At 34.8% G+C, this 72089-nt stretch overlaps 3 protein-coding genes across 10 annotated transcripts; all 3 read left to right on the forward strand.

The window, feature by feature from the left end:
• The first annotated feature begins 3394 nt into the window (after positions 1-3394).
• LOC149800341 (uncharacterized) lies at positions 3395-33650 on the forward strand. Of its 5 annotated transcripts, none has more exons than XM_089959943.1 (9): positions 3395-3540; positions 4129-4247; positions 4877-4920; positions 13570-13676; positions 16721-16841; positions 23289-23490; positions 25522-25608; positions 30141-30245; positions 31036-33650. In XM_089959943.1, the coding sequence occupies exons 2-9, from the start codon at positions 4140-4142 to the stop codon at positions 31639-31641; spliced, it is 1380 nt and encodes a 459-aa protein (XP_089816069.1). In that variant the 5' UTR covers positions 3395-3540; positions 4129-4139; the 3' UTR covers positions 31642-33650. The 5 variants fall into 5 exon arrangements, with proteins under 5 accessions (XP_089816069.1, XP_089816071.1, XP_089816070.1 ...); XM_089959945.1 differs by having other exon boundaries at positions 30153-30245; positions 31036-33649; XM_089959944.1 differs by having other exon boundaries at positions 13573-13676; positions 31036-33649.
• Positions 33651-40748: 7098 nt separating this feature from the next.
• Positions 40749-51962, forward strand: LOC149800342 (uncharacterized). 3 transcript variants are annotated; one of them, XM_089959949.1, is made up of 8 exons: positions 40755-41027; positions 43875-43965; positions 44351-44376; positions 46238-46345; positions 47335-47536; positions 48359-48442; positions 49130-49231; positions 49698-51962. In XM_089959949.1, exons 2-8 carry the CDS (start codon positions 43897-43899, stop codon positions 49968-49970), a joined length of 864 nt encoding a protein of 287 aa, XP_089816075.1. In that variant the 5' UTR covers positions 40755-41027; positions 43875-43896; the 3' UTR covers positions 49971-51962. The 3 variants fall into 3 exon arrangements, with proteins under 3 accessions (XP_089816076.1, XP_089816075.1, XP_089816074.1); XM_089959948.1 differs by having other exon boundaries at positions 40768-41154; XM_089959950.1 differs by lacking the exon at positions 48359-48442 and having other exon boundaries at positions 40749-41154.
• Positions 51963-58732: 6770 nt separating this feature from the next.
• LOC149800343 (uncharacterized) lies at positions 58733-69160 on the forward strand. Of its 2 annotated transcripts, XM_089959951.1 has the most exons (9): positions 58735-59024; positions 63061-63151; positions 63440-63465; positions 63949-64047; positions 64701-64808; positions 66234-66435; positions 67288-67371; positions 68044-68145; positions 68662-69160. In XM_089959951.1, the coding sequence occupies exons 2-9, from the start codon at positions 63083-63085 to the stop codon at positions 68938-68940; spliced, it is 969 nt and encodes a 322-aa protein (XP_089816077.1). In that variant the 5' UTR covers positions 58735-59024; positions 63061-63082; the 3' UTR covers positions 68941-69160. The 2 variants fall into 2 exon arrangements, with proteins under 2 accessions (XP_089816078.1, XP_089816077.1); XM_089959952.1 differs by lacking the exon at positions 68044-68145 and having other exon boundaries at positions 58733-59024.
• The last annotated feature ends 2929 nt before the right edge of the window (positions 69161-72089 follow it).

The following is a 72089-nucleotide window of genomic DNA, read 5'->3' on the forward strand; positions in this document are numbered from 1 at the left end:
ACTAACTCTTTTTTAAAATAAATGTGAAGGTATGTGTTTGTAAGTGCTTAAGTAAGTTGGTGTGGATAGTAGATTAAAATAATGTTTTTTGGTGTTTGAGGTGTATATTTGGGGTTAGATTGGATTGCTTTGCGTATGTGGATAGTCTATTGAAGTGATTTATAAAAAATTTTAAAATAGTGATGAGTAGCATAAAAAGTGAGTGAGTGTTTCTTTTAGGTCCGCGCGTTGTTGTTTCTTTGGTCATGATCTAGGTAAGATCAATTTTATGTTTTTTAGGGGGATGTTTTCCATCACGTCATCGCTTTCAGTATAAATTGAAACTCGCTGGGCAGTCTAGCTACCCTTGTTGATTGATCAACAGTAAAAAATGAGCAGCAGACTGACTAAATTGATGGAACTCCAGATGCATCTGGAGTATGCCAGATACCTACTGAACGAACTAACTGCGGAGGCCCTTGTGGAAGAAGTGAGAATAGAACAGGAGGAGGAGGAGAGAAAAATGAAAGAAGAGAATGAAAGAAAGAGAGAGATCAGGTGTCACCCTATGATGAACCCTGTGTGCAAGGTGACACCTGAGGCAAGGACATCTCGCCAGCCTGTAGCTGAACCACAATCACAACGAAGACAAAGACAAAGAAGACAGAGGGAAGAAGAAGAAGTATTCACTATTCCGCAAACGGAGGAGTGGGATAGTGAAGCCACTCACCCGCCGTCTGCTCTTCAAACGAGTCATGTGAATTGGACTAATGATTGGAGTAGACGTTGTGTCTGTGGTGCCAGACCCGGAAGGTGCCACCATTAAGCAGGGGCCTCTGAAGTTAAAAACAAACAGCCCTTTTCAGGGCTACACAATACTCAAGAAAAGAAATAACCATCCATTTGCCAATGTGTGTAGGTAGAGTAGTGTGAATATAAACACTAACTCTTTTATAAAAAATGTGAGGGTATGTGTTTGTGTGTTAGTGTTTGTAAGAGCTAAGGTATGTTTGCGTGAATAGTAGATTATGGGTTTCTTAGCGTATGTGGAGAGTATAGTTTGGGTTTTATTATATGAAAAAAGTAGGGGATGTTTTCCTTCACGTCGGCGCGTTGTTTGGTCATGATCTAGGTAAGATCAATTTTATGTTTTAGGGGGGATGTTTTCCTTCACGTACGCGCTTTAAGTATAAGAACCCACAGTATTCGTCGTTCAAACCATTCTACAGAGAAGATGGCTTCGAACCACCTCGATAAATTTCAAACATTGCAAGACGTCCTTGACAATTTGGGAATGATAGAACAAATGCTAGTACGACTCAATGAAGACCATTATTCTTATAGTCCGCATAGAGTAAAAATGGAAATTAACAATTTAAGAAAAGCAAAGGATATGATAAGTGGTGTGATGAAGGAAATAAAGGAGGAAAAGGAGGATGAAGAGGAAAGGATAAGAATAAGAAAATGGAATGAAAACATTGAAAAAGAAGAAGAAAATGAGAAGAGGAAGAAAGAAGAGGAGGAGGAAGAGAAGAAAGAAGAGGAGGAAGAGAAGAAAGAAGAGGAGGAGAAAAAAAAGAAGAAAAAGAGTGTAGGAGAGAAAATAAGAAGTTGGTTGAGAAAAAGAAGAAATTAGAAGCAGAAGAAGAAGAAGAAGAAGAAGAAGAAAAACCAAAGGCCCTTTTCAGGGCCAGCCATATTTCTCGAAAAGAGATAGCCTTTCAATTGCCTACCCCTTTTTTTTATTTTATATTTTTTTTTAAAAATATAAAAAAAATCCCATGTTCAATTTCCCTTGACGCTATAAAGTCCCACCCTGTATAATTTCCTTTGACGCTAAACCGTCCCACGATTTTTCTCCATGTTAATTTCCCTTGACGCTAATCTGACCCACGATTTTTCTCCATGTTAATTTTCCCTTGACGCTAATCTGACCCAGGGGTCTCTGTAATGCTAATTCCCATTGACGCTAATGTGCCCCACTTAACTACTCATAATATACTTGTATGAAGCCACACTTACACAGATCACAAACCATGATCTACCGGATTTGACAAGAGCAGTGTTCACACGAATGGATGCATGTGATAAAGATCCCCAGCGGGAAACGTCACGAGGAACTAGAAGGAATTCATAGGTTGGAAGACGCGATAGGTAAATGTGGTCTCAAGCTTCAATCATGATATTACTAGAGTGAATCTCCACTTTCTCACTATGACTCAAACATCGTCATGCTGAACTATCAATGAAACGAGGTGGTTTTTATTAAATCAAATTATAACTGATATCTAAAGTATATACATGTAATAACAATCAAATTATCAACCATGCAGCTAGTTTCTACTACAGGTTAATCTTTGCTCTTCTCAAAGTTATTCAATAGTAGAAAACTGATGTAGTAAACTCTGTTAGAAAAAAACAACACCTCTCTATGGCTACACTTCACATTTTTGCAAACAACATCCCACTATTCTAAGATTATTCTAAAGATTATGGTCTATTATGTTTACCATCAATGTGAATACATTTGTCTCAGGTATGACGTGATTCATAATTCTGTTGATTAAAGAAAACTGTTACAATAAGCATATATTAACATAGTTTTACAAACTTGGAAAAAGAATCTTTACAGTAAAACATATCAACCCTTTGAGAATGGTTTTAAAACACATTCTCTTACTAACTTCGATGTCCGTAGTTTTTTATGTTGTCATTTGTTTACCAATAACAACAACAACTACTACTACTACTACTACTACTACTATTACGACTACTATTACTATCAGAATTAACAACACTAGCCGTAACTGTAACATAAATAACAGCACTAGTCCACACTGTAGTAGCAGAACTAACATTTCTAGCCGTAAAAGTAGTAGCAGAAGAAAAATAAAAATAAACATTGCAAACGGAAAAAGAACAAGCATAAACAATAACAGTAGTAGCAGTGGTAGTAATAATAGCACAACAAATGTTTGTGGTCAGAACTTATATTATCAAGCATAACCATTTCACACCAACACCGTTTGATTCTTTATTCAACTCATGTTGCTTTTTATTCGAGATATGTTGCATTGTTTCGAGAGACCCTTATCGTCAAAGTCTACGTGTCATACTTTCTTTACAGCGATTTTACAATACCTTTACAGACATTGTTATGCCTTTTGTTTTGGTTATTGATTAGTTCTAATATTACACCTCAATAGGTAGAGCAGGTTGCAGCCTTAGCACGAAAATAGTTTAAATCGTACAACAGTTACAATAAGATGGCGAGAGCAGACCTAAACACCCCTTCAAAAAGTAGTTGACTCACTGAATTCATCGCCTATACAAGGCAATCGGGAACAGATTTAACTGGTTTACCTGGGGCCATAATGCAAGGCGATATTATATAGAAATGTTACTTCACGTAGTTTTAACTATCAAATTATACCAGGAAGTAAAGTCCTGAATTGCTCTAATTTGAAAGAGGGGTCATGTACATGTAATGTATCATATATTAAAAGTCTGTTTTTTATTTTGTGTATAACAGTGAGAGGGAAAGGACTATATCATTACAAGGTAAGAGTTGTTACTAGATTTAAATATATAATGTTGAACTCTCCGTAAACCACGTTAGCAAATGAAAGTTATCTGTTCAATGTGTTTATTCCCAGGTAGCCACATTCATCCATTCATAAGAACTGGTCATCTTGTGCGTTTGACTTGACTGCATGGTAACAGTCATTCTAGCTGTACGAGAGAGAGAGAGAGAGAGAGAGAGAGAGAGAGAGAGAGAGAGAGATATGGTAATCAACTAAAGGTAATGACACTGAAAGAAGAATCATGTGAAAATGTAAATCAACCATATAAATTCCGTGTTTGTGTGTCTTTGAGTAAGTGGCGGTGCTTTAGCTGGAATGTATTTTTGCGAATAATTATTAATAAAACGACACTTTTTTAAGGTAGGTATTGCATATATTTCAATCGATTAATACATGTTCTAGAAAACGCTTGGTAGACTGGATAATGCTGAAGTGATTCACATGTTACTTGTGGTAATTGCACTACACTTCATATAATTGGCCCAAACGTACACCTCAAACATATCCACCCAGTATACAAGCGTAGACTTTGATTTTATTCATTACAATGTATGAAATATTTCAGCACGGTGAGCTATGGGCTCTGTTAACAGCCGATTAGGACTACGGAAATCCGCTAAAGTAACGCACAGCGATTTCGAGGGAAAACTCGAAGACGATGCACTGGAAAATAAACCACGTCAGGTAAGTCATACTGATATAAGTAATTAAGCAAGTATATAAACTTTTCAAGGATATTCAATTAGACAACTCAGAATAGATCATTGTGATACCAGTGTTTTAATTGAAATGTGTGTCAAACTAAATAAACTGTATATTGTTTGTTTTAAGTTATTGTTTACACATTACTCCTCCTTTTGGCTTATGGTTCTATATAGTATTGACCTTATGGTTCCCGGTTTCCGAAATTATGGACACAAACATAATCAGCAGAAACTTAAAACCAGTTTATAAGCTAGGATGTACCTTAGAACCATCTAGACGCAAAAGAGAGTAACGAGTGAGTTTATAATAACAACATAGGTGGGTTTATCGTAAATGTTTATTATCTCCCTACAAGGACTCTATCTTTCGATGTGAAAAATGACTTAAGGGTGGGGTTCTTCTACAGTGAAAAAAGAATTATAAAATAACATTCAAGTCATTATATTTCAGGACTGTGCACTATAATGTCATAACATCAGCTAGGCACATATTATGGTCAGTACTTAAAATACAGCTCGTAAACTCGATGATTGAATGGCGGATGAAGACTGAACAGTGGCAAAATAATTATCGTTTATACCAATCAAGTTAAAATGTTTCTATTCTAGGTTTCAAAACAGGCGGAAACACAAGACAGCACACAAGCAAAGAGGTATTGTGACTTTATATATCTTTAACATTAAACTTGAACATGCTATCGATGGAATCAAGATGTGTGTGTATGTGTGTCTGTGTTTGAATGTTTTACGCAGTACTAACACTTTTTCAGTCATATCTCTACAATGTCTGCAGTGTGGCAGTTTATAGTGATATCTAGCACTTGTGCATCATGCCGTCAACACACGACATCCCACCCATTCAAAGTATCCTGACACCAGGCTGACCATTCCTAATACTGACATCTTACTACTCATTCTGAGCACCTGGAGACAGGTCTTTGGTATGACTCGGCCGGAGTTCTAACCGCCGACCTCCCGCATCCGAGGCGGACGCTCCAACCACTTAGGCAACCGGAGCGGTCTTTAATTAAGATATAATTTATGGAATATATGCGTAACCTATACAAAATTGTTATAGCAATAAAACGAATATAGGGTATATTTTTATATCACAATGTATATGGCACCAATTACAACGGTTGGGCAATATATATTTCGTTAATCGGGTAGCATTCGGTTGCTCAGTAGTTGACATGCTGGACTCATTACAGAAAGGGTGCGGTCAGCTACTGTGGTGTGTCCATGGGCAAGGCGCTTAAATTGGCACTAAATAATCAAGTTCTGTTGATGTGCCTTAAAATACCAAACCTATCGAATTTCCTTAATTATACAGAAGTTTATCTTGCAAAACTTGTATTATTCGGAAACTAAATCAAATAGTTGTGTCAACCGAGAGTAAACATTCCAACTGATTAAGAGAAAATGATAGAAATCTAGAGGGTAAATAAACAAGGATGGTTATAGATAAAAACTATAAATGCAACGCTATCAGACTGATTTCTCTTACCAGAAGTGAGGCCTATTACAGAGGTCCCATTGCGAGCTCTGTACGTCAAATGATGGCTGAGCAATTATGTATCTAGTTTTCTGCTATTTTTTTAAACAAATTACCCTACTTTTAATTAATCTTTGTTTCATTGTGGTAAATTCTCCATATAATTAAACTGACATACAATTATTTAGTTCCAGTTCAATTCACATAAGGCATTTAAGCACTGTTAAAGCGGAAAACTAAATCTAACTGGTTGCATCTGGCAAAATGGTTTCTAAAAGTTCGAGGTAGAATGGGAAAACATGGAAATTAATACATATACTATAAACTTGAAAGACATAAATTAAAAACAACACTTTCGCAAGCAGCATTGGATAGCGATAAATTATTACAAGTTGTCATTGTGCAATGTAATGTAATGGAATACTAATAATATAAAGAACAAAGGTACACTACTTCCAACTACCTTCTCTCTAGTCGACCTCCCGGACCTGTTTGCAAATTTATTCTGACAAAGTACAAACCATTAGAGATACGCTTGACAACACACGTTCAATGGACTCGTCGTCGCCATACAGTTAGGATACATAATTTCAGCGGCACCCATGTGAACTTGATCCAATTCCAGCATTATTGTTGCTTGAGTGTTAAGATCAAGTATTGCCTTCACTAACTCATGTTATTCATACCTCTCTCTCATCAAGGGAATTAAAAACATTTTTTCAAAACTGCCACTGTAAAGCCTCTGCTGAAGAAACCAACACTCGACCATAACGATTTAAAGAATTACCGCCCAGTTTCGTATCTCCCATTCGTATAAAAAATCTCAGGAAAGGTTGTTCTGTAAGAGCTTGTATCTGAATTCTTTTTTAGCCATGTACAATCTGCATATCGCATTTGCCACAGTACTGAAACTACTCTTCTAAAAGTAGATAATGACATTCTCTCTGCTTTGGTAGCGGAAAGCTTGCAGTCCTAAACCTCCTTGATTTGTCTGCAGCATTTGAAATAATAGACCATTATATATTACTTCACCGTAACCAGCATGTATATCGCATTCATGATACAGCCTTACTGTGGTTCAAGTCCTACTTGGTCAATAGGACACAATTTGTGTCTGCATATGGAATAAACTCCAGCCCAGTTAATTTATGCTGTGTTGTTCCGCAGGGGTCTGTTGGTGGACATGTTATCTTCATTATATACACTCAGCCTCTCTCAAGTGTTATGGAACATCATCATCCAGTGTCTCACCAATTGTAGGCTGACGACATCCAAATATACAAATCTAGCCACCCAACTGAACGTGGAATGAATTGCCCACTGAGCTTAGACACAAAGACAGTGATCTCATTCAAGAATGCTCTTGAAACTCACTTATGTTGAGTGCAAGAACAAACTTAAAGACCTAATAATGTTCCCTACCTTAAATATTGTCAGCATGTTATTTATGTTTTTTTTTTGTTTTAATTTCATTCTGTTTTTGTTTGTAATAATATCATTATATATGTTTTTATGTTATAGGTGTTGTCTAATGTTGTAAATAGCTTAGAGCTTCTAGACATTAGAAGCTATTCAAAGTCTTCATTATATATATATATATATATATATATATATATATATATATATATATATATATATATATATATATATATATATATATATATATATATTGTTGTTGTCGTTGTTGTTGTGGGGTTTAACGCCATTTTTTAGCACACGATAGGCTATATATGGCGGCCACTATCAATGGTGGAGGAAGAACCCGGGAAGAACCACCGACCCACGAGAAGCTACTTGCAAGTTTTCTCACATACCCACATTGGCCGAATCCTAGACTCGAACCATATATATATATATATATATATATATATATATATATATATATATATATATATATATATATATATATATATATATATATATATATATGTTTCTTCTTCAGAATACCTTAGTAGAACTAGAACTATTACAGATCCAGCCGTTCCAGGCTAAAATTATTTGCTTAGAGGTTAAAAGTTATTGGTTCCCTAGGATGTAGTTACACAGAGTGATATTCACCGTGATACATGGTTTAGCTTTAAATAGCACGAGTACTTCTTGTTTTACTTCCGCTCGAGCAGAGTAGCACGCTCTCTATTGACGGATAAGCATCGGAACCGAAATATAAACATTTTGGAAGTGTCTACCTTAACGTAAGTCGGAGAAGTATTCTTTATTTTATTTTTTTCTTCATGTTGTAAAACGTTTCTTGCTTTTTAGTGTTATCAATTCGTCTTGACCGAATAGCTACCTGCAGGAGTCGCGATTGCGTCCAATCACATTGCTATACTAGTATTTACAAAGTTGCAGGTCTGTTGTATAATGTAGAAAACTCGTATAATGTTTTTTTCTGTATAATTGCCGCTATGATAAATTTTCTTTATATTAATCTAGTCTTAGAGTCCATATTTGAGTTGTATACCTGACACTCTACTGGTTGTACCTGTATATGCCGTCATATGGCTTTGTTTTACAAGTTACATTGTCCTACAATTGATATATATTATAACGTTGATTTCGTAAGTATCAATGACGATGCTACAGTGTATTTGTATGTGCATGCATAGTGTGCACTTTAGAAGACAAGTTTGTATTGCTGCGTAGTTTCCGCCGCTGTCATTTACTGGCACATTTTATATGCATAGTCTAGTCATATTGTACACAACATAGTTACTATAAGCGATATGTGATTTTACTTGTATAGGCAGTCAATTGGCCTTTTCTACAGGACACTGTAATTAGGATTGCTATTGTTGCCTCCGCTTCGTAAGTATTAATAGCGATGCATCAATACTACTACTGTCTGAGACCACTTGACGCCTTTTACAGGTAATTGTCATGGTGTGTAGCTCTGCATGTACACTCTTAGGTTCATAAAGAAGGACTCGTGCATCACTACACCTGCGTGTATTGTGTGCTTTAATGTGTCTTACAGATTTGATTTACCCCATGGAATCAAGCAGTCTAGCAACCACACAACATGTGTGGCTTCATCTGGTTGCCTATCTACAAAACATGTCAGATTTGCATATGAGGAAGTCAGTGGGTGGTAGTACTGGAGTACTAATTTAGAAGGCGCAGAAGCGCACATTGAGGGTCGAAGACGACACTAGTTTTTACGATACGGTTCGAGAGAGAGAGAGAGAGAGAGAGAGGAGACGAACAGTTTCAGTTACCATCCTGTGTATCAGACTTATGAAAAACCTACGTGGATCAATAACCTTACCAAATCCAGAGCTCAAGAACTGAACAACGTTATGCCAACTAAGATGACACTGTTCCGTCACGACCGGACTCTGTCATATACGTTTGATCGTTATGAGCCAAGATCACAATCGATCATACAGTATCAGTCAGCAGAAGAACTAGCTTTGTCTGTCTAACCCGAATATTGCCTCTAGGCACTCCATTCGTATGATGCCCAGCTAAGTGTCTCGGTATCCAAGAGATATCGCCTCACCTTCACATGTCCTTGCCACTCAAAGAGAGCCTTTACAGAGCGACACCATGGACGACAACGTATGTATCTCAGGGCTTTCTGACCTTTTAGTTACCTTCAATCCTTGAAATTCTTCTCCAGCAAATTTGTAGGCATTACAAGAGAGGTTCTCACTCCATATGTCAAGTTGGTCGCATTTCTAGATACCATTAATAAATGTATTACTTGATGCGCGAAGACTCAACTTTACAGGCTTATTTTGAGGAACGTTGTCTCCTACTGCAACCTGAGTTCTTTCCTCACCCTACTCCCTGTACAAAACCTGCATGATGTATAATTCTTGTATCCGTTAATTATCGACCATAAAGGAAGTTTATACTTTCAAATTACTTATAAAGCCTGGCAGCGTTATTGACATTTAGGGCTACTTATATTTTCAGTTATAGAACTAAGCGTTAACGGACTCTTTTTCTCGCAAAGACGCTTTACTTCAATCTTAAGTCGGTGATTCTATAAGTCCCGCTCACCAGTCTTCATTTGAATACCTAAGCAATTGATCGAGATTCACAACTTTGGGATGACAGATACATATATCTGAAGTAATTTAACGACACAAATTAGTTGATGCGTAACGTCGTGGCTGTGGTATTTGCAGGATTTGCTGTATATGGCAATATTTAAACAGGAGGGACAGAGAGTATATTCTCGCACCTCGAATCTCACGGGACATGCGTAGGAGTCTGCTTTCAAAATGACCCCTGTCTTAGCTAGAGATGTCCTACATACTCTACCTGATACCGAAACAGCAGCTAAGAATTCACAACTGGCGGAACGACATACAGAGTTCTCTACTTCCACGTGTCTTAAAACCGTCATTAGGCCAACCTACGCACGTAACCATTATCATCTAATCTCCTTTTACTATTCAGATTCACGAACGTACTCCAGTAAGTTACCGAGGAGACCAATTTACCTTCCTCACAGTCCTAGCTACAGAGGAGAGATTCTCAAGGCAATTAACAGAAGTATCTAGTGGATACCCCAAAGACGCAAGCTACTGGGAATCAGTCCTACCAAATGTACAACCGTTGAAAACCACATTCCTCCCGAACAAAAGTAGACAAGAGGCAGGCAGAGAGTGCAATCGTTTATGCTAGAGTTTCCTCCAAAACATCCCCCTTATCTCACAAATTGGCATAATCTTCACGCCGCCGTTGCCACATATTTTGGTAGGGAGAAACTCCAATTCTATGTTGACGAAATTGGACACGATATGCCAAGAAGACCTATAGACCCTACAAGTGTTTTCTAAGGACTCACATAACATTCGTCGCGCCTACTTCTTTGTCCAGGGTCCCATCAGTTAATAATGCGTCCCTCCTAGTCCTGTAATTTGACTTCAGCACACTGAATCAATTTATTCTTGGTTCACAATGGAATCAGCACGACGGGTTCTGCCTCACGTCCAGCAATCAGTGTGGACTTTCATGATGCGTACCTTCACGTCCCCATTCACACGGCTTCCAGGAAGTTCCTGCTTTTTCCCTACAGAAACGTCGTTGACCAATGTAGGACGCTCATCAGTTCTTGGCGTTTCACTCAATTGATGGACTGGGACAATAACCCATTTCTGGATCAGTTCATCAACTACCTGAACTACATTCTTCAGAAACATCCGATGTTTTATATTTGGAGCAGGACATGATATCCCTTCTTTTCTTCCTTTTTAACTTTGGTTTCATTTTCAACAAGAACACAAATGACCTTGTAAAATCTCAAAAGTTTCTTCATCTGTGAGTTTTATACTTAATTACACAGATTACGTCTCCCTGAGGGACGAGCATTAAAAATAACTAAATCAGTGGCATCCTTGCTTCTATGAGACTTTGTAACTGCCCGAACATTCCTTAGTCTTATAGGTTTCTCAATGAGGCAGCGGACCTCTTAGTTCTAGGTTGCCTATTTATGCGCTAATTACAAATGATTATGTTATCCAATGGAAGCCTAGAACCTGCATAAGGGACCAATTCTCACAATTTGCACAAATATGTACCATCTCGCCCAAGGACTGAGGGGGTATGTCCGTCAATCATTCAAGGAAGCAAGAGTAATATGGTCCCTCATTATGGTCATTTACATACTAGCATTCACCAGGTTAAACCTATTTCTAAGGCTTTTCATTGGTGGCAGGAAGATTCATATGAGAAAATGTTCTCAATCCGCCCGACAACTCCACTGTGGTGACTTATCTCAAAAGGCAAGGTGGAACCAAGTCCCCCATATCTCTGCCTTCCTTTTCGGATTTTCTAAAGTGACCTCATCAAGGATCAGTCCACGTCCAAGTTCGTCATATTTCAGGCCAACTAAATGTAATAGCGGATGTTTCATTCCAATCCAGAGTTACTGAATCTGCACGTCTGGATCAAGTTACGGAGTCCTCATGAACAAACGGTTCTTAAGACCCATCCGATCTACTGTCCAATTATGACTACACATGTACCAAGACGCTGGGTCTTCGCACAAAGCGGAATCTACCATGGATAGTTACCTGGGTGAACAAAACATCATATCAACCGCTCTCAAGAGTCTCACTGGTTAACCTGTCATTTAGGACCTGTTTTTTTTTCTCACTACATTAGCTAACGGCAGGCAGAATCAGCCAAATCTATGTTTTATAATAACACCCAAACTATATGCAGTTCCGATGTGATACATCAGTATTACTCACAACAACCTCTGATTTCATCGTCAAAAACAAACTCTGGTTCATGGGGAATCGGAGTTTTTTTTAATGAAATTACTGTCTACTCTGGACACTTCATGTCAGTTTTGTCTACAGGATCTAATGTGTGCTCTGAAGTAGTGTCTAATAAGGACCAAGCCGTTGCGTAAAGGGAGATGGCGCCTTTTCTTAACCCTCACAGAGAGAAAAGACGATGTATCAGCACAGACACTTTTGTCCTGGATAAATGTGTTATTCATTTGGCATATTAGAAAGTAACGCCAGATCAAATTAACTTGCTTCTTATCTTGTCTCACTAAGTTAGGACAGTCGCCACAACTAGTATGGTTGAGCGATACTGCTCTTTAACTTATATTATCCACGCCATGTGATGGAGACCCGAGTCTCGTTCTCCAGCTTTTGTTTCAGAGATCGTTCATCCTATGAAACTCAACTCACTATGATGGGACCTTCCATGCTCTTTTGATAGCTTTATAAGTACGCAGCGTCATCACTTACGTTGAATTTTCTGGAGGGGATAATTTGTCCCTTTCAATGCTTCTTCCGTCATATGGAGTTTATTCTCCAGAAGGGATTTCTAGAAACTGCCTCACATACCTTAGGTGACCGGAGATGGTCTCTCTTGCGTAAAGGAATGTATCTCACTCCCCATCTTACGTTTTCTTCTAAGTATTATAATCGGGTAACGTATTTGAAATAAGAAACCATATTTTAGATTATAGTAAAATATGTTTATTCAATAATACATATTCGTACATAAACATACAACTACCCAGCTTCCTCGCATTTACATCCTGATAGCGAGCGTGCCTTCCGCTCCTTTAGTAACTGAACTGGATTTCGTACCAATCTCTATATAAAGGGCGGGGGATTTAAGTACCATCTAGGTGGGCAGTTAACGTTTAGCGTTTTAGCTAAATGCTTTAGCCTGGGTTGGCTGGACAAGAAAGTTGATAGTAGAAGTCCTCTTAAAGTATTTTGATCGGGTAAGTATTATTGAAGAAACATTATGCCAGAACACAAAATTGGTTCCTTGTTTGCAACCATTGCTTCACGAACCTAAATTAATACTTTAAGAAATCATCGACAATCTTTGACATTATGGTTGCCGAATCTATATTGTGGTGTGTCGAGTATCTTTGCTAATATTTAATACGTTTGAAGGTTTGACGCTTACTCGATTTCATTCATGGTAATGGACCTTTCCGATACGGCAACCAACTTTACTTAGCAGCTTCTTATCTCACCACGTAACGTGAGTTGGAATTCTATAAAATGAGGTCTGAGGGGTATATTTTATTGAATGTGGTAAATTGTGGGACTACATGTTTAAACGTTTCGTGCAAGGAGAACTTATATATTTTAACAGAAGTAACTAAAGAAAAAATATGGTTCTGTGTTTATAAAAAAATGAATTATCCTACCTTGCGCTGACGAGAGAAGTTTATAGAATTGAGAAATGTTTTGCATTAGAACATTTTCTTCTCTAAATGAGCGTGTGCGAGGCTTAGAACAAATGTCGGAAAGGTCCATTAAGCTGGTTATATACTTGGCTTCATCGTATTATTCAGTCATCTTTCTTTAAGCAGCACTCTTTCATTCCCTTGCTTTGGTCAGAAGAACAAAACTGGATTAAAAGAAGAAAGGCGGCAAACCGGGATTGCTGGGCAGCGCGAAGGAATCTCAAATAACGGTATAAAGCATAAAGTGCTTTAACATAATTAAAATAGTCATATGTTTATATTCAAACTAATCGACACGTGTTATTCATTGTGTGTTTTACTATCGGGAAACAATTTCGTTTAATTCACAACGAGTGGTTGATCATTAATATTTTGGCTTCAGACACTGCACAAATTTATTCATTGATGCAAGTTATTATTTTCTTCTCAAAATTTAAATATTGCAAGTAAACGAATGTGACTAAATGACAGAAAAGCGAAACATTCTCAATAAAAATAACACCTCACCCACGTAATAGTGCAATGCAATAAATAAATTGCGGAAATCAAATTATATATGACACAGGCACAATGGACATTACTTATACAGAAAACAGCTGTATCAACCTAAATAATAATGAAAAAATAAATTATATCAAACTTCGGTAATATATTATCATATATAGCCCGGAGTATCTTTTATTACATTTTATAAGAAATCTCCATTTATTTCGTGTTAGGGGCTTAGAAATGGGGAAGATTTGAACGATATACCCGAAAACAGTACTACTATTTAAATATACCGTTTAATTGAATCAACAACGGAAAATTCCAAGTTGAACGCATGTCATCTTTTCGTGCATATGGTATACCAATTGACATATATAAATAATTCGAATATGAACTACGGGGTACTTTAGTCATCGGTACTTCATAATCCACGTAATACATATCAATCATTTCAATGCGTTATCCACTGTAATCCACTCGATCTGTTATTTTTCTGTTCCTCTTAAATTCCCATTTTGGACTACATTAAAACATTTAACGGTTCTTGCATATTACGTTGTTCTAATGATGTTGATGAAATCTCTGTTTTACAGAGGAAAGAGGATATAATTAAGCGTCATCAAAAGCCCGATAGCATTTTACATTAGATGCACAGCAATCTTCTACCGCAGCTCATTCCGTTTCTTGAACTATTAGCTAGTGTACAAGATTTCTCCTTCATTGCTAAAAGGCTATTTTCTGCTTTATAAAAATTGCTTATTACTGTTTACTTCTGCAATATATATCACTATTAGAGTTTCTTTTATTGTAACCTTAAACGCGAGCCATTGTATTCTTATTTCCAGGGTCGTTTGCTGGTTTGATTTTAATAACATTATTTGATTATGTAAGGCTAAAATAAACGTTTTATATTGACTGCTAAGTACAATGTACTTGTGTGCGAAACTAAACTATAGTTTGGCTGTATTCATTTCTAACTTCATACTGAATGGCGAGTTGTTTTTGGTATTTCTTAATTTTAATCTCACTATGTTGCAATAAGCATCCTAATGAAACTGAATGAGAAATAACTTCTCATTGCTAATGCAGCTAAGTGAGATAACGTCTTATTAGTGATGATAATGCAAGAGATGGGAAATAGCTTTTCATCACTTGCATGTAAGACTGAATATCATTTAGGTAGAAAGTACAATGTAAAATAAATAAAACAGAATTAAATATACAGACAATGGATTTGGGGTTTACAATCAACCTCTTCAAGCTAGGTGTATATATGATAAGATACTGTAATGACACAGAAAAGGTAAATGTATCTGAATATACTTGGTTCTCTAAAACCCGATTCAAGTATTATGCTGGAATTACATGGTATGATTCGATCATTTTGGTTGCCACAACGCTTGTATTTAATGATAAAAGAAATAAACCAGAATCTAGAACAGTATCTTCATTTCACCGTGCCATCAAACCTCATTTCTTAAGGAACTGATCTTCTCATCTCCAAAGGCATACCGTTAATTTACGTCGGTTCATATTAAGACGACTGTTGCTGGAAAACTCATCGGTAAAGGGTATATAAGCTTCTACGATTCAAGGTAGAAAACAGGGCTAACTCTGTATGTGATAAAGCGGTGAAACGTCTATTCCAATCTGTCACTTCACTGTTGCTCTGTTCATTAAATAAATGTTGTTTATTCCTAAAACTCTTTATTAATATAGGCATTATGCAGCACAATGGTTAGACAAATTTAGTTCCAAATAGAAAATATATTTATAGTGTTCCGATGTCTCATGCGCTGTGATTACAAGTTGTAATTTAAAAATGGCGCATGAGGCGTAAAATATTGTTTAAATTTTTTTCTTTTTTTTTTTTAACTTATACTAAAAATTGGCTCTGTGTGGCTACCTTTCAAAGTACAACATTTGCTTATAGTATCGAAAAAATGTCATCAAATCTATTAAAGTGTGTGCCGTTATGGTTAAAACTTGGAAAATTGACTTATAAATTCGTATGCATTAAATAAACAATACACACAAAGAGTTGAATAGGGCTATGTGATAATTTTTGCAGGTTCCTTTGAGCAAAGATTATAATATATTTCTCTTCTCTTAGATGAGAATGAATTCTAGTAGCAGCAGTAATATCAGACAATTCTCTTGTCAAGGAATAGATTATTCATGATGTCTAGATTCAATGGAAACTAAAGCAATTCTCGTTCTTCATCTCGTAAAGTATAATTTAAGCATAATTTACCTGTCCCATGACGTTAGTGAAACTGCATTGAATGAGTTTTGACTTTATAAAAGGTAAAAATGTCTAAATCGCAGATGTTGACACTTTAATTATTTTTACAGAGTGTGTTCTCGTTCCTAAAATTTTATTTTTTTGTCGCAGATCCAACGCTCGTGAAAGCGTTACAGATTCTGCTTACATACATTGATACATAAATACGTATGCAAGTACATTCATTCTATAATTCGTTGGTATTTAAAGCAACAGTTTGATCTATCGATGTTTAGTTTTTGGAAAACGGTTTCATTACTCGATGTTATAAGCTTCAATTTAACATTCTGTTACTTTCCTTATTTACTTCTTCTTTTATATTGCTTTAATTTCTATACTGAAAACAACCATTGGGCGTTTATTATTATGGAAATAAAAGGTAAAAAAACCATAAGCCTCAAACAAAAGTAATCTGAAAAAACTGAATATGGGACTGTTAGGCATTGTGTAAGATATTCACCTTAAGGAATATACTCTCGTTCTAACACTTCCAAATTATAGCTCCAGCAAACCATAATGTTGAAGAAATGAGAATGCATGAGAAGGATAGTGCAGAAAGAATAGTAGACATGGAAGCCCAAATACGTCAGCTGAAACACGAGAAGGATCAACTGTTAACAAGGTATGCAGCCTGGAGCTAAACAGCGCTATTGTTCAAGCGTGTGAATCTATTTAATTTACGATTCCCTCTCTTTGTCTCGTGTTATATTATTTATTTCACTTATCACCATCTCTCTCTCTCCCTCTCTCTATCTCTCTTTCTCTCGCACACTCAAACGCACACAAACACATACATGCACACAAACATTCATGAATTATTGAGATGGAGCACACGCCACCATCAAACAATTGCCTTGTAATATGGTAATACAATATATAAAATATATGTAATTTGTCTCTTGGCTGGTATTATAAATCATACCAGAGAAAGCTGCTACATACTGTGAGAGTAAGTGTTACTTTTCGTCTAGTTTCCTTATTTTCCATAGATCTTGAATACGATTGCGACTAACGTAATGGCGAATTTCCAGGTATTACGAATCTGTGTTCTTAAAATGAGTATTGTAAGAGAAGCAACAAAGTTTGTAAAATGCAACAAATAATTTATTTCCCTTGAATACAAAGGAGTACATTTATAAAGGTCACGTATGGTATTGCAAATTAAATCCCAAATAATTAGCCCAGACACGAGTGCTGATGTTTAAAGTTCTGATGGAACTTTAGTGGTAATCCAAATTAAATCCCAAATAATTAGCCCAGACACGAGTGCTGATATTTAAAGTTCTGATGGAACTTTAGTGGTAATCCAAATTAAATCCCAAATAATTAGTCCAGACACGAGTGCTGATGTTTAAAGTTCTGATGGAACTTTAGTGGTAATCCAAATTAAATCCCAAATAATTAGCCCAGGCACGAGTGCTGATGTTTAAAGTTCTGATGGAACTTTAGTGGCAATCCAAACTAAATCCCAAATAATTAGCCCAGGCACGAGTGCTAATGTTTAAAGTTCTGATGGAACTTTAGTGGTAATCCAAATTAAATCCAGCGCTGGAAGTGTTGATATGCCTGTGGTGGCACCCGTGTTGTGGTGACGTGTCAACATTCTTTTGTTGGATCACAATAATACAATACAAGAATACATCCTTATTTGAATTTTCATTATAAATTCAAGTCTCTATTTCCAAGAATGTTACTCTTGATGAGAACTTTGTGTTTCCAGTGAAAAATAATTCGAAGAAATAAAATTCCCAAATGAACTACTGAAGACATCAATATTACTATTAAATCTGCTTAGATCTTTAAACACAAATGAATAATTTCCTGATCAACAAGATTATATAGTCCTCTATTTGACCTCAGGTCACCTATAGCACTCGCTAAACAAGAAACTAATACTTAATGGAAAATACCGTTCTAGAAGGTTCCTAATGTTTACAAAATAATACCTTACTTATAATTAGAACGTGACACAATGTCATTGACTCAGGTGAAGATAATAATCCTAATGGTTAACCCGTAATCAGAGGAAACTTTTTCCTATGCAGTTGTTGTTTATAGAATAAAAGAATCATCGAATCAGGTCAAGCGGAATTTGAAATTGGTTTTGGAAAAGATCAAATCTAAAAAAGTTCCGCAGCATATAATGAAATAAAACAAACTAAATAAATAACTGTGTTTCATGTGTGATTTGGATTTTTAACGTAGCTTTAACAATTGTTCAGTCATATCACTACGATGTCTGCAGTGTGGTAGTTTATAGTGATGTCTAGCACTGGGGCATCATGCAGCAGACATGTATGATGATGTCCCACCCAGTCACATTATCCTGACACCAGGCTGACCAGTCCTAACACTAACCTCTTGATGCTGAGCGCCAAGCGAGGCAGCGGTTAGTACCATATCTGTACGTCTTTGGTATGACTCGGCCGGGGATCGAACCCATTTCCTCCCGCATCCGAGGCGGACGCTCTAACCACTAGGCCACCGGAGCGGTAATAAAAAACTAAAACACAACGCAAATTCATTATATATATATATATATATATATATATATATATATATATATATATATATATATATATATATATATATATATATATATATATAGTAATGGAATCCGCACGTATTAATCTTATTGCCAAAGAATGTCTGGTTTCTGCTAACACATGCGCATAGTAACACTTTTGGACATGATAATCTACGGATTCTATTTGCGTACACGTGCAAAAGTAAATGTATTGTCATCACGCTTTGCACTTTCAAATAAAAGTCATGCAATATTGCCTGTTTTGAATCCATACATCTATAATCTACATCATCCAAATATGAATCAAATGAATGACTATATTTCTCTCTCTCCTCCCTTCTCTCTCTCTCTTTAAATATATATATACAGAAAAAGCAAAAGCCAAATCACCCAATTTAGAAACATTAAACAAATAAACTTTTCCTTAGAATACAAAGTGAAAATTTAAAAAGAGCTAACAGCATTGTGAATTATATCAAAGATTATCCAAAGGGTTATATCACATGTTCAAAAGATTGGAAAGTTCAAACTGAATTTCAGTAATAAATGTGTTGATGTGCCAGTGGCCTTAAATGAGCCGATGTACTAACGATCTAGACGTAGCACATTAATATACTGCAGAATGGTGACTTAGTCCGCAATGTCAATGAGTACTTGTAATTCATATGTGAACACAACTAATAATGACTTTAGAGTCTGCATGAAATAACCGTGTTTACTCCTAACCTATATACATACTGTCACCTGGCTTATGACACAACAACATGCAATGGAAATTTCCATCACATTCGTAATCAAGGTAAGGTTTGTTTACTTAACTTTTAGCGATCTATCTGACATAGATCAGGCGAACCTTGCTATTTCCAAGGGAAAAACCAAAGTGCTGAACTCAGATCCAAGTGAACATGTTGTTCCTTATAAAGCATAATCTATGACTATGGTCGAACGTTAGCCATGCAATAAGTTGTTTACAAAATAATCATTTCAATCTATAATCATGGACAAAAGTTAAACACACAGTAGAGATAAGATACACATAACAACATATGTATATATATATATATATATATATATATATATATATATATATATATATATATATATGGGGGTGTGTGTGTTTGTTTATTAGTGTGTGTGTGTGTTTGTTTATTAGTGTGTGTGTGTGTCCATAATAGTCTCCATTTTGCAATCATGAATCTAGCTAAGGTTTAGCAATGCATTTATATTCATCATAGTCTACAGTTAACATATAGGTATGATATGAATATGTAGCGTTTTGATTATTGCATTGATATTATACATTGCTTAGTATTATAATATCAATGTTTTTTGGGTGTGTTGACTCGTGTTTGTTTACGTGGTAGATGACATTATTAATGGCAGGTCAAGCAGAAGAAGCATATAAAGTATTGTAGAACATACAGATATTTACGTAATTCCAAGAGTATTGTAAGATAGGTTAGTTTGAAGTTTGTCCTGTGAAGCATAGGCTTGATTGATTACGTTCGCATTGCGTTTTTGTTGCTTGGCTCATGTTTGTTCCTTTTTCAATTCAATGGAGATAAAAGTAAGATGTGGTATATTTTAGCTCCATTTATCTAACAAGTGTTGCATATTAAAATATGGATTTTCACAGTCCTTTTCTGATAGTAGCATTAAGTTACAAATAAGTACGGTTCAAGTTAATGTAACTAGTTGTATTAATCTGATACACGCACAGTTATCAAACATGAGTTAAGTATGCCCTAAAATATATATATTATTGTAACTATTTTGTTTTATCTTGTAGACGTTTGCAATGTCTTTATCATGCAACGATTGAGCAATATGTTATAAAACAAAATGCTGTATCCCCAGATTGGTATCATTTTGTACTAATATAATATTCATGAATTTATGTTAATGCTTGTTAGAGACAAAATACTTCCAGGAAAACTACAATGAATATGAACTGTAAAACATGAGGATGTAAGCGATCGCTATACAAACTTGTGCAACACTGACATGTCGTACAAAAGTTTAAAAATGTTCATTTCTCGATACAATCTTCAAGTTACAAATGCAACCAAAGAGTTGCTGCTAATTGCATAGCTTGCAGTCGTTCTGTTAAAGCTCCCAAATAATACCAGAGACAGTTGCAAGCATTGCAGTTATTTTTGAATTGTTACTTCTGTCAAAGCAATGTGCTACGAATATAGAAATACTTTGCACACATATAAATAACTTCGACGTTTGCCTTGGTGTGCTCCTGTGTAGTATGTCAGATGAGAGATTTATTCAACATCCTCTATATATGGCATTTTCCTACGGGTTGGGCCAAGATGAAACCGAAATACTAAACAATTATATAATGTATGTTTCAATGTGTTTTCTTAGTAACAAGATTGACTTACAAATTCTGAAAGTTTGGAATACGTGTGATGGACGAAATCTTCTTAGTCGTTTGCTCTGGCTTGCTATATTTGACAATACTTATAAAATATTATTATACATTTCATAATGAGATACTGAAATAAATCAGTTGGAGAAAAAGTACATCACCAAAGTGGTGATATCAATTTTAGAAATCATTTCTCTTTCCATTAAAGAAGTATATCTGCCATTATTTGTATTATTCAGACCTGTATTTTCATATCTCAGACTATTTCATTTTTTTCCTTTACCTTTCCCTCTTTCCATCCGTTCTCTTTCTCTCCCTATCAAGATGAATGTATCTTAAAAAGTGTAAAGATATTTTAGACTATTGTTATATATTTATGTAATGAATAAGATCACGCCATCCACAATACCTAAAATGAACCACGAACATAAAAAGCGGACTTCAAGTACTAATTGTTTTTCTAATTAGTATTTTTTTCCATATGAATCATGCAGATTGTCACTGACTGAACTTACTTGATCTCTTTAGATATTCAATATTTTTGTCGCCCATGAAGTATCGTATACATGTTACAGTGAAGTGCAAACATATTACATTTTTAAGAAAGTTGTATTGCATATGGTAATACCATTGTTTCAGTAGTAGTTTTATCTGTCATCACAGTCATAATCGTGTCCGAAAACGATGGCAAAATCAGACATTGCTTAATGTTGACTACAAACCGAAATTGAATTACAATCGAAATGTGTGTAACATCATCCTCTAGCGAAATGACATGCTATTCAACACAGAAAAACTTCACGTGTGTATGTGTGTGTGTGTGTGTGTGTGTGTGTGTGTGTGTGTCCGTGGTATGGATTGTTAACGTAGCTTTAACAATTTTCCAGTCATATCACTACGATATATGCGGTGTGGCAGCTTATCCTGACACCAGGCAGACCAGTCCTAACGCTAACCTCTTGATGCTGAGAGACTAGCGAGGCAGCTCTTAGTACAATGTTTTAATAAGCCTTTGATATGACTCGACCGGGGTTCGAAACCGCGGCGGACTCTCTACCAACTAGGCCACCGGAGCGGTCAAAATTCACGTCTGAATGCAGACATTATAACCCCCACGAAACGTAATATAACAGCCAAAATCCTTAAAATTAAATTCACAGTAATTAAAATATGTTGTTTAATGATGTTACACAATGAATTCTGTTGAACCGTTATGTTCTGTTTCTATAGTAGTTCCACTCCAAACATGTTGTGTCAATCCGCGCAATAAATGTGGCAACGAAAGAAAAAGACTCGTTTCATTTTCATATGAAAACATTCATTAGTTTGCCAAAACACAATCTGACGCATTATATAAACATTCTAAATTTATAAAATGTCACTGTTGAAAAATTATTGTACATTTTCGGAACTTCATTCGTATCGATGACACAATTTAGCCGTTAATCACCTAGACACCGAATGCAGAAACATCCATGCAAATCGAAGCTTTTTGTCTTATAAATAGAAAGTAAACAAATCTAATTACTCAGATTAGATATAAATATATATTTCAACAGTGAGATATTGCCCTATATCTACTCAAAAGAATATATATTTAAAGATTTATCTCACGTATACCCATGTCAATTGTATATAACTAATGCATGATTATTTTCTTTTTTATTTCTCGATTTATTTGTCTTGTATAAATCAAGCTATCCTTTCCTTGAGTATGATAGGAAACATTTAGTGGTCCTGCGTACAAATAATGTCTAGTACTGATTTAATGTGATGGGGTTCAACGAAGACTATTTTATCGCGTGTCAAACAAAGGTTTCCTCAGAATATAAATATATTAAGTCTAAACTACATATTCTTCTTTATATTTTATTTCCAACATTTTAAATTCAAAAGAAAGTCTGTCAGTGCATTTCATGTCGTCTTTGCTTTTTGATAAAATATTTATGTAGGCTTTGTGTTAGACCTGAAGTCAACGGGAAAATGATTTGAGAACAGGATGTGTACAAAGTAATGGTTCAGTTTGGGATCTAGTAAGATTTTACATTTAAGAAACTTGAATTATTAAATATAACATTTTAATAATACATTTTCAAGAAATGGTTTACTGTACCAAAGCTTCTGATAGCTTGAAGTTACCAATATGTCCTTTTTCCGTGAAGGTTGAGTGCGATCGGAGCTGTGAGACTTTTAGACAACAATCCAAACCTCGCGGATTTAAGTGATGCGAACAGACCTGAAAAGCTAATAGAACAATTTTCTGAAATCTATGACAACGAATGGATGTATGCCTTTGAATGCCTGATCCGAACAAACGCATTACAGGAAGAAGATGCCATTAAAGAACTGCTACGTATATTACGGGTAAAACAGTACTTAATGCTCATCACTTATTTCGAAACTAGTCTCTTCTGTGTAAGAGAATAATTGTTTGGGATGCTTTACACTTTTTTAAATGATCTGAACAGTAGCGATATTTAAGCATATTTGATAGAGACCTAATTATAGATTCAGATAATAAGTTTAATAGCTTTACAGACAACAGATTTATCGTAGTAGGGTGGAATCTTCCTTAAGTTTACCTTTGCGCGACACACACACACACACACACACACACACACACAATTTGAATTTATTTGAGAAAAGACATCAGAGTACGTAAAGTCTAACTAAAACATTATGACTTTACTTTGTAGAAAAGCGTTGTTACTGGTTGCCAGCTGTGTGAGATATTCCTAAATTGTTTACTTTCGTTATGATGTTAGTCGACATTAAAACACGCTACAAAGCGCCGTTATTTAGACAGTAAGACCCAGACACCCCAAAACATAAATATCAGCGTCGAGGTCTTACATGTAGGACTACATTTTCCCATGCTACCGCTCAACATGGCCATGATCATGCCCACTTTATATGCAAGCAAAATATACTGAATGCAATACTGCCCTCTCACCGGCCAACCCAACATGTTATAAATTGTTACAGTATATCATTTTTGGTTGGCCAGTGTGAAATCAAAATGTAGCTTGAAATATCAGTGTTGATTCTTAAGCAGGTCTCACAAGATGGGAGAGAAGTGTCCTTCCTTGTAGTTTTCTTAATGGTACATGTATGACTGATAGGTAAATTATAAGCAACGATACGAGTCCCAGCAATCGGATGTACAAACATATACACACATATATTCCAACACAAGACGTGTCACATATTTTTGCTTTAGTGTACCCAAATCAAAAACCACCGCATACTAATTGCCGTCATAGTCAAAAACGTGGCAAAGTTTTACTTATATATGCATACCCTGAACGGCGCCCGACAAAATTAACTTTAAAAAGCGTAGTAGATATTAACCATAGGAAGATGTCAACTGTCCTGGTAAGCAAGACTGTGCAGTAGCCCTAGTTGCACTTCAGAGTCTTTAAACTAAAGACAGAATCATCTCTGGTTGTATAATATCTGATTCTTTTTGATAATATCAGTTTTGGGACAAAAAAACAATAATCAGCTTTTCTTTTTCATGACACAGGAACACGAGACGAATGTAAAGAAATAGCGTAACATTTATACCTTGTTAAGCGCCCTACATAATGGAACAGACGGAAACTGTGAAAGGTATTCCGATTGTTCAGTTTTGTAAGGGGGTCTGGTTCCATGACCTCTCTCCACTCCGTTACTCTTCGTTATATTGTAGGATAATCGGTCAGAAAGGATCGATACGGAAAATGCCTGGGTTAAAAAGGAACGGTCCAAAAAAAAAAAAGACCGGTAACGGGTATGGATAAATATATAGATAGATAGATAGATACATAAATAGATAGAGACATACAAACAGACAGACATACATAATACTGTATCAGTCATCTAACTTCGATATGTAAATGACATTGTAAGGAGCTGGACATGTATTGTCGTGACAGCTGGTAATTTCCTACTTCGCTCCCTACACCTGTTAAGTTCCATTATTAAAGAATGCAGTTTTAATTGACAAATAATATATTTTAAATAAATGACACATGCTAATAATAATAATAACAATAATAATAACAATTAAATGGTAATAGAGTATTCAATTTAATAGAAATTGTCTAATTTTAGTAGCACATAACCATCAAATTCCGTCATGAAATACAGTAATTTACCACACATTTGAATGGTTTGCACCTAAACAATATAAATGATTTATGTTACTAACATGATATCGATTGCATAAAACAAGCAAAATCAACAAATAAAGGGAATACACTCAGTTTACAGATAAGTTTATTTGTAAAAAAAAATTCAAAATAAACCAACATTAATACATAGCCCAGTCCGAATAAAGTGTGGTTAAAAACTTTAGTCGAGACAAAAACCAAATTAGGAACATTTCATTACTTATCCATTGTAATATTTCAGGTTATTTACGCAGAATGCCTATCTGCGTCAAGAAAACATTCGGAAGGTCTGAAGAAAGCGATTGTACGTTATCTGGGAATGTCTAAGGTATTGGAAATGACACGTAATGATCATAGCCAAGAATACCATATTTAAATATTAAATTGATTAACTAGAAGACATGATAAAGGAAAATGTAATATTGAATCCTAATCGATTAAATGTGTAGCGTAATAGAGCTTTTCCCATGTGTGCGGGTAGGATAAGGAATGATAATCCAATAGAAGTGGATTGTGCACTACGCGCTCCCAATCCTCTTTACCAGTCTTATTCCCGGGTTGGGGAAAGGTGTGGTGCTATGTTATCGTAAAATATTATGATAGGAATGTAAGGAATAGCATATAAAGGTACCCAGTCTTGTATCAAATTAAAATAAAATTGTATGAACCTATGCTTGTAAGTAGCATAGCTTCCGCTCCACTTAACATAATATGATCACAACCTGTTAATTGTTTTGCAAACATATCCGTGTCAAAATCGATACCAAAAGTCTCTATAATAAATTTTATTTCTATGAAAAAACACAATTCAATTTTTTTAAAGAAAAAAGCATTTTGTAAAGTGATATCGAAATCTGCATGTTTAAACAAGCCTTCAAAAGATAAAAGAGCTAATTTCATTGTCATTAGAACACGTACCTGCCCCCAAAATTTGGGGTTTTTAAAATAATTTTATTTAATTCAAAGGATATTATATATATATATATATATATATATATATATATATATATATATATATATATATATATATATATATATAGAGAGAGAGAGAGAGAGAGAGAGAGAGAGAGAGAGAGATTAAGACTGGTTCTCTGGACAGCCAGTTATAAGCTGGTATCAGCAATCATATTGATTTGTCATCATCGTGCAGTAATTAACTTATACGTGTTATAAGATGTGAATGATGACGAAACTATTTTAAGCTGCTTGATACTAGTGTCTAATCAACCAGTAATATCGCATAGTGTGTGTGTGTGTGTGTGTTTGTGTGTGTGTGTGTGTTTGTGTGCATGTGTGTTTTAACATAGCTTTAAAAACGTTTCAGTCACATGGCAACGATGTATGCAGTATGACAGTTGGTAGTGATTCCTAGCAATGGGGCATCATGCCGCAGACATGTAGCATCATGTCCCACCAAGCCACATTATCCTGACACCAGGCCGACCAGTACCAACACTAAACATCTTAATGCTGAGCGCCTAGCGAGGCAGCTGTTAGTACCATTTTTGTATGTCTTTGGTACGACCTCGGTCTGTGTTCCTACCTGCGACAACCCGCATCGCTATATATATATATATATATATATATATATATATATATATATATATATATATATATATATATATATATAGATAGATATATATATAGATATATATATATATATATATATATATATATATATATATATATATATATATATATATATATATATATATATATATATATATATATATATATATATATATGCGTGTGTGTTTGTGTGTGTTTGCCTGCATATGTGTGTGTGTGTGCATGTGTGTGTTTGTTTCTCTATACGGTATTACTGGTCGCGGAAATACTAGTATCGAGCCGCTCAAAATTAAAATATCAACTTCTAAACAAGACACGGTTTCTAAATCACTTACCATTGTCGTATAAACAGTACTAACTTGGTGTGTGTGTGTGTGTGTGTGTGTGTGCAATTTAGATTTTTAACGTAACTTTAACAATTTTCCAGTCATTTCGCTACGATGTCTGCAGTGTGGCAGTTTAAAGTGATGTCTAGCACTGGGGCATCATGCCGCAGACATGTAGCATGATGTCCCACCCAGTCACATTATTCTGACACCAGGCTGACCAGTCCTAACACTAACCTCTTAATTCTGAGCGCCAAGCGATGCAGCTGTTAGTACCATTTTTAGAAGCCTTTGGTATGACTCGGCCGGGGTTCGAACCCACGGCCTGCCGCATCCGGGGCGGACGCTCTAACCACATGGCCACCGGAGCGGTCAGTACTAACTGTAAACGAATTCAGATCATAGCTATAGATGTATTACAGTGATAATTTTGTATTAGTAATATAAGAAGAAGTGCAGGGAAGAGTAACAAAAGGTGTGGTTAGCACAATATGAACATACAAATACGAATGACCTTGGCGAGAGATTCATTTTTCAAAATATTCCAATTTTTACCGCAAATGGAGTAAAATAAAAGTTAATCCGAATTCGCCTAATATAATCATTAGTTATTCGGTAGTAGAGCTAAGATAAAAAGACAGCTTAAGTGATATCACAGTGCGTCCGTGATATCACGAAGCCAGTTAAACATAAGAGTTACAATTGGTCAATCCTCGTAGGTTTTGTTTTATACGTCAGTAAAACGGAAATGCTAATCAGTAACTTTCAGTCAAGGAATGCTATCTCGTGCTGTACTGCTTAAAATATCGATATCTGACCTATCAAGTCAAGTTATAATTTTAACTAATATTTCATTTCACGAAACTTGCGACATAACAATTCAGCTTATACCTGATATCAAAATTGTATATGACTTATTAATTTTATGTAGTATCTTAGACTTTTACGATACAAAACCATACACATATATGTAAACATAGACAAAATAAAGTGCATTTGCATTATTATTTCAACATATGATATTATCAGTCCACAAATAGAAAATGTTCATCATACAATTTTAGTTAGTATAAAATTCCTGCGAACATTAATGAGGTTGCTAAAGTCTCTAAAATTTGATGCTCGTTAAAATGTTGCTAGTTGCATTATGTGAATGAAACTGATATCAACAGATTAGTGCTCGCTTTAAAAAGAAGATAAACTGGTGAATATGCATTTATCTTTGAGATAATAACAAATAATAACAAACCCTGTTATCTGTCTATCTATCTATCATTAGTATAAACTTTGGATTGCAAAATAGCAAATATTCGCCAAATACTTTTTAGATTTTGGTCATTCCTATATGCACACGTGAAAGACAAGAATCCCTATTATTCCATGTTTCACTTGATTGTGTGCGCCAGCAGAAGTTATATTTGTTATCTGCTACAAGAAACATGATAACGTCATGAGCTAGAGCAAATACATTGTTTCTTTGTTTTGTTTTCTACTTCTTTTTTGTCTACGCCATAATTTGACTATACGCGTCTCGGCTTTCTATAAAGTTTGAAGTTATTTCCCGTTACTAACTTGACAACAGTGATGAACCCGCTGTGATGCGTTTCTGGACAGGTCAGACTGCGATTTTTTCAGATAGGGTCAAATAGTTTGCAAAGTATCAAAAATATAATTTTGTGTACGATAGAAAAAGTTGATTTCCTGCGTAAATACCGATATGTTGCAACTGGTGGAACACTCGTTACACTATTATCTGCGTGTACTTCAGAATAAAATATATCTGTCATTAACATAGGGAAAGAACATATACTTAGTGAAACACGTTACTTTCAATGCATAATGCAACAACTTTCCTTTATTATTTCCTGTGACGATTGTTTTCAGTGGTGACTTCGTATTCTCCAAAGATGTTGTCCTGTGTCGCGACGGTTAGTTAATGCCCTTGGATTTAACAATTATGCATTGGAGCCATATTGAAAAGCAGGAAGTACTTATTATTGATAATTTGCACCTTCTTATAGGACGGTTTTGTATCCAAATTATATTTCTTTCTTTTCCGGGCCCCTAGTGGCTGAGTGGCCCATGATGATTATCTTTAAAAATCACTCATATCTCATCTCTATCTGTGTGGGTTCCATGGGTTAGAGCAGTTGCCGGTGGTCGCGGGTTCGAACCCTGGCTGAGTCATACCAAAGACTTATAAAAATGGTACTGAAAGCTGCCTCTCTTGGCTGTCAGCATTGGGAGGCTAGTATTAGGACTGGTCATCCTTGTGTCAGGATAATGTCACTTGATAGGGACACCCTGCTACATGTCTGCGGCATGACACTCCAGTGCTAGGCATCACTATAAACTGCACATTGCTGACAACGTAGCGATATGACTGAAAATATTGTTAAAGCTATATTGCAAATCGAAATCACACACACACACACACACACACACAACACACACACACACACACATACACACACAAACACACACAATCGAGTCTCTCAATCTGCCAACATGGGTATGTGATAAAGCTTTCAAGTAACTTCCAGTAGGCGGGCGATTCTTCTCAGATGTTTCCTCGGGTTCTTCCTAAACAACATATACTGGCCGCCATGTATAGCCTATCATATGCTGAAAATGGCGTTAAATCCCACAAAACTAAATCTTTATTTTCCAGTGTGAACAGCTGATAAAATATCTGTTTGCAGGTTATATAGATCAGGAGCAATATGGATCTGATGGTTCCAATATAAATTCCGCTCAACACTGATATTAAAAGTAACAGTACATTTAATACAATAAATCTTAAGAGAGTCCAATTATTATAATCGCAAGAAAATTTAAATAAAAGAGTCTTTTTTTGTTGCTATTACTATAAAGTATAGAGGTTTATTATGAATAATCCAATACAAATCATGAACAGAACTTTTGTCATTTTTGTGAATGTTGCATAAATACATCTTTCAAAAAGCATTATTTCCAGGTAAAAGACGAACTGGTCATCAAGGAAACAGAGAAGAGACTTCGAGAATACAGAGGAAAGAATCCGGATCTAAATATTACTCGTATTGGAAAGGTGAGATCTAAATTTATTTTTATTAAGAAAATGCTTTACTTTTTGAGCACAATGGATCATTGTTTGGCATTACCCCATCAGCTTACCAGGGCTATACTTTGATTAAGCTGTTTATATGCTAGCCCATTCCGTTTAGTATATGTTTTCAACCGTGTATGTGGCAGCAATGCGATAATAGATTTGGTTCTTTAGGTTGTGTATGGAATTAATATATTCCAACCTTCTCCATTGATCAGGCCTTACTAAACTGTTGTCGGTGTCAAGATGGTATACTTAAAAAAATCATCTCACTATTAAATCGATTTTCTGTTCACATCATATTGAGACAGAGGCAAAATTAATTTGAACTGCTGAGAAAAAATAACCTTCATTCACAGACTAAACTCGGATTCGTAAACCTAGAGGTGTCTAGCTGTATTGCCGATTTAAGATCTAAAATCTACATTTTCTGAAAGGTATTCAATTTTCCGGTCTTTTTAATTAATGGGTACAATAATTTGAATATATGGCAATAATTTGAAGGTGCCTCTTTCTGCACAAGTCCATCATGACTAAAAATACACATTAAAACATTTTAAATAACAAGTTAAAATAGAATTAAACCAGTTGTAACCTTACCTTTTGTACAATTTGAGGACAGAATGTAATAAAGGAATGTCGAAGTAATCTCTCTATTCTGGTTTAGCCAGACCTAATTACTCTGTACATTCAACTCCTTGATGTTACAAACAGAATATCAATTGTATTGTCATATTATGATTCACATAATCTTCATTCTATTTCTTAACAGAAAATCAAGAACCGATTGAAAAGGCAAATGGAAGACAAAATCTATGTTGCTACTGACAAATATATGCAGGTATGCACACGTGTATGCTGGCTAATGTGTATAAAAGATCCCCAAATGCATTTACACTTTGGTGACAGCCCTGGAAATGACCACAACCATGGCGTCAATCAAGATATACACATTTTTAATGCAGCCCAGTTTGCAAGCTACACAAAAACAGGAATGTATTTGAAATACGTTGTATGGCCTGCCTTGTTCCTGTATAAGGACGGTCCAATAATGAAAAAGGGAGTTGCTCAGGGATCGCACGGGAGATCCACGAAACATGAAATAACTGCTGATAATAAAGATGGGGATGAATATGATAACATTGTTAAGATTTCGGGAGACACACGTCAGGTACATACTGCAGCTTCTGATGATGGTGTTTATACCGATGCAAATGACCAGGAAGTGGATCATCTCTCTAATTACTCTACCTGTGATAATATGGTCAAGGAAAAGACAAAAACTTCGAAGGATGTCAGTAAAAGCGACGTCTCTGGCCGTGCACGAATGGAATATGTGATAAGAAAAGAGAACCAAAGTTCATTCCTTCATGATTAACAGCAGGGGATGGCGACAGTGGGGGAGATAACTGGTGAAAAGTTAGGGACACAAAATGAATGTAAAACAAGCTTCAACCGTGAATTAGTTTTCTGTCCCGACAACGTATTATTCAATACGGATCTAACGACGGTTGAATTTAAGAATGGAGAATAATCAAGTGGAAACATATATAGAAAGCATAAGAAAACAAAAAAGAGTATTTATTCCAGTTTGAAAGACAAACCTTCTAACTGACTTCATTGTTTTAGGCACAATAGGTGGTAAGCAAATTAATATGTGCGTTCGCTAAGAGAACGTTTCTGTTTTTGTTCCACTAAACAACCTTGCCAAACTGATACATATACGGACAAAGACAATTTATTTTAAATCTATCCGGAAAATTCGCCGCGTTCAGTTTTCTAAGCAAGTATTATAGATAAATTAAGTATTCCATTCTTCTGTTGTGAAATACTTGGAAGCTTCCAGTCCGTTGAAATTATATATGATGAATATCTAGAAAACAACCCTAGTTCCGCTCACATTCAAAATGAAGACCATACATAAAGAAGGTTCCTTTCAGGTATTCTACCACACTAAATTATAAATAAATTATGAATTGGCATAATTTTGAAAGGTTATTACATTTGGAGAGGATTTCCATGAAGGGTCGCATAACTGTTACCTGAATCGATTTTGTAACACAAAGACTGATAACTGATAATGGTGACCTTTAATGATTGAGTTTTAACTTTTATCATCTGAGTTGAAGCATGGAATTTGAAACTGTACGTTCAATTATGCTTATTTGATCTATAATAATTTAAAAGTGAGCCAGTGAGCCAGTAAAAACAGTGCTATATATAAATAATCAGATTGAGTAGCATACTAAGCAACTTCGAGAATAGTAAATGTTTTTCTATAAAAGAACAGTGTTCTAAGGTGCTTAACTCTAAATCAGGAAACTTACGTTCGACTCCACACAAAGGTAGATAGTGATGGATGGATGGATGGATATATATATATATATATATATATATATATATATATATATATATATATATATATAGAGAGAGAGAGAGAGAGAGAGAGAGAGAGAGAGAGAGACTCTTAGAAAATTCTTCGCAATTGTAAAAGAACTTTTAATGCGACTTTTTAGTAAGCTGGCACTCATCACATTGGTATTTATTTAAAGAACAAGTATGTTATGATCTTATGAGAATTTTTAGCACTTGCTATACAATTAATGATCAATTGCTTACATTTCTGAGATATAAGTCTTTATTTCTAAGAAATCCAAAAACAGTTACATACATGAACAAATATTTAACAATAATGAGAAAAGAAGCGACACACTTCAATACGGAAGGACATTAGCACTGGAATTTTTCGTAGAGAGTAAAATCAAATAGTATCGAAACATTTTATTATCAGCAACATTGTGACGTTCACACAAGTATAGGAGTAACTGATAATCCTCATATTAATGGATAAATCACTTTAAAAAGAACAGACATAATAAATGCTAATTGAACATTCAATTTCTACGAATCAAACATGAGTTTAAAGACGGGTCATTTTTTGAAACATTCTTGAACTTTTAACGGCCACAAATTCACTCTAGGACCTCTGCCATATTTACAGAGTACCTCGATTATGATATCGTTATATATCGAAAAGAGTAGTCAGCCCCTATTTCGTGAAAATTGAAAGCATTCCCTTAATTTTAAATTTCAAAAAAGCAAACTGACAATAGTTTTCCAATAATTGTCAGTAGCGTTCGTCGTCATGTTTGTCTCATTATGTATGTTGTTTTCAACCCCTTAAGTGGGATATTTTTTTGCATGAGAATGAGAATTGCGTAACTTTGGATCTGTACTACAAATGGATGGATTGAATTAATCGCTCCTAAGTGTCAATTATTATTATTATTATCATTATTATTATTATTATTATTATTATTATTATTATTATTATTATTATTATTATTATTATTATTATTATTATTATTATCATTATTATTATTATTATTATTATTATTATTATTATTATTATTATTATCATTATTATTATTATTATTATTATTATTATTATTATTATCATTATTATTATTATTATTATTGTTATTATTATTATTAGTAGTAGTAGTAGTACTAACAGTAGTACTAGTAGCAGCAGTTGTTTTTTTAGTGAGGAGAGTGTATTAGGCAAGGCATAAACTGTTCGTGGGGTTTTTATCACATTTTTAATCACATATGTAATTATTATTTATGAGGTTTTACAGATGATCTTCAGAGTTAGTAGGTAGTGCCTTTAACAAGCACTTCTGCCACATAAATGAACATTTTCAAATAATACAAGATCATTTTGCCAGTATTTTCATAATTTTCATGAGTGCGTTTTAATAATTTTCAATGCTTTAGCCGTTTCAATATTAGAACTCGCATATCTTAAGGTATTACCTTTTACTCATGTTTCATATCATCCTCAAAAACTACTTGCTTTATTAATACATTTAGTAATGGAACTATGTATTTTATTGTATATTCCAGTTTTATAGTGCATTTTATCAGAAAAGCGGAGATAGTACATGAGTCATCACCTGTAATGATTTCCAACCGTTTGAAGTTCATGGACAGTCACACCATGAGCAGTCTGCTCATAAAGTGTGTTTGTCCTTGTTTTCGTTACACTTGAGTGACGAAATTCGTAACTAAGATGACCAGTCAGACCAATCGGACACGATTAGATGTAAGGTTCTGCAGCTGATTACCCATATCTAACCAGACACCTGCCTGCTCGTTTTCTTCCTTTGGAGACTTACATAGGTAGTCAAACTGACATATGGTACGCAAGGCAGAGTAGGCTCCTCTAGGGATCATGATACCAAAAGTCCGTTGGCCACCGACTTAAATTCTAACACTTGGTGAAATAAAGATACTTTCTAACAGTTTTCAAAATTCATGTCACGCATTGTCATATAGATAGCGATGTTTGATTGTCAATTAGCCAACGATGGAACTAAGTGTCAGTTAGCCAAGGATTGAACTAAGTACTGCGTTGCAATTAAGAGAGATACCTCTGCTGGAGCTAAACAGAGGTAAGAGTTATCCAGTCATTACTTATATCGACACACACCCTATTTTGAAGCAGTGTCAAAACTCACATTTACCGATAGGACGCAGTGGCATCACAGCCACAAAACATACGGTTTACACTGATCAACATCTAGTTACTCGGACTGTTTTTTGTGTTGAAAATCCTATCATTTTCATTTGTGACAAAGAACAAAGATAAAAACCATGAAAAAATCCATTTTCACTGATTCTCTTTTTTCATTACGTTTGTTTTAAACAAAATCCTTATTTACTACTCTGATTGGGCAAATCAACTTCCCGCTATAATGTACATCCAGTCGGCTACTCAACTAGGGGGTGGTTATCCCCAGAGGCCGAGTGGTCTAAGGCGCTCGTTTTTACAAATTACTGAGATGTCGCTTCTGCCCGCATGGGTTTTAGTCTAGGGCTCGTCCAACAATGGTATGTGCCAAGGATTGACGATATCTTCCCGTAGATCGCTAGTTCTTCTCAGGGATATTCCAAGGTTCTTCCTCCATCAAATATAAAGGCCTTCATGCACAACTTATCATGTGCTGAAAAATGACGTTTAGCCTAAAACAACAACTATTCGGTATGTGTTCGCCACTTGTCTCACAGGTGATGCCCTCATCAGTAACTATGTTACTAAACACCGTACAACGTTATTAAGTTGTATGTGGACCTGTCCTTACTAGTGTTCAGAGGTGGTTTTTTGTTGTTATAATTTGGAGAATTTTACATGCAACACAAACTTTTATGATTTATTTCATAACAAAGTCAGCATCCTCTCCTATCTGACAAATAATCAATTGTACTTTAACAGGAAATTTGTAATATACCTTTAAGAGAATCTTGATATATATAAGATATTTTGTTCATTCTTAAGTAAATATTTGTTTTATGGTGGCAAGAATTATAACAAATAAAAATATAATCTTTTCCAGTAATATTATATTTTATGTTTCTGATTAATTTGCAAAATGTTTTCAATTATGCATATAACATTATTTTAAAGAAATCGTAAAAATACACAATATGATCTGGACATGAATTAACATAATCACACATGTTGTCAAGTAAAGCTGTGTACAGCGAAAAAATTCAGAACGTTCTGTTACACGTACCAAGGTATATCGCAATTATATGAGGGACCAAGAATTTTATGTTATGGGGCAGGGGCTGACACTTTTATGTTTCATTTCTGTCGGTCAGTAGTTGGAAAAATATTTTCCTCTGATTTATAGCAACATAACACCATATTTTATCCATGATATTATTTGGAAACAAATATTAATTATCTTAACAAAAGAAAAGAAAATATTTCAGCTCAAAATAACGTCACTGTTCTACCCTCCCATTCCGAAAATTAAATAGCCAAAACCTTTTAGGACATCAATTTGTTATGTGTAATTATTGTATAGGTTGCAATCTAAAAGATGTAACTAAAGTGGGATGCATGATTAAGCTTACAATATAGCTGATATTGTCAAACACATCATGCTGAGATACGAGGGCCTATGAAAAATAATAGAAAATATGTAGTTTAGCTGATAAATTTACGTAAAGTTCAGACAGGAAATAAATTGCGCTCCTGAAAATTGTGGGACGATTAGCACTCTTACAAAGGAATACATATACTGAACATATTCATATACGCTAATAAATAATTAACACATGACAAGTTTTTTTTTATTTTTCAAATCCGAAATTTTTGCGAGATTTAGATTTGACTCTAATATATTTCACAACATTCCGTTTGGCCACTGCATTGGTATACATAACAAGTGTCAAACAGGTGATTAGAGAAGCATAAATATATAGTATAACCTTGCCTATAGTCTTGACTTGGCTCCCTAAGTATTTTTCACTTAGTATGTTTTTTTAACTTTCAGCACAAAATTTCGGCAGCAAAGTACTTGGTCTTTCCTTTTCTATCATGAGTTTTGTCAATTAGAACTACCAGTTTCATATGAGAACTTAATGTCAAACATTTTGTCCAAAATATTGTTGTTAATCTCAGATAGTTCTAATTTCTCAGTGGCGGGTAGGATACCGTGACATACTTATAAGCTCCTCGTCTCTACCTATGGTACTCTCCCATTATCCCCAGCAGCAAAATCGCCATTTTCACCCAAGATTAAAATTACAAGCGCGTGTTCACATTTTTGATCATCAATTTGTATTCATAAGTGGACTATTCTTGGATATTTCAAGCTGTAAATAGCGGAAGGATACGGCGTAGGGTTGTCGGTCAGGAATTAAACATGTGGTAAAGTAGTGTTTTTCTTCAAATGTGGTGCATTTATAACCATGCCATGAATCGTGACATGACTCACTGAGTCCTTCCTTGAATGTTTAAAAATTGTAATACAATATTTCAGCAGCAATGTACATGCTCTCTCTCTCTCTCTCTCTCTCTCTCTCTGATGTTTGCTGTGTACACCAGCTTCATCTGAAAAATCAATGTCAAACATTCTGTCCAAGAGATTGTTGTTACCTCAGCTAACCCCTAATTCCTCGGCCTATATACCGTGAAATGCACATAAACTTCTTGTCGCTCCTTATGGTACTCTCCCATCATCCACATAAAAAGCGTCCATTTTTACCAAATATGACTGCATTTCTTTCAATTACAAATATGTGTTGGCAATTTTGAATAATTTAAAATGCACAGCAATAAATCATTCCAGATAATTTATAAGTAGAATATTATTTAATAATTCAAATTTGTAAAAGTAGTTCCAGGCTGTGTGTGCGATACAGTATTTTAGGTGTGCGATACAGAGTCACAGCCTGAATATCTCTATCGCACGCCATATCAGCCATGTAATATTAAATGGGTATGCAATACAATTATATTTGTAATATTCACCATTAATGTGTCACATATGTTACCATTTTGTAAAAAAAACACGTCAATTTGTTGAGCGATTGTGTCGCGAATAATAAGTACACGATGTTATTATAATTAAATCGTAACAAAATTCCTCGGGAATTTCCGTACATTACTTATTGATGGAAACAATCGAAGTACCGGTACAGTGAAAAAAGTACCCTGATAAGCACCACCGGATTAAAATACCGCGGTACACCGGTATGCCGGTGTAACAGGCAATAGTATACCCCCAGTCCAGAGTATACATGGGGTTAAAGCGGTCTAGCTAGATTATACTTGGGTATATTATGGCCTGGGCCAATTTATACCCCTGTGGTATATTATGGCCTAGGCCAATTCATACCCCTCAGGCCAAATTATACCCCCATGATATCAATAGTGTTGAGTGATATACACAAGAATTACTTACTTTTTCAACATTTTATTGAGGATTCAGCTTTGTCAGGTAGGTTAAGTGACATGTTTCAGTCGTACTCGTAGTCTGTCAAGGTATATACATACAAGATAAGATTATATATATATATATATATATATATATATATATATATATATATATATATATATATATATATATATATATATATATATATATATATATATATATATGCACTCGTCATGTCCAGAGACAGTGTTAATCATGTGGTACACTGTCGTTGTAGTGTCAATGCATAACAATTTGAGCTTTTTGTGGAAAACTTGAAGGAGTCAAGACTCATGATACAATATATACCTCACATTCTTCCAGTCCAATTGTATTGATTAACTATTATATTTCCAACACTCCCATCAATATGTTCTAGTTTTTAAATCACAATGGTATTCTTATTTCTTTAAGCTGAAGCTAAAACATACCTCAATAAACTCAGAAAAGGCGGTGATGATTGTTGTTCATGTTTTCCTGCTACAAGTAAAGACCAGAACGATAAGTAAATATTAATTTAATATACAAGTGGGGCATATTCTGGCCTGAAGGGGTATGGTCTGGCCCAGGCTATTTTAAACCCCCGGGCATAGTTTAGCCTAGGACACTTTATCCCCCGGAGTATACTCTGGCCTGGGCCAAACTATACCCGGGTTTAATCTGGGCAGGGGTTAATTTGGCCTGCTACACCGATAATACCGGTCACCTCTATGTCAAAAGTCTTCCTTATTTTAACCATGGCAAAAGACTTCAATTCGTAGTTTTGTTGTCTATGTCTGAACAAAATGGTCCATACATCAAACTCCTCCGCTCCCCCACACCTCTTTTGCCTTGTACAATTTGTACCGTTATGCTTCTAGTAACCAGAGCAGACGTGTTTTTCCACAACAATCATTCCTTCTTAATACCGACAACGTAGCCACATGAGTTCCATTATCCATAGGCGAATCCATGGATCTAAACCAATATTTTGATATTTGTAACTCGTAACTCGTCACCATGTTGCGATTAACTGTTTGACACTTGTTTCTTGCAGAATAGCCATATTTTATGCTGCATTGTTTATTTAATGTGTTATATTTGTAATGGCATCACTGATCCCCGCATTCCAATATTACTGAGCGCGAGTTGGTGGTGTTCACGATTACATTTCCGCAATCGGAGACATTTGTTGACTCCGCTGAGTATGCTTGTTTAAACATCTGAAGTTCTCCGAAGGTGTGGAGAGGACAAATTAGGTCATGCTATCTTCAGAGTTCAGACGCACAACATTTACGCCAGGATTCGTCTGCTTCTTTTCTAAATACATATTCGCACGTACAATAAAATATTGGAATTGAGATTTGTATTGTAAGGTAAATTTAACAACCATAACAAACATTTTTTCAGGTAAAATCAATTGTTAAGGTGTCACTTTCGTACATTTTGGACTTTACCAGATTTTTAGTCGTCCAGATTTTGGATATACCCAGATTTAGAGTTTGTCTAGATTTTGAGTCACAGAGAGATTCTAACATGTATCAAATAATTCTAAGAAATAATATTGAAAAATATGAATAATTAAAGAAATATACGTTGTATTTCTTTAAAACAGTTATAAGGTTAGTTTCTTAAGATTTTGGCATTTTCAAGGTAACACAAATGACAGATTTCCATAGTTTATTTTGCCATGATGTTGGAATCTCTTTAAACACCTAATTGTTAGAGTCTTCATAAAAATAGGTTACATAAGTCATCACTTAAGTGATCACATAAGTCATCAAATAAGTCATCACATAATAAATTGAATCTTGATATATAAACAATATTATTCATTTAACCAAATTTAATTTAGAAAAGTAAAATTTAAAATAAATCTGTTGTTTTTAAGCACACAAGAAATGTTAATGTACTCAGTTTATTTTGTATGAAAAACTGCTATATAGTATTTAATTAAAATAAGTATTGTTGTATTTAAATGAAATTGTGATGATGTAAATATGAGAAAAAGAAGAGAGGGCATAATAAAAAGTCAAACTAAATTTACACTTTTAAATTAATGTATAACATCATACAGAACTTACATTTCTTATTCGTTGTCTCGAATGTTCTTTCTAGGCATTATCATACAAACGTACGAGTACCAACACAACATTTGTACCCTCTGTTCAACTCAAGTCAGTACCAGGATGTGTTATTATGTATACACACTACTAACAAGAGGGATCACGTGACGTCGAATTTATTTTAATACCAGACAAACCAGGTTCGGGTCAGGTCAAGTGTGTGTGTGTGTGTGTGTGTGTGTGTGTGTGTGTGTTCAAAATTTCAAAAGGGCCCTGACTTTCCTTGAAAGGGCACCAAAGCAAAAGTCCGCGTGTATTTACTCAAAGTGTGCATAATAGCCAGTGCACAAGAATAAAGCGATTGTAAAATTTAAAGTGACGAATGACTGTACGTGTGTTTGTGTGTGTGTACGTTTTATGTGTGTTTATATTTTAGCTTGAGTGAAGGTTTCCAGACAACCTGGAACTCACCCACCTACCCACATCCGGTCCTGCAAACAGCGTCTCATAGTGCAGCGTGAATAGTACATGGCCTCCTACACATCTTGAACGACCGTTGGTGATATTACTAAATATAAACAGATAGCAAACAAGGTTTCACAAAAGCATACAACAATGTAACGTGTACTGTTATAGGGCCAGTGAGTGGGTGAGAACTTGGCACTTGCCTTTCAAGTTATTCATTCACTGTTAATTAGGGGACCCTAGCGGCCGAGTGTTAATTAGGTCTAAATCAACTGCAACGTGGCATGTAGCACTGACAAATCTGAGAAGACCTGCATTGTATATTGGATTACCTCCCTTTCATGCAAGCTACATATATTACGGGAAACTGATCCCCATATCTGTATTCTCTTTCTACACGGAAGTAAAATAATCAGTTCAGTACAGGGACAGGATTCAGTTGGAGTGTTTAATTCAAGTTACCTTCCGCAACTGCATTATCGGTAAGCCCGGAGTAACCGTAGGCGAAGTTATGCAAGCACATTACAGTTCAGACAAACTGTCCTCATGTTAGGATACCAAATTTTCATGTCCTTGTTCACGTCATCCAGCTGAACCAACTGAAAGCAGGTTAGTCAGAATGTAATATGTACGCATTCATGCATATATGCATTTAGATCTGTGTTTGATGTTTTTATATACAGGTAGTTTCCGCGCATTACCCTGGTGATTAGTTTTCAGTGTTTTACGGCACATCACCATGTCCAGGTCATATGGAGTTAATGAGAAGAAAATATCGTGCCAAAATACACACCGCAGCAGCTAATCAGGGCTGATACCATGACACGATTCGAGAAACCCTTATGATCGTGACCCTGACATAGCTAACAGCTAGCTAACTCTTTAGTCCGAGTTTCCTCTAACCCTTGTCACACCTTTTTTGATATATGGACATTTGTGTTGGGGTGTAGGGTCAGAGCCAATTCCCTATCGAAAAGTTGGAATTCGTTGACATCATTTGGTGTCGGCATGGGGTAGCCGCTTACTAGCCGGCCTAGCAAACTTTAACGAACTTTCACCGAGATTTACCTGGATGAAATCGATAGGAATATGAATTATTTTTCTCAGATATTGCGAGTAGATCACTCTGATCCGACAGCCCAACATAAACGTCCAAATATCAAAAATGGGGTGGCAAGGGTTAGAGGAAACTCGGACTAGCTAACTCTTATGTTTTCAGAGATCTGATTTATGCCTCACACAATTCTTCTCCAGTATTCAGCATCATTCTAGACAGCAAAAGTTGGATCTTTCACCGCTACCCACACTTGATGGATATTCCTTAATATTACATTTTTGTATTACTCCTATTAAAATATTCTTGTCACTGTCACAAATAAGCATTATTTTGCCATTTTTAGTATTGAAATTGTGATATGCCACTTTTTATCCCAGTCTGATTAAAATCAGATTTTCACAGTCTGACGTGCAGATCTGTCATACACAGAAAACAGTTCGTGATTTGGTGATTTTTAGAATCCCAGTCCATTTATTGTTAGTATCCTATCATACAAAGCATTGTAAGGTGTTAGTAATTGTATGTTCTGAATGACGTATATCACGTTCAGAAATTGTAAACTTACGATTTGATTGGTGAACCTCAAGGTCAACAGAAGATGCCCTCTTACCGGTGTCCATCAGATCTCCACACAGGACCGGAGATCTGTTTTAATCAGATTGCTTCGTATCCATATTTAAAAGGATTAGAACACGCAATTACTAGCCATAAATGCAGTTGTCTGTTGATATATGTAAAACAGATACCCAGAATAATTATCCTGACACTATGTGCGTCGTAAGAGTCGTAAATATAATACACGTATTATTTTCTTACGCCGCGAACTTTGTCTGGAGCAAACACAACAGTGTGACTATATCCAGTATCCAATACATACATTGATGGTTCCTGAGATTGTGCTTGGCAGAATTGCTATAGTCTTAACAAAGACGATCTCGTTATATTCGATAACAGATCAGACACATTGTAGCTTATACAAAACACTGGGATTGTTTTACTAAATTAAATGAAATAATGATTCAAAAAAGAAAATGAGGATTTTATCGTAGCACAATGGGTGGGAGTTATTGCATTGTTGCCAAAGAAAATTAATTTTGGGAATTATTGAAAACTAGAAGACTTATTAAATATTTCCAATAAAATAGCCTCATTCAATATAGGTATCATAGTAAATAAAAATATGTGCGAAAGTAATCCACGAAATTCACAAAGGCTTTTGCGAAGGGTATGTATCTTTAGTGGCAGTCCACATAAGCATGGCAGATAGGACCTAATATCGGGCGTTCCCTGTCAACGATTAGAACCGTGGGAAGCAGAAAACAATTGCGAAAGCAGCCGACAAGAACACAGGGTCCAATCTGCTGAAATATGGGAAGGAGTAGTGTCCACCATTATGGTCTGTCATTCGCATGCAAAGGAATGTTCTGTCAGATATCTGTCTAATAATGTTACATTTATTTCATGTATGTGTGTCCCCGATATTTCCGTTGATGACTATAATTATCTTAAGCGAAGACTTACCTTTTTTAACATGCATGATGACATACACAGGTCGGGGTACATAATTATGAGTCATGTTAATTGACATTAAGCCTAGTTTAATTTACTTTGCAAACTTAGAACTTCTGAAGTGATTCTTGAAGGCCAAAGACCTCCCCAATATACTAAATTCATATCCAGCCCAGGCATTTAGCCCTTTATAACATCCACATATTAAACAGATATTAGATGCGGCAGTCCTGAAAAAAGAGAGTGTGTTTAAATCTTTTGAGTGAAATTAGGGTCTTTTATGTTTGATATATCGCACCTACAACTACACAACAAGGAAGGATTAACACATTCTAGTTTGAAAATCTGCCCAAAAGCAATTGAAAGTTCGATTTATTACGTGAAACTTGTACGTAAACAGAACTATTTAATATTTTTTTTATATCAACTGGTATTCCCACCTCACATTGAAGTCTTATTAGGCTGATAATAGGGGTGATGTCAACACTGTAGAAAAATAACACATAGATCAATTATGTGTGGTAAATAATTTTAATGAAATTATCTCGTTGCATTAACTTATCTTTATTCCGTCTAATATATTATATTATTATATGAATACCTTTATTCAATCCAGGAAGTCATATTATTATTAAAGGCCTTTATTCAGTCTAGTATATGATGTTATTATTTGAACGAATTTATTCAGCACAGTATGCCATGTTATTTTTAATATCCTTGTTTAGTCGATACGTCATATTATTATTATAACACTTTTTTCTAGTATCGCCATCTTTGAATCTATCATGGGTGGTTGTATGTCATCAGTGCCATCAATGACGGATGATGAGGAAAGTGAGCCTTTTATCCAACAGGTAAATATAGGTAATTGTTGAGAATTGCCAAGGTTTTAACAGCGTTATTAGTATATTTTATATCTTCTATTACATATATTTTCTCAAAAGAAAATTTATCTATCAGTTGAAAATATTATTTTGAAGTGAATATTTTAAACTGCACCTCTTATCTATTATGGTTTCAAAAGTGTTACAACTAAATATCGGTAATATTACATTTGATGCTAACCATATTTCTAGAAGCGAAACCATAGATCAGACATTTGGCTACCCTTCTGGTATAAAACAAATATAACAACGGACTTGATATCTCTCGTTTCCAGAAAGATATCCCATTGATTGGTCTAATATAATATTTCATAAGAGATTGAACTGATATAAGACTTTATATTTCAAATTGCAGGATCATTCAGAGACTCTTGCACATATGTGAGTAAAATTAATCTTTATTTATGTTAACCTAATTTATCAGTTTATGAGAATGATTAATAATTGTACAGCCTTTAAACGTCTTTTATTCTGCATATCGTTGAAGACCGCGTTATTCGTAATGTACTGATTGATACATACGTTACAAATTCCCAGATAAATATAAAACACAATGCTCCCATTAGTAGGTATGGGTCGCAAGACGCATATTGTCTCAGCCGTGTTAAAATGGTGAATAAATAAGGAAAACAAAACGAGGAAAACATATAAGAATTACGAAGCATATTATCTAATAAGATGTTATTACTTTCTGAGATTTGTTTGCCCATGTAGATGAAATGACACATACTGTTATGGTCATTTTGCTTTTCAAAAACACTACGTACACGAGACTGTATCAATTCCAGTTGACAAAACATATACTATTTTGTTTGTTTATTAAATAGAATATGTCTGCTAACGAATTCGAACAATGCAAATAAGTTAATGAACTCAATGAAAATTATATTAAAATTTCATATATCAGTTAAAATACAATGAGACGCTTGATAGGGCAATGTAATCATAAAAGTGAGCTGTTGGAAGTAAAAGAGTAGGAAATAAGAGTCTTTTTATGATCCGTATCATTTCTTGTTTAGGAGCGATTTGAGGAATTAGGTAAACATGTATCGAAGCGAAATCGAAATATTTAACAAACAGCTGAACCAAGAGCACGATGCAATATAAAAAGAACAATAGTTTGTATCTACACCCTCAAGCATGTACATAAGACACACATTTATATATTTTACCTGTATACACAAATACCAAATAATCACATACTTAGGTAATTTAAAAATTACTTTTGGGATTATACAGAAGTTTTAAAATGACCAAGACATAAGAAAGCTAGGGTGAAGATTTTTATGGAATTTTCGTTTACCCAGTGAAAAAGAGACATCGATTGTTTAAACTGAAACAAAATAACATATTTCCAGGAAAACGTTTGGAATTTTAATATTCGTGTTATATAAACTCCATGGTAACTTTCTGTTTTGTCCTCGGCAGATTATTGTATTCTCTGCAGTCTTAAGAATATAAATTTTAAATATCGGTAAAACGGCATGTAACAATACACCGTATCATCACAAAAATCTTTGAAAGTAGTTCTCACCCTTTCGTTTGACGTGAATGTAGCATGAATTTGAAATGGGGAAGCATTCGATTTTTCGTTGGAGCAATATGAATTATTGCATAATAGACCCAACCACACAACGTCAAAATCTGAAACTTCCAGAGCAATTAGCATAACTTGCGTGAACTTAATTAACAATCCAAGTCAAAACAAAAAATTAAAAACTAAAATATATTTTATGAATGGTACCAACTGAATTTAAAACATTATCTTAATATTCACTACTGTGCATGGCTGCACTGAAATGAATGCGAGAACGTCGGTAGGTTATTTTTTGCTGTTCTTCTCAACGTTTGTATTGTGAGGCATATGCTATGTTTCTTAATTTATATACGTAGATAAGTGAGCCTAAAAATGGATGTATTAGTAGTTGCTAGAGAGAAAGGAAGGTATAGTAAGAAAGGATAGGATGTTTTCTCAATCGTACGCTAATGTGTGTGTGTGTGTGTGTGTGTGCGTGTGTGTGTAATTTGGATTTTTAACGTAGCTTTAACAATTTTTCGCGCACGCCAATAAAAATCTTTAAATGAATTGCCAGATTTGTATAACATAATATGTCAATGGTATTGTCATATCAGTCTTCTTCTGATATTAATAACTGCAATATTTTTAAATCTGTTAAATCACTTAACCTAGCTGACAAACCTAGCCACGTTAATTATTAAACGAATTTAGCCTTTATTACAGAAATACTGATGGTCAAGAACAGGAGATAGCGCAGTTGAAATCTATAATATCCGGCTTTGAAAAACAAGTCGAGGAACTGAAGACAGAAAAGCAGTCACTTTCCACCAGGTTGTATCCAGTATTTACAACAAAATCTACCTCAGCATACAATTTAAAACTATTCCTGTTAAGGGCAATACATTTTATTTCATTTTGAATTTTTCGCTTCCTAGTTTCTCTCAATAAAATGACACGCTGTAGTTAAATGAAATTATTTTAGGTCCAGTGAGTACCGTTAGTAGAAAGCGTCATTTTAGTTTCCAGAATATGATTATCTACTTTGTTCAATACTCTTCTAAGTATGCCAGTCTTTCAGGACCACATAACATAAAGGTTGGCAAAAGTTACAATAAATAATATTTTTAGAACACGAAACAATATATACATGTCAATCAGTATCAAAGATTATATAGCTACTTGGTCTTTAGCGTGTTTATAGACCCATTACCTTTGTTTACACATATCATTTATGTTACTCTCCAGCATTTAGTTAGACTGTTCCGGTGGCCTAGTGGTAAGAGCGACCGCTCCGGATGCGGGATGTCGTGGGTTCGAACCCCGGCCGAGTCATACCAAAGACTTCTAAAAATGGTACTAACAGCTGTCTCGCTAGGCGCTCAGTATTAATAGGTTAGTGTTAAGACTGGTCGGCCTGGTGTCAGGATAACGTGACTGGGTGGGACACCATGCTACATGTCTGCGGCATGATGCCCCAGTGCTAGACATCACTTTAAACTGCCATACTGCAGATACCGTAGCGATATGGCAGGAATCTTGTTAAAGATACGTTAAAAATATAAATATCACACACACACACACACACACACACACACACACACACACACACAACAACAACAACAACAACAAAACACCACCCACACACCAGCATTCATTTATGCGACATCATGAAATGTTGCAAGTGAAAAGGTCAAGACACTGTGAATTAAAAGATCGCTTTCTAATCCTGTTATCTCTGCCTCTCTCTCGCTCTCTCTGATTTCAAAGAAACTTTGAAATATCGCATACAATTCTAAACAACTGTTGTTGTGGTATTCCAGGCTCAGTCAGATATGCTCCGTGAAGCTTACGGACGGTAACCCTAACTTTGCGGACCTCAGTGACCCCAATCGTCCAGACAAACTGGCAGAACAATTTTCAGAACTTTACGATAACCAGTGGACTGATAGTTTTCAAGTGCTGTGTGAACGCTTAGGCCTCTCGGAGGAGGACGCCATACAGGATTTGCTGAAGATAATTTTGGTAAAAATTATAAAACATTATATATCCCTAAAAATGTCTCTTACACGAAGTCTCTTTTATAATATGTGTTTGAAAATATACACAAATGTTATGTTAGAAACAAGACTGATATGCATATACTATTGTTATCGGATTTACCCATTCCAACTGTAGAAATAGTGTCACAGGGATTTAGAAAAGTTACATTCATCTTTTACCATTCTTACACCGCTCCGATATTTACTCATCCTAATGAATTATTTTGTTATCCTTTACGTTGAAGATTTAGATCTAAAAAGCAAAATCTCAGTTTTGGCCATCTTCCTATGCTAAATGTTGTGATCTGCCTCGTTCGACACCAACACTTTGCATTCGTAGGTAGCTGCAACTGTATCTGCTGATCCTTTCCATTGCTGGATGCAGCCGAGAGACACTTTTCCAGTCAGATCTTGTTTTTCTTCTTTTAAATTGTTACAAATAACCATAGTGGCCTTGTTACAAAACAATACATGTATCTCGCAACTTTCCCCAGTTGACGTATTTGAAGCAGCTTATAATTTCGAGTCGATGTCTGTGGACGTTGGGGAAATCTCCTTATTGAGTACCTAACATGTCAAGTAACGAGCTCTCTTTTTGCATTTTCGCAGGGTAATTTGCTTTCTGGCATTTCTCTCTCTCACTCTTATTTTGCCTTTATTTGGAATTTTGTCACACACAAATTAAAATGGCAAAGGAACTGACGCTGGACATATGTGTTTCTTAACGAAGTTAGGGAAAAACGAGGATTCAGGCAATACAAAATTAGTTAAGGCTTTATATATAGCGTTTTTTTCTTTTCTTCAGACGGTGTACAATTTATGTATACATGAAGTGGAATACCAAAATAAGAAACTTGGGAAAGCTCTATCTTTGTTTACTGGAGTGAAGGTATGTTATGACATACGACGTGGTTTGAAAGGAAAAATGGGCTAATTACTTCACTCTGTCTCGAGTTATTTAAAACTTCTTTTCAATTGTTTTTTTCTAGAATTCTTCATTATACAAAGATAAAATGTAATTATTCGTTCCAAGAGATCATGATTAGGTATAAAGATGTATGCAATTATACATTTTACACAAGTATCAATTTGTTTTTCTGTATTATGTTAGCTAGTCCCAACGTTCGAAAGATTGGGAGCACAAAAGTGAATAAAATGCAAGAAAACATGTCCCTTGCAGGTATTCAGACATTCCTGGTAACAGATAAAGCATAGCAAGGAGCCATTATTGTATATATAGTAACCTTCGTGCTATAGTTGAGTTTAGTGTACATATGACATTGTTAGAACAATCCATATATAGTCAGTCTAGTAGCACAATATTTCTCACCCTGGAATGTTTAACAAAATACAAATGGTGACTTTACGGTGAAACAGTCCTTAATTTTATGCCTATTCTGTTATAATTCAGCTTAAATATGGTGCCATTTATTTATATCCTCTGGGAGATTTTTGCCTTTAGTTTGCTCTGTTGCAACCTTTGTCCATATTTCCGAAGAGAATACAATTTACTTGTGATAGTTTACTTAAACCTCTCCTTTATGTTTAATGAAACTGTAAATGAAATAATTTCTAGGACATGGATCAAGAAAACGAAACTGTCCTTCAAGAGTCATTGCATAATCTACGCAGCTTTAGAGCCAAGAAGTATAACCTTGCCACAGAACCCTTTAAAAGAGTAAGTAAACAGAGAATCTTACATAAATGTTGTCATTCATTAAAAATATATTAAGCAAGGACGGTTTTTTCTTTCATTTTTGAACACAAAGTTTTAAGTCTTTTAGTGACATTTTTATGTTTGACGAACAGACGTTATGTCTTGATTTGCTGCTTAAGAATGTTGACAACTTTATATACCCTGTGTAAACTCATTGATACTCTGCTTTTCATGAGTAACTATGTGCATTTGCAATCAAAGAATATCGGCAGAAAACTCTAAGACAGCTAACAATACACTTACCGCAGATTCTGCATAGCTTTATATATTATCATGTGGAAGCCCGACTATAAATCCTAGTAGAAACATCCATTATAGATAACTGCAAAAAGTGCTATCCCATATATAATACTATAGGGTAGAAATACCTGTGTGTGATTTGGATTACAAACACACCAGTAGTTACGTATACCTTTGTGTTTTACAGAAAATAGGAGATTCCTTGCAAAGCACTATTGGTTCCGACGTATGCATTGTCTGTGAATATTACATTGCAGAGTGCATTAAAATTTGCTGGCAGATGTGCGTCAAGTTCCCGTCGATGCACATTTCAGCGGAAACAAAAGAAGATTTCGACCACGACTTGTATACAAGCTATACCAAATCTGGAAAAAATGTGTCTTACGTGGTTTGGCCTGTTTTGTTTCAATATGAACAAGGTCCAATAATTAAAAGGGGAATAGCACAGGGAATCAACTAAAACTTAACATTTCTCAGAGCGAGAGAGAGAGAGAGAGAGAGAGAGAGGATATTTTATTTTCCTATGATAATATCAGATATATTTCTTCGTGTGGTGCAACAAAATGTAATATTGTTCCATTTGACAAAGCCGGAACGAGCCGACCAAGGATACAATCTATGTAAAAACGAATGAATAGATTATCCAACCTGCATGATACAATTCTTTCAGAATATATAATTTCCATCTATATTATTACTCATCCTCATGTGTGATAAAGGGTTAGCACTTTCTAATCGGTTCGGTGTATATATGTACCTATCTATATTAAGTTCTGTATGACTTGAATTATGTCACAGCAATTCGGAGCGTCTGTGTATTAGATGCGAGTTTAATTGCCAGGATTGCATGCGAGTTTGCCTGTTACACACATGCTCATATCAGCACCCATGTTCCATCCTTTCTAGTATAGATCGTCAAAGGAGCATGGAGGTCGTGGCAAATAGGCAAGGCGATTGGTGCTGAAACCCGCGGACCCAGATTCGAATCTCAGTAGGGACGAATGAAAACATACCTTAACATATATAATAATATACACACACGCTCTCTCTCTCCCTCTCTATCTGTATATATATATATATATATATATATATATATATATATATATATATATATATATATATATATATATATATATATATGTCCAATATTATGTAAATAATTGCATGGAAACACGTTCGCAATTTCTCGCTTCGTTTCCCAAGAACTGATAATCAGTTTTGCTTTTTTGAGCTGCTGCCTGAATCTCATATAATATTCCTTTTTACATTTACATAATGATTCAAACTCGACTGGTATAATTTATACTGAACGAAACAAAATTTTCGGCAACTAAGGGAATGTAAAGAATGTCAATTTCTCACTCCCTTATACGCATAGTTATATATTTTATCTTAGCATACTTTATAGTAGAAGTAGATAAATCCATTTTGATACAGAGTTACCTACTCTTTCAAAGTGTGGATATTTCAGATCAATTCACGCTCGTCTCCGTGCTTACTTGCAACGGATGTGAACTCATACAAAACATTGGTATAACTACTGATCTGTTTGTTGCAAGAGAGTCTTATAATGTGCGTTACATTTGTTTTGTTTGTGGATATCCTTCCGACAGAAGTGTTTACCTTCTTTCCTAAAACACAGTGTATCCTGTCTGTAATACTATGTTTACTCTCTCTAAGATACCTTCACAAAATAAAGAATCAGTTTCATTACATTTGAACACTCATTTCACTTAAGACTACTTACAATGAACAATTTAAATGTCGGTATAATTGAGACCATAGGCAGAATCTGATTGAAGATATCTTGGTCTTTTGCTATACTTTAAATGGCAAAAATCCCGAACCATGATCAGTTTCATTGGCAGAGGCATACATTACTGGCAATCAGCCCTTGCATCCATGTTTTCAATGTATATATACATACATACATATATATATATATATATATATATATATATATATATATATATATATATATATATATATATATATATATATATATATATATATATTGAATAGAGAAGCCAATGCACGCTTCATTCTAGATGGATCAATCAAATAAACAGGTAATATAAAACCATTATAAGAAATAAGAATATAAAGAGCTTCCCATCTGTGCAGAAAGTTTCAAATCCTTGGTGGAATAATTAGAAATAACTGCATTATACTGACATTTTTTTGATTTGTCTAAAATTATAATTCAACCACAACTGCGAAAGTTTAGTGAGATACTCGAAACTGAATTCAAAGATTTCTCTGTAACCGGTAGGTGTTCAATTATTTCAAACTATCAATCCATTATAACTTCCACCAGTACTACGTTTGGCTTCTGTTTGGCTCATTACTCATATTATATAATGCTGATTGTACTTCATTAAAATATTTAGAAGATGTCGTCAAAGATCTGAAAGGGGTTTGTAATATATGTAATAAACTATGTTGTCATGGACACGTGTTGTACTCATTGTTCCAGCACTCATCTCTCTATCTCTTATTCTTCATTTTCTTCTTCTTCGTCCTACATGTACGTGTTAATTTTTTTTCTAGGTCATGGCTCTATTGAAGTGTTTTAATATGTAGTTCAAACTATATACTTCAAACAAGACAATACAACATCTATAAATAAAAGTCACGAATCTCAACTCTCTTCGATTGACAAAACAAGCAAGTTTATTTTCAGACATGATCTTCGCTGACTAAACAATGACTGATTAAAGCATGTAAAGAAATGAATGTCAAAATTCTGATAGCGCTTTTGAAAAGTCATGTTTTATAACAATATTATAAGAGTGCTTATGTCGAGTACTGCAAATAAAACAAAAGACCACTATTGTGTTCTGGGTAATATGTCCGGTTGCAGTGGTGGATACGTATCAGATGACAGGATTTTGTCAATTTGGAAACGACGCAAAGAGAAAATAGATCATCGTCCTCTTCGTTTGACTCCTGCTTCAGTTCTAGAGTATAATTCATTTTTAGACCGTGTTAAATATAATAGGATCGTTTTCGCAAACATTTACGCAAATATATTATCAGATGAACATTTATACGGAAGCTGTATGAGCATACACGGAATTAACCAATTTTAGTGCATCACAGTAGTGGTAACATATAACATCCAATTCTTAGATATAATTAAACAATAAGAACAATATAAATCAACAATGAAATTCAAGTATGCACTTAAAGAAACAATATTATAACCAATATTAAATATTACTTTATTTGGCTTTAAAGACTGTTGCCAAAAATGTACATTGTATGAATTTTGTCTCGCTGATATTGTCTTACATAATTTTGAGGAACATGTTCAAATGTAAGACGAGAAAGTAACATATTTCGTCTAATATCTTGATATTTAGGGCAAATTAGAAGAACATTATATTGCTATTCATTTGCCTCTAAATTATATAGCACATATTGAGGCTTTTGCATGTGGTCCTTTATTTTGTATATGTACCTTTTAAAGCATTTTAACGTATTTACATGTTCTATTTTATTTGGTTCTATTTAGTATTTACTTTAATTTGGAAAGGTTTATCTTCCTAAAGTTTTGTGCTGGTTTAGTTTCAAATTTGTTAGAACTTTATTTTTAAATTGAGCCCTATTGATATTGTTCTTCTGAGATGCAGTTAAAGGCTAATAGATTCCCACATACATACTAAGTTACATTTCTGAAATATCTTAGTGTTCGATCATTTTGTCCTGAGTCAGCGGTTACATCATGTGGGACGTGTCTAAATTTAGTCTATATTGGTCTGAAGAAAAATATCTATGCCATTTTGTTAATTTGATCCCCATTAACAAATTATGTCAGTATACAATATACATCTATTCTTTCGTGTTAATTTGTTTATTTAGTGGTCTGCTGGTGGTTTAATTTCATCAATTCGAGAAAAGAGTTAGTAAGGTCCTGATTAATCCAAACAAGTAGCAGTCATGATTTATCGACAATTGTATTAAACTGAAATGCTTGGGCTTTGCCACCTGTTACGTATATGTATCTAAACGGTGTCTTTAACGTTGGGGTGGGGGAGGGGTAGGGGTGGGGGGGGGTGATTTCGAGTTTTAACGTAGCTTTAACAAGTTTTCAGTCATATCGCTTCGATATCTGCTGTGTGGCAGTTTATAGTGATGTCTAGCACTGGGACATGATACCGAAGACATGTATCATAATGTCCTACCCAGTCACATTATCCTGACACCAGGCCGACCAGTCCTAACAATAACCTCTTAATGCTGAGAGACTCATGACTCAGCCGGGGTTCGAACCCGCGACCTCCTGTATCCGTGTCGGACACTGACAAATTGCAGACATGGTAACGATATGACTGAAAATTTGTTATAGCTAAGTAAAAACTCCAAATCAAACACATGCACACACAGATTTGTGATTCATACATGGATAACGTCATTTGGAACTATCACGCAGAAACCATTCGGAACATATCTAATCGACTGTGTGATGGAAAGCCTCTGCTGAAGAAACCGTCACTAGACCATAACGTTTTAAAGAACTATTGTCATAGAGCATCATCCAGTTTCTCACCAACTGTACGCTGATGACACCCAAATCTAGTCACCCAACGTGTAGAGAAGTGCATTTCTGATGTGAAATCATGGATGACATGTAACAAGCTGCAGATGAATGATGATAAAACTGAGGCCATTCTGATCACAACACAAAAACTTTCTCATTCACATCCTTTACCTCAAACAATAAATATCAGCATCATCAACATTAAATTCACACAATCAGTACGAAACCTAGGTGTTACTCTGGACAGTACTCTCACATTGCACCAGCATGTCATGAACATATGCAAAGCTGCATATTATGAGCTGAGACGCATCAGCTCAGTTCGCAAATATCTTTCAGCTGATGCCACTAAAACAAATGTGTGTTCATTAGTACTTTCAAGACTGGACCATTTTAACTCATTTCTGTCTGGTTCATCTCAATATCTACTCCAGAAACTTCAAAACGTTAAAAATACAGCTACTCGTATCATACTTAAAGTATCACGATCGGAGCACACCTTCCCGCTGCTCTGTACCCTACATTGGCTATCTATTCCATCCAGAATCAAACACAAAATCAGTTCTCTGTTCTACGTTTCACTGCTGGACTCTTGTCCAACATACCTATCCGACCTCACCCATGTGTTCACACCAGCAAGATACTTTCGCTCCTCTTCTGACAATCGTATACTCATCATTCCCACTATGAAAACAAAGTCATATGAACAGCGTTCTTTTGCATACCAGGGCCCAGCAACGTGAAATGAATTGTCCACTGAAGTTAGACACAAAGACACAGTGATCCCGTTCAAGAGTGCTCTCAAAACCCACTTATTTCGACTGCAAGAACAAACTTAAATACCTAATAATGATTCCTACCTTACATATTCTCAGTATGTTTTTTGTGATTTCTAATTTTATGGTGTTTGTTTTTGTAATCATATCATTATATATGTTTTTATCTTATAGGTGTTGTCTAATAATGTAAAGCGCTCAGAGTTTCTAAAGATTAGGCACTATACAAAGTCTTCATTATTATTATTATTATTATTATTATTTAGGGATATTTAGCATTTGGTCATCATGCTGCATACATGTAGCATCATGCCCTACCCAATCACATTATCCAGGTCGACCAGTCCAAACACTAACCTGTTAATTCTGGAAAATCATGAAAAACAAATTCTAGTAATGCAAATACATCAGTTGTAAAGCATTTAAAATCTATGTTTCTTAACAATTATTCTTCTCTGTGGTAGACATGTTTAAGCCAAAGATTTTAAACACTTTTCATGATCTCCATACTATATGCGACGTTCACTTATACAAAGGCAACTACGCTGCAATTACTTTTTCCACCGATAAATAATAAAATAATGAAATCATTTCGAATTGATATTTAGTCAAAGGGAAGGGTTCACGTGACGCGGGTCGATGTCAAAAAACGAACAAGGAACAGGCTAATGTGTCAATAGTTTAAATCCTTCGGTATTTATTATGTGCTTCTGCCTGTAAATATATATGTTCCTTGTTTAATGCTATTTTTTTTAAACCTTTGTGTGCGTATCTGCGTTAAACGATAATAATACTAACGAGTGTATTGGACATGGTAAACTTCGCATTTCGTCACTGTATGATCTTGATGGCATATAAAACCATTACACGCTTGACTTCATGATGTTAACACACACACACACACACACACACACACACACATATATATATATATATATCCCTCCCTTTCATTCCTGCATTCTTCTTGCAACCTTTTCACTTTCTTACTGCTTTCTCATTACGTTGCTTTTTCCGACTTTTTTCACTGCAGATAGCCAGACGAGACTAAATAATTTAACTACATCCACTAATCAAAACAGATGAAGAAAGTGATACAAACTGAAAAAACCCACACAAAGGGAGTGCACTATTTAGAACAAGAAATGATAACTACTTCCCCACATCATTAAGATAATTGCATACCACATTGAACGCAAATCCGTGAAAGCTTATGGTCAAAACAACAGTAATGAGATAAAGGTTCTATACACATACTGTAAATAACATTGAATAATCGTGAGCATTCCCACTACAAAAGAACGTTCCTTTATTCAAGTAATTATGAATAGGTAATACCCTAACAATGAAAAAGACTCATAATATATTATTAATCAGTAACGTTATCCTTTAGGAAGGCTCCTTCGAGCTAGGTGCAATTTGAGGAAAATTTAGGGATGTCGAAATACGATGTATCTATCTAATATCAAAGAACGAGATGAGCTTTTTCCTATTGAAGCAAAACTAAACAGAATTTAGAAAGATACATATAGACACAAACTTCAAGATTTTAAGTGAATTCCAAAACAATACGATTCAGTTTAGAGCTTAACGAGAAATTGTTTCTTCTAGAACTAATATATCGGTTCTACAATTTATCGTGAAAACGCCATTTACACGAGAGGATCAGTAAACATTCGCCTTAGGCAATACCTGAGAAACATTCTGCGTGTATAAATATAAACGAATTTTGGCATTTAGGGGTGTACCTAGAAAAAATGACGCATGGACGTCCTGGCTAGCATAAACGATGGTACTATGCAAACAGTCATTGATTTGACAAAAGGCACAATTTAAAGCATTTGCTTGATTTTATTTCCTTTTATTCTATGTATTGTTTCAGTTTGTGTAACACATAGAAAAAGAAGAAGCTAAATAATGGTATTACCACCTTTCTCATTCGTTTATTTAGTTAGTTGCATATGTTAAATAAATAACTAACCAAGTACTCAATAAATTTAAATCGTACAGTGAATCACACATTTTAAAATTATATTAAAACGTGGATTGGCTCATATTTAGTGTAGTTTTATAATATGCATAATCTATATGTTTGGACATAAATGCCAATGGTTTTTGGTTTCGTTGTTTTTGTTATGGTTTGCTAACTCATCACGATCTATTGTCAGACGGTTAAAGCAGCAAGTCTTTGGGGAACTGACTGTAATTTGTCTTGCAGCCGAATCATCCCAATTAGAGGTTAAAAAGCAGAAAGTTTTATCAACATGTTTGTTTTGTTTAAGCATTTGACCTCCACTTCTGTCTGTATATATGTCTCTATTTATCTATTTATACACACGTCGCAAGAGTCAATCACATCAATAGAAAACAAAAACTACCCCACCTTAAGCACAGTTGCATTATTAACGCTGCAAATTATCTATCTATGCAATCACTATCCCAAAATAAAATCTATGATCATGGACAAAAATGAGCTATGTGGTTTATCAATGATTCTCACAAACTACAATAACCGATTAAAGTTAAATATAAAATATAAATATACATAACAATTGCACGTTAAGAGAGTATACATGCATCTGCTTACCAACCATTATTGATTTAGGCACTCAAGACTGCTCGTACAATTTCCACGGCAAGGTGAGCTGGTTTCAACTTTGAAAGATTACCTGGGAAGGTATTATTCAGATGATAGTACTGACGTATTTGTCAAACCGCTGAATCGGATATTAGACAGAGTGGAAGGGAGTAGACACCCACCACGGAACCTACAAAGACGTTAACCGCCAAGTTATGTCTGCCAGTAATTACTGTAGAGTTCGCGTTACAACTATTTGAATCTATAAACGCATACATCCTTCTTTGTTCTTTGCTTGTTTTTAGCTATTTTATTTTGTTTGGTTTTAACGGGGTAAGGGGTGGTTGTTTATCTAGATGAATGCAGCTGCAGTCTATAGGAAAGTCACTTAACATTGGCAAAGAAACATAGCATTAGGTTTGTAGCATTGTCCACGTCTATAATTTTGTCAACATTAAGACACAAGATGCTTCCTGCCACATGGAACCTTGTTCGAGCTGATGTCATCATGGATCTGGTTGGCCTGGTGTCAGGATAATGTGAGTTGGTGGGACATGATGCTACAGTGCAAGACATCACTATAAACTGCCACACTGCATACATCTTAGTAATATCATTACATATATTATTAAAACTACTTTAAAAACCCTATCACACACATATACAGGTACAAGCTAGTTGAATTTCATTATCCATCGCCGAAAATCTTGCTGATCAATACCAATCCAGTCACTATACACACTTCACATCAGTGTCGCCCGAGCCGCTAGAAATTATTGATTAGGTTTTAAAAAAAAATAATAATAACATAAAACTTGGAATAAAGCAGATGGCTGTTTATGCTACCATCCGGTTTAATTGTGAAGTACAACATATAATCAATATTTCAGCAGGGTCAACATTTCATTTAAAATCTAATTCATTCCAACTCTGTTATTACCATCGACTAATGAAGGTCTTGTGACCGAATATTTTTGTTTTAAATGTCTTAATGATGTTCGTGTATCACATCACTAGCTAGAGGGGAAGTGTGATATGAAATTTTTCCTTCAGCACAGACAACCAACATGTCATCGTGGGAATCAACGGCTCATCTGCCCTACATCTTCAACTACAGGTGGCTGAAACTAGTAAATATAAATAGACAGCAAACAACGCTTCAAAAGCATATAACAATGTCACTTATACTGCTATGGAGTGGATAGTAACTTTGAACGTGCTTTTCGTAATGTTTATTCACTTGAAATAGTGTATTAATCAATTCAACGTTGAGTTGTTGCAGGGTCAAAATTCGAGTGGCTTAAATTGTACATTGTACTGAGTTACTTCCCTCATGCTACGATCGTAGGAATATAGTAAATGCTTTTACATGTAGACTAGTATTTGTTCACTAGAACGTGCAATGTTTGCCTTGTTCACACAAAAGTTAGCAACTGTGTAACTGAAATATATAATTTCCTAAGTGAACATCTCAGTACAAGGAAGTAATATACACATTTCACGTTCTTTGTTTCGTTCACTGGGCTAGCTAGATGAAGTATGATGATGTAAATACTTAAAGTGTGGCGAGGATTCCAATCAGGCGTTTTGTTCAAGTTGTCATCAGCATTTGCAACATAGGTAAGTCTAGTGTAACTATAAGCGAAGTAGTGCAACAACAATGACAATTAATGATGCATAATTATCATGTTATCGTTGAAATTATATATTCAGTTGAAACATTTTATTTCCGTAAGTGGTACAGTTGGATTGGGTTACACGTTTGCACTAGTTTTGAAACGCCATGTCCCTGCATATTATTGTACATTATAAATGGACAGCGGTAGACAGTTTTAAACTATGTTATTACCCGAATATATACAACAACTAGAACTAGGTTTGTTATGCGCAATATATAATCTCGTACGGTTTGTAGTAGTTTTGTCAGGCGCAGTATGTAATATTTTACAACTAGATGTATGCTTGTCCGGTGCAATATAGAATCTATGCTAGCTCTGTTGTGTATCTCTGTACATGTAGGAGGACTACTTGCATTAAACCAGAGGATTAGATTTAAGTGTTTATGTTACATTACAACATGGTGTTATATCGAGTCGAGTTAATTAGAGTAACATATCTTGCCAAGGTGCAGATAACAACAGTCATTGAGAGCTGATGCAACGCAGTATTCGCAATAACACAGGATTTCGTCTCGACCCTGAAACGCTTAACACGGAACAACAGGGGCTACTTTAAGGGAAATGATTTTCATCCCAAACGATTTCTTCGCAGTACGCGACATACTTCTAGACACAAATAAGTGGATTGTTCCTTTCTATTCATGAGCGATATTCTGTTTGTACACATTGCAATCAAACTGCAGTATCCCATTTCTGTATTGCTTCTATTAAAACAGATTCATATCACGATAATACATTATCATTCCTTAGGTTTGACATGAAACTAATACATTTTTTGTTATGCCACTTGTTACCCTATTCAAAGGTGAACAAAATACGCATATATTAGCGATAATAAAACAGGAGTTTGGTAAAGTAAGCAAAATCACATAGCCAGTCTGGAAAAACAACATTATGTATTTTGTTTTATTAGACTGTTGTAATGTGCCTTTGAAGACAGCTATGCAGATTTTAAATGACTGCCGTGACAAATGGTCTGTACCGAAACGTTTTTAAATCAATAGCTATCTGGAATTCATAAAAGGATTATGATGAATAAAATATGGCCAGGAATTGATATTAACTAGTCAATGACCAGTTTTATATTACTGGGAGTAGATGTCTGTTTGAATTTGGAGGACTGGCAGAACCTAAGTATTCGACAATGTTGAAGGAAGTAAAGAAATTGTTCGGCTGGTGCAGCAGACAAAATGTATCCCTTACTGGAAATATTACTTTAATGCGATACTTGATTTTGCCAAAATATGTTCATCGTTTTGATGCCCTTCCAAGTCCTCCATCCCATGTAGAAATGATCTGGCCCCATTATTTTTCAAGTTCATTTGGGGTATGCATACAGGTTAGAGAATTTTTAATTCTTACTCTACGGAGATTCGAACCCAGGTCCGCGGGTTCATTTGGGGTATGCATACAGGTTAGAGAATTTTTAATTCTTACTCTACGGAGATTCGAACCCAGGTCCGCGGGTAAACAGCACCCATCGCCTTACTTGCACACACGAGCCCATATTCCCTCACGACTAAGCACACATCACCAAAAATGATGTTACTCAATCGGTGTTATATGCACTCGTGTGTAGCAGACATATATATATATATATATATATATATATATATATATATATATATATATATATATATATATATAAACTTCCTTGGCTTAGCCGACTATCACTAAAGGATGATGGTTTATGGAGAAAAAAAACTGTTTTTAAAAAATATGTTGACACTTTGGAGGTATTCTGTTATTTAAATTAGAAATACCAAGTTGAAACAAATCTCTAAAACAATTACAATTACATTTTGCGTTATGCTATTTATACTTTGATACGATGGAAAATTTAGCCATCGACTGTACCAGTACCCTTGTCTGAAGATATTCGTAATTTACTAACTATGGACAATTTTAAATCATACAAGAGGTGGAAAACAAACGGTGTTGTAGTTATTTAACAGTTTCCTGATAAAATAAAAGAAACAACACGAACTAATAATTTTATCAAGTACTTTGCTCTTATCTCAAAGATAAAAGTTAGGTGGAAAGCACAAAATTGATTTCTTTTGCTACAGTGGAAATTTTTTCCATGTAATACTCAGGCTAACCTTCACCCCTTGGGGAAATAACAGAGAATACATTGATTTGTAAATATGTGATAAGAACGAGGATACGAAACCCAAATGGCAAATATCAAACTTGTTCCAGGCAGTCCAATTGAAGCAAATTAATTTACCAACTCTTTTGTTTTGGCTAAACGTTGTTCAAAATAACACAACTGATTAGCTTTAAATTTATTTTTCAAGAGATAAATATTGCCAAAAGCCAGTTTTATGTAATATTAATTTAAGTGATAATAAGAAATTGGCCTTTTAAAAGGACGGAATATAACTAACGGAACAATTAATGATCACTTTTGGAAATTACTTCTGGAATGGAATCAAACTTACGATCTATATTTTAAATTCCATAAAAAGATGTCCTTATAAGAACTGTATCACATCCTACATTTGGTTTCAAATATTGTACATACAGAACATGTTGTGTATAAAAAGTCACAAATCTTATCGATTAGAAAAATTGTGTTTTATCCTATAGAAAGGTGACTAACAGAGGAGACAAGTTTAAGAAAATGTGGACCCTTTTGTAAACTTTTGTTTTGATTTCTTAGTTTATCTTTACTTTCACATCAAAACAAACAAACGTGCATATTTCAAACACCATTCTACATGTTTGTCATTGCTGTCTCACCTTTTAGTGATAAGGCCTCTTTATTAATTGTTATTAATAGTATTATTATTATTATTATTATTGTTTCTATTAGTAGTAGTAGCAGTAGATTTGTTGTTGTTATTTTTATTGTTCATCATGACTAAAAACTTATAGAAAGAGTCATAGTGATGTTTTTAAAGCTAGGAATCAATTAAACGAAGGTAGAATTCACTCTTCTCCATTCTTCTAACGTTCGGGCTACACATCGCTCGACACGTTTTGTATATAGTGAATACATTTGGTTTACTTGGGTCTTACCCTACGTCTTGCTATAACAATTCTTAAACTCTTTAATCAGACAGTTTTTAAATTCATCTTGTTAAACATTGGGAACAAGTTTCAAGATGTTATTATCAAAACCTAATTTATGTCTAGAACCTCAAGCCTAAGTGATATGAAAATCACTGTTGTTTTCGTTTCAATTAATTCAAATTCCATACCAATGTTCCCATCGGTGGCTAGTTATATATTCTTAAGCGATTCTTCAGTGTTTCAGTATGCGTCAGAAAGTGTAATTCTCGCCAATAACAGGAATTATGACAATAAATGCAAAGTGCAAAGTTCAAAATATTTTAGTACAATATGGAATGTGCCATCACTCTTAATGTTTAACTCTTTTGCATTCCCCTTTTGATTTTACAATATTATCTAAGGGAACACTAAGGTTTTACTTTGTAAGTCAATATATAAATGAATAAATATCGCCAACCAGATATCAGTATTAAGTAGGTTATTTTATCTCGGTTTTAAACTGCAGAGACGAAGTTGTTTGTCAGCTTTCCCGAAACATATTTTAATTTTATTTTCCGCATTTAATAATGGCATGCTTTATATCTGCGTTTGTCGATATTTGGCATGGGAAGGTGGATCTGGCGACACATTTGGACATCTTTATTTTGGACATGCTAATTCGGTGTAAAATACATGTTAGCTTTGCTGATATAGAACCATTTACATTGTGAACGTATCAGGTTCCATCTATACAGATTATCAATTTTAATTAATATGTTATTCGTACTTTTCGTTAAAATCTTATTGGGTTGAAAATAGGAATTAGATTTATCAATGATGTATGGTAAATAGTCTTATTGGGTTGAATATATAGATGAAATTTACCAAACATGCATTGTAAATTGATATTCGTGAAATTATCACTTTTATTGAATTCGATCCTGTATGTCATATGATTATTTTGATATCTTGTCTTCTAGCATCATCGTCTTTCAATCAGTCATGGGTTGTTGTCCATTGGGTCGTTCAAGACACAGTTACGATGTGGAAAGACAGCATATTATCCCAAAGGTAAATGTATGTAATTGTCAGAATATTTTCTAGGTTTGCATGACTTTAATGCTATAACTGGTATCGTATATGAACCATTTAAACGAACAACTAAAACAACTAAATGATGATTATATTTATATCAAATGACGTTTTACGAAACAAAATTATGGATGAGGCATTTGGCTATCCGTCCGATGAATAACAAGCACATTGATACATCATGTTACACATTAGACATACCTTTGTTTAGTATATTTATATTATTTATTATTTAATTTGCATAATACATTCTGATTCTCGTTGCAGGCTGTTGCAGAGTCCAATGTATCGGTGTGAGTAATAATATTATTATGCTTATTTGAACTTCAGTGGAATGCTAAGGACAGTTATACGGTCGTTAAATTTCATCAGTTTGCAATTATGTAATTCTTGGTAAACTGTATGATACTTACATTCAAAATTCATATATTACGTAACTGTTGTTTGAACAGTTTTGGTATGGACCTTAAAGCGACTCTTGTGTCAGTTGTGTTTACATCGCGGTTAAATAGGGAAACCAAAACGAGACAATCCTGTCAGAATGCTGAAACACAGAACGTTCAATTGTCAGTATAATATCATTACACTCCGAGGTTGATTTGTTCTTCTGGGTGAAAAGGCACATGTATAAACCTTGTTGATTTTGAATTTCAACGGCACTGTCTCGATGGATCTAAGGCTATATGTATCGTAGCATGAGCACAATAACGAGCTGTTGGTGGAAGAGAGGAATAAATTAAGACAGCCTTCATATAATCCATATTATTTCATTGCAGGAGCGAATTGAAGCATCAGGTTAACGAATGCGAGATCGAAATAAGAAACTTGAAAGAAAAACTGGTACAAGCTCAGAATAAAGCGGAAGAAAAACAAAAGTTTGTATCTGCACCCGTAAACCTGTATAAAATGCACACACACTTGCATAGTGTGTATGTATACACAAACACTGTTTAAACACATTTAGGCAATTTGAGAGACACACCGACACATTCAATTATGTATGTATGTTTATATATATACACACACACACACACACACACACACACACACACACATATATATATATATATATATATATATATATATATATATATATATATATATATATATATATATATATATATATATATATATATAATGCTTATGTTTTGCTTTTAAAGAATATCACATAAATATGAAAAAACGTTCAGATTATGCAAACCCGATTGTTGTTCTCGTTTCAGCGTTCTTCCTGTAAAATACAAGCTTTGCTTCTTAACTGATGTTTTGTAACACCATGAGCCGAAAAAGATGATTGTAGTAGGAGGTGGGACAATAAAAAAATTATTATAGTTAGGGAAAACATACAGTTTGTCTATCAGACGCAAATATAATCTTGAAATGAATTTTAGCTTTATATACCTTATTGTATGATATTATCATAATATTGTTAATCTGACAGTATACTCATTAAATCTCTGTTAAATCATTTTACCTTGCATAAAATCGTAACCATTTTAGTATTTAACAAATTCAGTCTTCATTACAGAAAAGTTCGTGATCAGAAAGAGAAACTAACACAATACAAATCTAAAGTATCGGAATTAGAAAAACTAGTCGAGGATCTGAAGACAGAAAAACAGACTCTTGTCACCAGGTATTGTACATTATTTACAGTGAAACCTACTTCAATAAAGACTCTTGTCACCAGGTAGTGTACATTATTTACAGTGAAACCTACTTCAATAAAAACTCTTGTCACCAGGTAGTGTACATTATTTACAGTGACACCTACTTCAATAAAGCTCTGTAAACCCTATAAATGACAACGTCTGATATAGAATCATGTCAGTTAATTTTCTTAATTTCACTTATTATTCTCTTGCAAAGAAACAGACATCCGCAGAGAAATAACAAACCTTTAAGCGACGTGCGTGCAGTTCATAGTGAGAGTCATATTAATTTCCAGATATAAATGCGCCGTAATGCAGTGATTATGGACTTCGTTTCGGGCCTAAGTAGTTAGAACGTCCGCTTTGGGTGCGGAAGGTCGGGGCCGAATCATACCAAAGACATCTAAAAATGGTGCAACCACCTGTCCCTCTTGGCGCTCAACATTAGGGTTAGGACTGCTTGGCCTTGTGTCAGAGTAATGTGACTGGGTGGGACATGATGTCACATGTCTCCGGCATGATGGCCCATTGATAGACATCACTACAGACGGCCGCACTGCAGACATTGCAGCGATATGACTCAGATTGTTAACACTACGTTAAAAATACAAACGAACACACATACTCACAATGATAAAGACATATGCCGATAAATGACAAATCTTTAAACCAAGTGAGTGCGGTACATAAACAATGGCATTGTAGTTTCAAGATATTAAACAGTTGTATACAATCAGCTTTGTGTGTTACTCTATTTAGCATAATAAGCTTAATTCCAGACAACAAAGATACAAGAAAGATGAATAGAAAGCACAAATAAATACGTGAAGCATATTTTTAAAATAAATAAAATTGACGTAAGTACGTCTATCAGTATCTTAGACGTTTTATAAGAAAACTAATTAGCGTTATTTCAAACCTATTAATCTTATATACACAAGATCTATTTTGCTTGAGTATATATTTCTGCGATTTGATGTAATTTTTATAATTGAAATGGTGTAGAAAATATAACTGAAAAGATGGCTTTGTGATATCATTTTTCTGTTTCTCTTTCTGTTTCCGTCTATCGCTATATCCCTATCTGGGGCCCCGAGTGGCCGAGTGGTCTAAAGCGCTCTTCGTTACGGATCACTGCCATCTCACCTCTGTCTGCGGCGGTTCGAGTCTAAGATTCAGCCAATGTGGGTATGTGAGAAAGCTTGCCAGTAGCTTCTCGTGGGTCGGTGGTTCTTTCCGGGGTTTTCCTGGGTTCTTCCTCCACCATTAATACTGGCCGCCATGTATAGCCTATCGTGTGCTGACAAATGGCGTTAAACCCCACAACAACAACAACAACTATATCCCTATCTACATACATATCTAAACAGCGCTCACTGTTGTAAATAAATGTTGTACTGATATTCCAGGCTCAGTCAGATATGCTCCGTCCAGCTTACGGACGGTAATCCTAACATTGCGGACCTCAGTGACCCGAATCGTCCAGACAAACTGGTAGAACAGTTTTCAGAACTATACGACAACCAATGGACAAATAGTTTCCAAGCGTTGTGTGAAAGCTTTGACCACTCGGAGGATGAGGCTATAAAGGTTCTACTGAAGATAATTTTGGTAAAATAAAATATTTTTAAATACATTTCTAAAACTGCGCTTACACGAACTCTGTGTTGTAATGTATATTCGAATGCAAACAAATATTTTAAGTTAGAAACACGACTGATATGCAGGTCCCTTTTTTCGTCGGATTAACCCATTCCAACTGTTGAAATAATGTCATGTGCACACATGATGCAGAAATGTTTATATGTTACATTCATCTTTCAGCTTCTTGCATTGCTTCCAATATTTCCTCGTTGGTTAATGAATTTTTGTTGTACTTACTTTATGTTGAAGGTTTATGTGAGAAAATTAAAATCTCAGTTTTACTCATCTTCACTAGCTAAGGGTCGTGGATCCACTTTATTCCATATCAATCCTTGGCACACGTAGGTAGCTGAAACTATATATACTGCTCCTGTCCCTGTTTGAACGCAGTTGAGAGAAACCTTTCCAGTCAGATCCTTTTTTCCATTTAAATTGTTCGAAATAATGGTAAAGACATCTGTGCACAACAATACGAGAAGCACATTAACCTAAATCCATTTTAGATATTTAAAGGAACTTTAAAATTCCAGTCGGTGCTTTTGGACATCGTGGAAACTACTTTCCTGAATGTATACCTGATCAAAACACGGGCGCTATATCTCTCTGTCTCTTTCTTTGTATTTTCTCACGAGTAGTTTTCATTCCACCCCTCTGTCTCTGACTGGTGGTTTCCTTTGAATTTGTCACTTTCACGCACCAATTAAAAAGACAAAGAAACTGTTCTTAGACCCGTATTTCTTTATACCGGAACCAAGGAAACAAAATGATTAAATTAATCAATAAAAATGCTAAGATCTTATTTGTAACATTGTGTTCCAGAAGGTGTACGAATTATGTAGAGGTGAAGCGGAGTACCAAAATACGGAGCTAGAGAAAGCTGTCTCTGTCTTTACCGGAGTGGAGGTAGGTTTTAAATAAAATGTATTTTGAAAGGAAATATGCACTAGCTACTGTACTATGTCTAGACTGTTGGATAGTTCTTTTCACTGTTGTTTCGAGAATTCTTCACTGTACAAACTTGAACTGTACTTATTTTTTCCAAGCTTTAATGATTAATTATAATATAGGTTTGAGACATGTGCCAATTTGGATGTAAATATATTTAGGTTAAACTAATTGTCAAAAGACTGTTAGCAGAAACGTGAATAAATTGCATGAAAATATGTCCCCTGCCGCTCGTCATAAATTCCTGGTAACACATAAAGGAGAAATAGGCGCTATTACTGAACAAGTGGTGAGCTTGTTAATATAACTAAATTTAGTGCACTTAAAGAACTGACTCAGAATTGCATGGTATACTTAACCAGACCAGTTATAAAATATACCCCACTTAGGAATATTTACAAAAATACATCTGGTAATTGTGCAGCCAAACAGTGCTTAATTTTATGACAATCATGTTACAGCTCAATTTGAATTTTGGTAAGACGTATTTATATCCTCTGGTAGATTATCCACTTTTGATTCTTTTACTTTAACCTTTGTTCATATTTACGTAGAGAATACAAGTAATATTTATTATGCTTTCTGTATCTATGTATGAATAGAATTGTATTTCAATGCAATAATTTCTAGGTCGTAGATCACAAACACGAATCAATGATTCAAGAGTCCTTGCATAATCTGTTCAGCTTTAGAGCCAAGAAGTATGACCTTATCATGGATGTTGTTAAAAGAGTAAGTGGACAGAGTCTCTTATATAAGTTTTAATTTCATTGAAAGTTATTAAACAAGATATTTTTTCGTCGTTATTGGAACTTTATGTTCTATCTATCTATCTATCTATCTATCTATCTATATATATATATATATATATATATATATATATATATATATATATATATATATATATATATATATATATATATATACAAATACTCCGGGGATATTCGTTTGAGATGGATGAAAAATTAGTTGCCTGTTCTGACTTACTATACGAATTTTCATCCATATAGTATCTGCAGAAATTTTAAGAGAGCTAATATTAAACACAGCCACGAATATATATGGATTTATATTTTGTATTGTAAAAAATTTCCCCAATGGAAAGCAAACATTAAATTTTAGTAAATAAGCCAATTTTAGAACACCGCTAAAATTACTACCACATATATATAACTATATAGTCGACATACTAATTCGAGAAGTAAATTTGTAACATGCCAGTATTTGGATATGCATTATGTTTTACAGAAAATAGGGGTTTCCTTGCAAAGCTTTGTTGGTTCAGACGTGTGCATTGCCTGTCAAGATTACATTGCAGAGTGCATTAAAGTTTGCTGGCTGATGTGCGTCAAATTGCCATCGATGTACATTTCAGCGAAAACAGAAGACGTTTTCGACCACGGTTTGTATACAAGCTACACCAACTCAGGAACACATGTGTCTTACGTGGTTTGGCCTATTTTATTTCAATATGAAAATGGTCCAGTAATGAAAAAGGGAGTAGCGCAAGGAACCACCGAAAACTGAACTTTTATGAGAGAGAGAGAGAGAGAGAGAGAGAGGATATTTTATTTTCCTACGGTAATGCCTGATATACTAAACAGTATGGTTCAACAGTATATGATATTTTACCAAGTGGAAAAGAGGTATCCCGCGGACCTAGGCTCGAATCTCTGTAAGAACAAGTGAAAAATATTTCACCTTTATAATAATATTCTTTCTCAATAAATTATTTCACTCTGTGTTATCATGCGTTCTCGTCCATGCTGTCAGATTAATCAGGAGAGATTTTCTATTAGTTTAATTGCTGGCTCCGTACTCGACCGTCATATCAGCGGCCATGTTTCATTCTTTCTTTTGGGATGTGTAGTTGGTCGAGGTGATATTGAGGTTGGTGCGTTTGGGCAGGGAGATTGGCGCTGTATCCAGAGGACCCAGGTTCGATCTCTGTAGGGATGATCTTTCTAAAGACTTGGACAGGTTTTTCTTAGAACACTTTTAGAACTTCACTTTAAATTGCCATCGTATGACTATTATTATGCTGTGATGCTAAATAATATTTCCTGAGATATCGTGATCTTCAATCGTACTGACCTGTTTTGACAACGAACTTATGCGGGGCGAGTCTAAATGTAGCATTTGTTTTTGCTCAAAATAGAATAAAGAAGAAAATAAATCAGTTATTTTGTAAAGTTAATCATCCGAAATAAAAATAACTTTATATTTGGAAATATACAGACAAAACCTATTCAATTAAGCTTACTCATATGTATTGGTTCTTGAGTCGTTTTCGTATAAACTCAAATCGAAAATTATTAAGGTTACCAATTCCTGATTACTACAAATGGGCAGAAGCCATAATTGATCGAAAATTATATTAACCTGACATGCTTAAATTTTGCCGCATTACAACCTATATAATCAGTGTCATGCTTACGAGTTTGATATAAATTAATGTAAATTATTTTCCTTATCAAACAATTGTAAACTGATATAGAAGAATTAAAGTCTTTGAAAAATGATCAATGACATCGTATATATATATTTGCTTTGAGATAAATCAGATTTGCAGACATGTTTCTCACATTAACAGCATTTGGTGCATACCATATCAACATAAATTTGTTTGCTCTGTTACAAAATCTCTTTAGTTGCGTGCAGTTGTGAATAGAAACAAAACAGTGTGTCCTCAAACTTCATTTTCAGGCGTGCAGGATTGATAAAAATAGACATAACCTGTGTTTCATATAACATTAGTAATCTCTTTAAAAAGCAGTACAGACAACAATTCAGCTGGGGATAAGTTCTATTAATAAAAGGGGTTATTTTCTCACGATTATTCATGTATGCTAAATTCATCATGTCCATATGATTGCAAATCGCACGAGACTACAACACATACACAGACACATATACAGACAGAGAGAACAAGCACACTAATCAGTTTGCCAGCTAATCAGTAAAACTGGATGGATTTGCAATATAAGTCATACACAAATTGGATAAAATCATACACATCAAAGAAAGAGATTTTACATCAGGAAGAACGGGTAATGGTCACTGATACTTGGAAGGTAAATCCATGATCATCAGTTCTTCCAATAAGATGAGCGTGTATAACTTCTTTTTTTTTCAGTATGATAACGACCTTGGAATTCTCGGTATATTTGCATGACTCAAATACTGGAATATCAAGCATTAAAGTGAAAATTTCGGTTATTTTACTCATATGACCCATACTTTTTTAAAGTATTATGTAGTTGGGAAACGAATTGTATGCCTAATCCCCAAACCACCATACAAAGGGTCACAATAATCTGTATCAAGAAAAGCAACTCCATCCTGGAGACATGTATCCCCTTTGAACAATGCGTCACAGATTAACGTTATGTGAAGAAGGGAAGTAAAGAAAACCATAAGTATTTCCAAGGAAAAGAAGAAATATATATTACCCGAAAGATAATATATATAGTTGAAGCCAAGATCCAGTTATCACGATGTCCTAATATAAGTAGAGATTGTTTCGTATTCCATACCATATCTTGCAATATGTTATAAATTAACCCTAGTGAAGGGTCTATGTTTCTGTAAGAAGAAATTCAGTGAATGCATTATATGGCATGTGCTTTGCAAAATTTTTCACTGTATTCAATACAGCACAAAAAATACTCGCCTTTGCTAGTGTCCGCATTTCTCAATCGTGTTGCGTCCTGAAAGACCTTCTTAAAAGGATCTGTAACAGGGGAAACAAATCCGTGTACCTTGTTATTTCCTGTTTAATGTTAATTACACCTACTGGGCAACTGCTAAGGGCCCATCATATGGTGCCATATGGTGCAATACTATTTCAAAGTATATACCTTAGATTATATCTTTAATTGGAATGCACATTTCCTATCCGTATTTTATTGATGTTACATGCTTCTTATGCTTTTTATAAGTGCTAGGTTCAGCACTAGTCGATCTCAGAAAATAACGATACAAGTAAAGTTACGTTGAGTGATATATATGAGTGACGATATTTTACCCGTAATACCTGTTGCAAATTATACAGGCCTATTATCTTGCCTAAGGTCGATACAGAGTAGACCTGTACATAATGGCCGACACTACACGTGATATCCTACTTCGCATGTTCGCAATGGTTTTTGTACCGTATGTCCCATTTTTGAAGTTCTTTGATCGTTAGGAAGTCTGTGTACTACACGTACACAGAGCTGTGACTTTATATGTAACAGCTTTTACTTCATGAAGGTTATGTACACTTAGAAATGTAAAGATGAAACACCTGTTTGTTGAGTAGGCATCCTGTAAACTATAATGCTCTTTGCTCCTTACCTGTGAAAAGGGTATTAAGTTGGCAGTTACAAGTTGTGTTTACACTACTTTACCAGCTGTTCTTTTCGCTAGTTGCAAGTTATGTACACAATCCTTTACCAGATCTGCTTTTCACCAAGATATGTATGCATCGTTTCATTAAGTCTAAGAAAGGTTCATAAATAGATTGACTAAATAGCTTTAGTTGAAATTTAAGACGGTAATTAATTCAAAATTCTTTTGTCGTCGTTTTGCTCTTGTGTTATGGCTTGACGTCTTACAATTTACTGTACACCGTCTTAAAACTGGATATTTCGCCAAGTTATGTCCTGTTCACATTTTATATCTGTGTATCCTTC

The sequence above is a fragment of the Sinohyriopsis cumingii genome, chromosome 5 (genome assembly GCF_028554795.1).
Source record: "Sinohyriopsis cumingii isolate HCF-2022 chromosome 5, ASM2855479v2, whole genome shotgun sequence".
Taxonomy (NCBI): Eukaryota; Metazoa; Mollusca; class Bivalvia; order Unionida; family Unionidae; genus Sinohyriopsis; species Sinohyriopsis cumingii.

What these genes read in the sequence shown, in the direction of transcription:
- LOC149800341 (XM_089959943.1), top strand. Translation starts at nt 4,140, where the DNA reads ATGGGCTCTGTTAACAGCCGATTAGGACTACGGAAATCCGCTAAAGTA. An exon ending in AACTGCTACGTATATTACGG is followed by an intron (nt 23,491 to 25,521) that starts GTAAAACAGTAC and finishes GTAATATTTCAG; the next exon opens with GTTATTTACGCAGAATGCCT. An exon ending in GTTATCTGGGAATGTCTAAG is followed by an intron (nt 25,609 to 30,140) that starts GTATTGGAAATG and finishes TCTTTCAAAAAG; the next exon opens with CATTATTTCCAGGTAAAAGA.
- LOC149800342 (XM_089959949.1), top strand. Translation starts at nt 43,897, where the DNA reads ATGGGTGGTTGTATGTCATCAGTGCCATCAATGACGGATGATGAGGAA. An exon ending in ATTTGCTGAAGATAATTTTG is followed by an intron (nt 47,537 to 48,358) that starts GTAAAAATTATA and finishes TCTTTTCTTCAG; the next exon opens with ACGGTGTACAATTTATGTAT. An exon ending in CTTTGTTTACTGGAGTGAAG is followed by an intron (nt 48,443 to 49,129) that starts GTATGTTATGAC and finishes AATAATTTCTAG; the next exon opens with GACATGGATCAAGAAAACGA.
- LOC149800343 (XM_089959951.1), top strand. Translation starts at nt 63,083, where the DNA reads ATGGGTTGTTGTCCATTGGGTCGTTCAAGACACAGTTACGATGTGGAA. An exon ending in GCAGAGTCCAATGTATCGGT is followed by an intron (nt 63,466 to 63,948) that starts GTGAGTAATAAT and finishes ATTTCATTGCAG; the next exon opens with GAGCGAATTGAAGCATCAGG. An exon ending in CTGTCTTTACCGGAGTGGAG is followed by an intron (nt 67,372 to 68,043) that starts GTAGGTTTTAAA and finishes AATAATTTCTAG; the next exon opens with GTCGTAGATCACAAACACGA.